General features: G+C 34.1%; 5 protein-coding genes across 9 annotated transcripts in view; 1 reads left to right on the top strand and 4 right to left on the bottom strand.

Annotated features, from left to right (window-relative positions):
- Positions 1 to 2,690: 2,690 nt before the first annotated feature.
- LOC133182037 (neuronal acetylcholine receptor subunit alpha-9-like) lies at positions 2,691 to 3,965 on the top strand. Its single transcript, XM_061316747.1, has one exon. The coding sequence runs from the start codon at positions 2,691 to 2,693 to the stop codon at positions 3,963 to 3,965; it is 1,275 nt and encodes a 424-aa protein (XP_061172731.1).
- An 11,742-nt stretch (positions 3,966 to 15,707) lies between these two features.
- LOC133184326 (dihydropyrimidinase-like) lies at positions 15,708 to 40,458 on the bottom strand. 5 transcript variants are annotated; one of them, XM_061319367.1, is made up of 16 exons: positions 40,351 to 40,458; positions 32,862 to 33,229; positions 22,824 to 22,918; positions 22,592 to 22,665; positions 22,370 to 22,480; positions 21,930 to 22,094; positions 21,505 to 21,647; positions 21,349 to 21,417; positions 20,960 to 21,080; positions 20,615 to 20,771; positions 20,123 to 20,264; positions 19,890 to 19,973; positions 19,443 to 19,622; positions 18,441 to 18,527; positions 18,153 to 18,303; positions 15,708 to 16,974 (listed from the first exon to the last, which is right to left on the bottom strand). In XM_061319367.1, the coding sequence occupies exons 2-16, from the start codon at positions 33,183 to 33,185 to the stop codon at positions 16,889 to 16,891; spliced, it is 1,989 nt and encodes a 662-aa protein (XP_061175351.1). In that variant the 5' UTR covers positions 33,186 to 33,229; positions 40,351 to 40,458; the 3' UTR covers positions 15,708 to 16,888. The 5 variants fall into 5 exon arrangements, with proteins under 5 accessions (XP_061175351.1, XP_061175343.1, XP_061175370.1 ...); XM_061319359.1 differs by having other exon boundaries at positions 18,111 to 18,303; positions 40,351 to 40,456; XM_061319386.1 differs by lacking the exons at positions 32,862 to 33,229; positions 40,351 to 40,458 and adding an exon at positions 30,439 to 30,841 and having other exon boundaries at positions 18,111 to 18,303.
- Positions 40,459 to 45,535: 5,077 nt separating this feature from the next.
- On the bottom strand, positions 45,536 to 55,673 carry LOC133184320 (double-stranded RNA-specific adenosine deaminase-like). The gene is made up of 10 exons (XM_061319347.1): positions 55,346 to 55,673; positions 51,188 to 53,157; positions 50,909 to 51,053; positions 49,973 to 50,159; positions 49,495 to 49,588; positions 49,256 to 49,411; positions 48,130 to 48,236; positions 47,528 to 47,710; positions 47,075 to 47,315; positions 45,536 to 46,119 (listed from the first exon to the last, which is right to left on the bottom strand). The coding sequence occupies exons 1-10, from the start codon at positions 55,643 to 55,645 to the stop codon at positions 45,888 to 45,890; spliced, it is 3,615 nt and encodes a 1,204-aa protein (XP_061175331.1). The 5' UTR covers positions 55,646 to 55,673; the 3' UTR covers positions 45,536 to 45,887.
- A 6,014-nt stretch (positions 55,674 to 61,687) lies between these two features.
- Positions 61,688 to 65,774, bottom strand: LOC133184311 (uncharacterized). Its single transcript, XM_061319335.1, has 3 exons — positions 65,495 to 65,774; positions 63,609 to 63,746; positions 61,688 to 62,990 (listed from the first exon to the last, which is right to left on the bottom strand). Exons 1-3 carry the CDS (start codon positions 65,709 to 65,711, stop codon positions 62,752 to 62,754), a joined length of 594 nt encoding a protein of 197 aa, XP_061175319.1. The 5' UTR covers positions 65,712 to 65,774; the 3' UTR covers positions 61,688 to 62,751.
- Positions 65,775 to 67,952: 2,178 nt separating this feature from the next.
- LOC133183239 (uncharacterized) overlaps positions 67,953 to 72,089 on the bottom strand; it is a 7,286-nt gene continuing 3,149 nt past the window's right edge. The window contains exons 3-4 of the mRNA XM_061318226.1: positions 71,792 to 72,002; positions 67,953 to 70,807 (exon numbers count right to left, since the gene is read on the bottom strand). Of these exons, the coding sequence (XP_061174210.1) occupies positions 70,542 to 70,807; positions 71,792 to 72,002 (477 nt within the window). The 3' untranslated portion in view covers positions 67,953 to 70,541. The remainder of the gene's footprint in view (positions 70,808 to 71,791; positions 72,003 to 72,089) is intronic.

Genomic DNA, 72,089 nt, shown 5'->3' with positions numbered 1-72,089 from the left:
TGACGTCATAGTGCATTGACTAGAGAGAAAATTACGTCATGTTCAATAGATATACGGTCACCAAAGGTCCAAGTTTTAAATACTGCATTTTCAATCAAAACTGAGCAGTTTGGATTTTTCAGAAATTCTCAGGGCCAAAAAAGGCCCTAAGTGGCTCTTGCTCTTTAGGTAATCTATGATGGCTTCTTTTCATTTTAGTTGTCTAAATCAGATACAGCACTTAGCTAAGACTTTCATCAGTATCAAGACTGTATAAAAATACGCTTTCGTTCGGACGAAGACAAGTTGATAACAAACCAGTTACAAGGAACTATTCAGACAAATATATCTTTTGTTTTATTCACTCAATAAATGTACCAAACATCCAGTAAGTTTATGATAGCCTTCATCGGGTACCCTCAAATAAGAATTTTTCAACAATTTTGTTTGTATAACAAGTAAGTTTCTACAAAATGTCTGAAGTGATCCTGTTTTAATGTTTGTGTATTTCATAGCTATTTCATAAGATTTGAATTTATTTATTAATTTAACAAGAACTGAGAAATATTTGATGCCCACTTTCGATTCATATCGAAGGAAATGAGGGTGGTCAGATAGATGTAATAAGAGAAGAAAAAACACCACATTTTTTTTTTTTTTTTTTTTTTTTTTTTTTTTTTTTTTTTTTGCAAAAGTGATTAATTTATGAATATTATTTAAATCTATAAAAATAACTTTTAAATGTACTTTTTCCATGATTTTTCAAGTTCAGAGAAACTATATATTTTTACCGATTTTCGAATTATTAGTCTAAAATAACAAGTATTCTGATCATAAGGTGATATCTTTTTAAAATGTAATTAACCAATGTGTGTGTTTTTACAAATGAGAATTTTTTAGAAAGAGTCTCACTTGAGCCATTCTGATCCATGTTTGTCTTTTTTGTAAACTTTCTTTCTTTTTTTTATCTCCAGAATTAACCCGTTTTAAGAAAATTAAGTTTTTTCCGGTTTGGGGAACTTGTGCTTATCTGAGATGATCTGATAAGAAAAATACTGAGGAAATGATTTCAAATAAATATCATTGAGATTGTTAGCATCTTAAAGGACCATGTTGTAAGTAAAGGACATAAAAATGAAAGGGACTTATCGGGACTGTTTATGAAAAGGACAAATTTGTAGGATTTTTTTTTTTAGAATTTAGGAAAATAATTGCTTTTTACATTGTTTAAAAAATAAGTAAATGAAAACTTTTTTAGAATATTGATTGGATTTCTTTTCGTATGATCGTCACGGTAGCTCAGTCGTTAGAGCGCTCGTTCTGTGATACATGTAGGAAGATCATGGATTCAAACCCCCAGTTGCGACTGTCCTAAGTCGATAAGCAATGGGTAACAACTGTTCCTTCGCCAAGTGCTTGGCACTTTTAAGTGAAAGTTGTGGGTCTTTCGGATGAGACCTTAAAAAAAACATGTCACGGCAAGCGCTGGAAAGATAAAGATCTCTCACTGAGTGCCGATTAAAGGTCTAAATTTGAAGCCCTTCACCGGTATTTTGTGAAATCTCTTTATGAATGACAAATAAGAATCAATCAATCAATCTTTTCGTAGGTAGTTATGGGATTAAAACTTGTAATAATGGATTCCAACAACAATTTAAAGAAACTTTGGCAGTTGTATACAGTATAAGGATGGTTTATTCTCTCTCTCTCTCTCTCGAGAATATTTTCTTTTACATTCTTTGTGAAGGGAACGTGAGTTTGGCCTCGATATTATTATTTTTATTGTGCATTGGTGTGGGATTAAAACTTTTATAATTTTCAAAGTGAAAATAACACCTCTGTGAAAATAAAAATTTTTATTTAATGGATAAGCTACAGTTTTTACCAGTGAATTAATTTTTGAAAATATTATACATGCCTTAGTTACTAGTAATCAGATGATGTTTTTCAGCAAGTAAAGACTAAAAATGTATGTGCGGCGTTTCTGTAACGAAAATTTAATGTTTCAATGGAAAAAAAATTGATGAATGTTTGCACCAGATAATGTTAGTAATACGGTATTCAAGATCATGTGAATTTCTTTTTACTGATATCATTGTTTTAATTCAGCATTTTTAGAATTTCAAAAATACTATCCATTGCACTTATGAATGTGGTATTAATTTTTTCAACTCTCATTTGTCATATAATTATCATTGATCGAATCATTTAGAATACTAGATGAACGCGTAATACGCTTGAAGCAAATCGACGCTGAACTATAAAAAAGAATTGTCTGACGGTATAATGAAGGTTACATTCCTCAGCTTATGACATTGATTATACACGATCATATATAATCAGACAGGACATAGGAGATCTGCTTCATTTTATCAAAATCGGAAAATACTTGAAGACAAAAAAGAAATAATCAAAGATTCTGCACTACCTGGATTTATTTTATTTATTCTGAGGTATGATTTTGTGGGGAAACTTGAAAAACATATTGTTGTCTGATAATCATTAATGAGATCTTTGTTTATTTTCGAAATACATTGAGACAAGTGAATTTCAGCAACGTTGTTTTGAAATTCTATTGAAAACTAATCAACTTCAAAAAGGGAATTAAACATAAAGTGTATGGAAACACAATTATATACTTCAGATATATTTTTCAACAATCGGCCATTTCCAGGCAGATTGTTTCTCGAGACAGACTGCTTAAGAGGAATATGAAGCAAGAATCTGCTAGTTTGTGTTTGTTTTTACTGTTTATTAAGGGAATATCGTTAACATCTGTTCATGGCCTTCTTTATACTGACGCTGAATCACTTCTTCAGGAGGTATTTAAGAACTACTCAACAGATATCCGACCAAAACAGAACATGTCTGAAGTTTTAGAGGTCTCTCTTATGCCCATCGTTTTTTCTGTGAATGATTTTGATGAGGTGTCTGGAACACTCTCCATTGTTAGTGGCTTTATGCTAATTTGGCATGATTTTCGATTGACTTGGATACCAAGCAACTATGGTGGCATCGAGGAAATTCCAGTTCAAAAGCAAAAACTATGGATTCCTAATATCTTTTTGATTGACCCAGCCAAGAAAATGGAAGCTATTGGGGATGAAGACTTTTTGAGCAGAATTCGTTACACCGGAATAGTATCCTGGACACCAGCGGGTCTGATTCAAACTTTGTGCAACGTTGACATGTATAAATTTCCTTTCGACACACAATCCTGCACTTTCACGTTAGCTCTGTGGGGATATTTGCCATTTGAAGCTAGATTAATCCCTTTTAACAATATGACGTCAGCGGATACGACTTACTACTCCTCGAATGCTCAGTGGACGTTACAAGGGACAACAATGAAGCGTTCTGAACTTGGAGAATACGATAGTTTAATTGAAATTCGACTCATTTTGAAAAGAAAATCCCTTTATTTCGTCATAAACATGTTAGCTCCTATTCTTCTATTATCTTTACTAAATCCTCTAGTGTTTGCCTTGCCGGTTGAAAGTGGAGAACGTGTGTCTTATGCTATAACAATTTTTCTATCGTTTGCTGTATTTATGACATTGCTTAGTGACAGTATGCCTAAATCGTCCGAGCCAATGTCTTTAATGTCATATTTCTTAATAGTTACGATGTCTATGAGCACACTTATATGCGTGTTGGCTGTTGTCACGATGCGTTTCCATTTCAAAGACCCTATTTTACAAGTCTCAAGTAAAGGTGTTTTTATGCTAAATGTGTTGCGACTGCGATTCTTGTGCCACATCTGTAGAAAACCCAAAAAGAAGTCTAAAGTTGCTGACAAGTCTGCGAAATTGGATGTAGCTTTTGAAAAGAAATATTCTGTTGCTGAAAAAGATGCGCAAGATATTGGAGTAGAGAAAAAAGTAACTTGGAAGATATTAGCGGAGGGATATGACAGAGTAGTGACGTACTATTTTTACATCTTTGTTGCCATTCAGTGGTTCATCCTTATGATAGCATTAATGTGAAAGATTTTTTCAATAAATTTTTAAATAAAACATTTAGACTTTATGCTGGGAATTTTTCTTCTCCTTCTCTTTTGCATTGTTTGGGCAATTTAAACAAGAGGTCCATGGGCCACAACACTCCCCTGCGTCAGTATGGCCCTGCTGTTATTCATCAGCAGATTTTTTCTCCTGTATATTCATGTAAAGCTTTGATTGCCTGTTCTAGCCACACCCTACCCAAAGGGGTCATGTTTTGAATGTAATGGAAACTAAACTTTCTGAGGATGCTTCTATAATCATATAACAAATCATGGCTTTGCTGTTTTTGAAAACGGAATTGTAAAGATGTCTGCCACACTATCCGGGGGGGGGGGGGGGAGGGGGGGTCATGATTTGAACAAATTTGAATATACACTACCTGAGGATGCTTCCATATCAATATGACTAATCATGGCTCTGTTCTTGAGAAGAAGATTTTTAAAGATACATGTATTTCCAATATATGTTCATTTGTAAAACTTTGATCCCCCATTATGGTACCACCATATACTACTGGAGGATGACTTCAACAAACTTGAATCTACAATACATGGGGATGCTTTCATATCAATATGACTAATCATGGGTTTTTGTTCTTGAAAAGATTTTTAAAGATTTTAAAGATTTTTCCAATATATTCCAATATTCCATATTTTCCAATATATGTAAAACTTTGATCCCCTATTGTGGCCCGACCCTACCCCAAGGATCAGGATTTGAACAAACTTGAATCTACACTACCTGAGGATGATTCCCTATCAATATATCTAATTGTGGTTATGGCTTTGTTATTTATGAGACGAAGATTTTTAAAGATTTTTCCTATATATTCCTATGCAAAACTATGATCTCTCATTGTGGCCCAACCCTACCCCCAGGGATCATGATTTGAAGAAACTTGAATCTATTACACTACCTGAGGATGCTTCCATATCAGTATGACTAATTGTGGCTTTGGTGTTCTTGAGAAGAAGATTTTAAATGTTTTTTCTGTACATTCCTATGTAAATCTGTGATCCCCATTGTGGCCCCACCCTACCCCCAGGGGTCAAGATTTGAACAATCTTGATTCTACACTACCTGAGGATGATTCCATATCAATATGACTAAATATGACTAAATGTGACTTTGTTGTTCTTGAGAAGATTTTTAAAAGTTTTTTCTATATATGTAAAACTTTGATCTCCTTTTGCGGCCCCAGCCTTCCCCGGGGGGGCATGATTTGAACAAACTTTAATGTATACTGTGTAATGAAGGTTTCACATAAGTTTCACATATTTATTCTAGTGTGAATCAAGATTTCTTTTTGCTTTAATGAAATCTTCTCGATAAATAGTTACATGTAACCTGTTGATCACGATTTTATTTATTTATTTATTTATTTATTTACTTTTTTGGGAGGATTTCAGAAATCTCACGTTTTCTCAAACATTAGACATCATCATTTTTTTCCGCAGTATTTCTGGTATCTTTTCATTCAAGTTCATTAAAGTATTCATATTAGACATAAAAGAGTTATTTCTCTACAAACTCTATAAAAGATTTAAAGTGATTGGATAGTTAAATGTTCTCATATATGCATAACATCCAACAAGTAGGATATTGCTGACCTTTCAAATCTACATACATGTACATGTATTACATGTATATTGTGTAGGTTGTAGTGGTCACCTGTGAACAAAATTGAGGTTTGTTAAAGGTGCTTGGACACAGATTTGAAGTTAATATTTTCTCAAATTTTCTGTATAATTTCATGACTTATATGTTGCTATAGCATTTCATACTAAAATATAATAAAAATCTTATTTCATATCGAAGTTATTAAAACTCCGAATTTATGGACGCGTTGGATTGACACATCCTTGCGCTTTCACATATTTTAATTTTATTCTTAATACTTAAGAAAATGGCAATTTTGTTGTGTATTAATGAAAAATATTATAACTATAACCCAGAAAATTCAGAGTAGAAATGTTCGAAAGCAAAACCCACTCACAGTATTGTAAGTCCGTGCACAGTGGTGTGTGCAGAGTTTAACAGTTGAACACACCCGGTGAATCGTAAACATTAACAATAACAGAGCTCGTGCCCTGTTTACAAAAACAGTTTACGTTTCACGGGTGTGTTCAATTTGTTAAACTCTATACACATCACAGAGCACGGACTGACAATACTGGTGAGTTTGTTTTGCTTTCGAACATTTCTACTCTGATTTTTCTGGATTATATATGTAATATTTTTCATTAATACATAACAAAATCGCTTCTTTTCTTAAATATTAAGGATAAAGTTAAAATTTGTGTAAGTGCAAAGATGTGTTAATCAAACGCGCCCCGGAATTCGTAGTTCCAATAATTTCCAGATAAAATAAGTTTTTAATTATATTTTCGTGTGAAATGCTATTGCCTTATATAAGTCGTAATATTATACAGAAAATTTGAGATAATATCAAGTTCAAATCTGTGTCTAAGCACCTTTAACGCTTTCGATTTCAATGGCGACAAATACAACAAACACATAGTGATATGCACAGTTCATCATAAGGTTGTATTTCCTCCAATGATAATATTCAACATTACTTAAGCGGATCTAATATTATTTTTATCTCTTATATCTAAAAGATAAATTTGCATCCCCCCAAAATCATAAATTGTGATTGAAAAGCCTCATGCAAGACGGATGAAAAAACAACGAAAAATTCTTAATTCTGATGAAATGATTCAATTTGTGAAAATTGGGATGCATTGTAATTTGCCTATCTGACTTATACATATGCACAATTTTTTAATATCTTTTATTTTGTTTAAGCTCTCGAAAACATTCTTTCTCTTTCCTGATCCATATTTAGAAAAGACAAAACATAAATGAAGAATCGTTTTCTGGCTCTTACAGCTTATATGCTTTAAAAGTCAACAACGTTGGGATACATTACTTTTATTTGCCATGTTCCTTTATTTAAGGTATGCCATATTGAAAACTTATCAAAAAAAAGTTAGTGGAATAACGGACGTCTGGATATTCTGAGCAATTTACATACATGTACCTGATAATTATTACCTGTGAAAATGATTGTGTTCCAGATTGTAATGAAATAGAATAAGCAATGTGGATTGAAATAGATTTTGAATCATCCAATAGAACCATTTTATATGTAGGACTAGCCAATCGGCATTGACATTCAGCCAACCAAATGTTTTGAATTATTAACCAATCAGTACTAATGGAGCATATGCATAGTATAAATAGTGGGATCCATCTAAGATTTATTTACTGTTGGTGTCACTCATTGTCGAAGTTAAGTCACTTGGGCTGGGTTTATGGGCTGTGTTGGGAAACAACAAAATTTTTAGTTAGACCACTCAGCTCAGGGACCTAGTTCCGCAGTGTCTTTTGTGAATTGCTATAGTGTCTCGGTGACTTTAGCTTCTATCTGTAACCAAAAGTAATACAGTGTCTTGATGACTAGCTCTAGTGTCTAGGTGACTTTAGCTTGCGTCTCTGTGAGGTGTTTTAGGTAGTTCCAGACGGTGTCGGGAAACAACAGAATTGTTAGTTAAACTACTCAGTCTACACCTACAGGGATAAGTCTGTATAGTTGGGAAAGCATTATTGATTTAATTATACTTGATTCTTTTGTTATAATTCGTTATTGCTTTGTTTGACAATCATTACCCAGATGCGATCTAGGAAAAAGTTTAAATTACAGATTTCGGTCAGATTTCTATTATAATAATTAAGTGACATTTTGTAGTTATTCAAGATTGTTCTGATTTAACATAAGCATGATTCTTAGGATAGAAACCTAAGCGGACTCAATCAATGATCATTTATATTAGGAAAAATGTTACAAACGTATCGTGTACACAATTACTGACGTCAAAGATCTACATGATTGGATGGTTTCCCATTTTGATCAGTTTCCATTGTTTGAAAGAATCACCGACGATGAACTGGAAAGAACTATATCATGGTCCTTAATTGTTTATATTTGTTTGATTTGGATGGATCCTACAGCGCTCAAAATCATTCAGAAACTTTTCAATCAATATCTATCTCGTACCATTAATTGTGTTTTTCGATTTTCGAATTAATTAATTTACACATAATGGTTTCTTTGCAACAACACGAACAACACGAAATTGATTTATGATGGAATAATCGTATCAGGACCATGGGTTTGTTTGTTAAACACATTTGCCTTAATTGCTTTTGGGTATCTAGGATTAAAAGGCATGGCTTCTGTTGCTAAAATATTCATCGGGTTTGTTTCTAGAGAAGCTTAGCTTTGATTCCTTTTGGAAAAGGGTTGCAAAAAGCATGACTTCTGTTGCTAACAAGAGAATTTTAGACTCGTACAATGACTTGAGATTGATTTTAATCGGGGTCGTGACATCTGAAACGTGGTTTGACCTGCTCAAGTATCATGAAACCAAAAATAAGCGATGACAATCGGAGTATTTTTCTGTAGGCGGTTAGTCGTAATTTTTTTCGACCGAGTAACCGGTTTATCGCATTATTGATGGAATACAATGCTTAAAGATGAAGTAATACCAGTGAAGAGCAAAAGACTGTTTTCTCAATATGAATAACATACCTAAGTATAAGTCTCAGACAACTGTATGAGACCTTCTTTCCATGCTCTGTTGAAAACCATTGTTCTAATCGTCTTCTACATTTATTATGAATCTGTTGCGCCGTCTTCCATTCCTTTGGGCTTCGACACTGCGCAATGATGCGCAAAGTGACAGAAGTAGTCCCAAACATGTTGTTCAGTACCTCTATTCAAAATGCGGGCAACATTTTCCACTTTTTGGCACTATTAATTGGAAGATCTGGGCCCCGTTTTACAAAAAACATAAAAAAGTGTACGACTAAGACCAAAATGTAATTCTGCAAATAGCTTTCTTTCAACATTAATATATTTGCTTTCCTAAACGTTTCAAATAGTTCATGTTCACTCAATTAGCTGAAATGTGTCTTATTTCGAATACAATTTCACAATAACTATTTATTTTCCAACAAACTTGGGCAAAGTAACGCGAAAATGAACTAGTATTTGTAACTAGCATTTAATTCCCTTTACTGGAGATTATTTGATTGATTGTATGTTAATGTTTTACGTCCCATTCGAGAATTTTTCACTCATATAGAGACGTCACCATATACCAGTGAAGGGTTTCAAATTTAGACCTTTACTCGGCACTCAGGGCCATCGAGCAGTGAGGGAATCTTTATCGTGCCAACGCTTGCCGTGACACGGGGCCTCGGTTTTTAAGGTCTCATCCGAAGGACCCGCAACTTTCACTTCAAAATGCCGAGCTCCTAGCGAAGGAACAGTTGCTACCTATTTTTATCAACTTAGGTCAGTCGCGGCCGAGATTCGAACTCACGGCCTTCCGATCACGGAGCGCGAGCTCTACCGACTGAGCTATCGTGACGGCTTTTACTGGAGAAAAAACCTATTTATATTATCTGATTGAAGTGTTTACTATGGTCATTACCTTTAATTTGGTACCTATTATTAAAAATTTATGATAGTTTTTATGCCCCCGCATCGAAGATTCAGGGGTATATAGATTTTGCCCTGTCCGTCCGTCTGTCTGTCTGTCTGTTTGTCCGCAAAAACTTTAACCTTGCCCATAACTTTTTATTGGTTGGAGCTATGGCTTTCATATTTCACATGTGTATTCCTTGTGACAAGACCTTTCTTTGGGTGCCAACATATTTGACCTGTTGACCTTGGACTTTGACCCACTTTTGCAAATTTTACCCAACTTTAACATTTTCCATAACTTTTGAACGGTTGTGCTAGGGCTTTCATATTTCACATGTGTAATCCTTGTGACAAGACCTTCCTTTGGATACCAACAACTTTGACCCTTTGACCTTGGAGTTTGACTTACTTTTGAAAAACTTTAACCTTGGCCATAACTTTTGAACGGTTTGTACTAGGGCTTTCATACTTCATATATGTAATCCTTGTGACAAGACCTTTCTTTGGATACCAACAACTTTGACCCTTTGATCTTGACCTTAGAGTTTGACCTACTTTTGGAAAAATTTAACCTTGGCCATAACTTTTGAACGGTTGGTGCTAGTGTTTTCATACTTCACATATGTAATCCTTGCGACACGACCTTTCTTTGGATACCAACAACTTTGACCCTTTGACCTTGGAGTTTAACATACTTTTGGAAAACTTTAACTTTGGTCATAACTTTTAAACAATTGGTGCTTCGGTTTTCATATTTCACCTGTGTATTTCTTGGGAGAAAGCCTTTTGGGCACCATTAATTTTGACCTTGATGTTTGACATACTTTTGAAAAAATGTTAACCTTTTCCATATCTATTCAATGGTTGCTGCTAGGGCTTTCATATTTCACAGGTATATTCCTCGAGACAAGGCCTTACTTTGGGTACCAACATATTTGATTTGCATTTGAAAAAGTTTAACCTTAAGTTGTCATACTGGGGACAGTGTTTCACAAATACATCTTGTTTTTCTAAGTAGTGACACTAGCATAAGGTTCAAGATTGGAGCAACTAAGATCTTGAAAATATACCTAATGTGGAGCTAAAAGGTACAAATGGTCTATGCCACAGATTTGTTAATCATTGGTCTACATTTGGACAGTTACATACTCTTATGAAGATGCATGAATAGGCTTGAAAGCCATATGCATGGACACACTTTTGCTCACCCAAGTAAGGAAGTAATGAAATCAAGACCTTGGGATTCATATACTTGTTATGTCAAATATTATAAATTTCAGAATACTGAGCCTATTAATGTTCAAAAGGGGGAGGGGGGTCTTACAACATCAAAACAAGAGGCCCAGGGGCCACATCGCTCACCTGAGCACTCTGGCTAGGAAAAAGCAGAAATCAGTTCAGTCTTGAAAAGTTTAAATATAAAATTCAGGGGTGGGTGGGTGGGGGATGGGGGGGGGGGGTATAATTTGAACTAACTTGAATCTATACTTCATAGGGATGCTTTTGAATCAATATGACAAATAATGGCTTTGCTGTTCTTAGGGAGAAAGTTTTGATTGATATTTCCTTTGTATAACTATGATCCCCTATTATGGACCCTCCATTCTCCTGGGGGGTCATGATTTGTACAACTTTGAATCTACATTACCTGATGATGCTTCCATGTAAAGGTGACTAATCATGGCTTTGTTGTTTTTGAGAAGAACATTTTTAAAGATTTTTCCTATGTATTTCTATGTAAAACTTTGATTGTCCATTGAGGCCCCACCCTACCCCCAGGGGTCATGATTTGAACAAACATGAATCTACACTACCTGAGGATGCTTCCACATAAATATGACCAATCATGGCTTTGCTGTTCTTGAGAAGATTTTTAAGGATGTTCCCTATATATTTCTATGTAAAACTCTGATCACCCATTGTGGCCCCACCCTACCCCCGGGGGTCATGATTTGAACAAACTTGAATCTACACTACCTGAGGATGCTTCCATATAAATTTGACCAATCATGGCTTTGCTGTTCTTAAGTAGAAGATTTTTAAAGATTTTTCCTATTTATTCCTATGTAAACTTTGATCGCCCATTGTGGCCCCACCCTACCCCCAGGGGTCATGATTGGAACAAACTTGAATCTACACTATATGAGGATGCTTCCATATAAATTTAAACGATTGGAACAAACTTGAATCTACACTATATGAGGATGCTTCCATATAAATTTGACCAATCATGGCTTTGCTGTTCTTAAGAAGAAGATTTTTAAAGATTTTTCCTATGTATTCCTATGTAAAACTTTTATCGCCCATTGTGGCCCCACCCTACCCCTGGGGGTCAAGACTTGAACAAACTTGAATCTACACTACCTGAGGATGCTTCCATATAAGTTTCATACTTTCAAGCACAGTGGTTCTTGAGAAGAAGATTTTTAAATGATGCCATTAATTTTTCTCGAATTCATAATTATCTCCCCTTGCAAGAAGGTGTGGCCCTTCATTTGAAGAAACTTGAATCCCTTTACCCAAGGATACTTTGTGGCAAGTTTGGTTGAAATTAGCCCAGTGGTTCTTGAGAAGAAGATGAAAATGTGAAAAGTTAACGACAACCATGTCAACAGACAACAGACAAATTTCGATCAGAAAAGCTCACTTGAGCCTTCGGCTCAGGTGAGCTAATAAAACTACAACCTATAAAGCACTGCTTTAAAAGTAGAGACAAGTCATCGTGCTCCTCTACTGAGATGATATACCTTACAGTAAGAATAGTGAGATTCTAACAGAAAACGCTAACAATGAACAGGGCAAAACAGAAACAAGAGGCCCATGGGCCACATCGCTCACCTGAGCACATTGGCAAGGCAAAAGCACAAATCAGTTCAGTATTGAAAAGATTCCAGGGGGGGGGGGGGGGGGGGGGGCTTGAATTTTAAACTACCTGATGATGCTTCCACGTCAATATATGTTTTAACAAATGGCTTTGTTGTACTTGAGAAGATTTTTAAAAAATTCCAATATATTCCTCTGTAAAAATTTGATCCCCCATTGTGGCTCCTCCCTATCCCAGGGGTCATCATTTGAACAAACTTGAATCTACACTACCTGAGGATGCTTCCATATCAGTATGACTAAACATAGCTTTTCTGTTCTTGAGAAGAATTTTTTTTCTATGTGTTCCTATGTAAAACTTTCGATCCCCTTATTGGGCCCCACCCTACCCTCAGGGGTCATCATTTGAACAAAATTGAATTTACACTACCTGAGGATGCTTCCATATCAAAATGACTAAACATGATTTTCAGTTCTTGAGAAGAAGATATTTTCCTATATGTTCCTATGTAAAATTTTCGATCCCCCATTATGGCCCATCCCTATCCCCTGGGGTCATCATTTTAACAAACTTAAATCTACACTACCTGAGGATGCTTCCATATCAAACTGACTAATCATGGCTTTGCAGTTCTTCATCAGAACATATCTTCCTATATATTTCTATTTCAGACTTTTATCCTCCATTGTGGCCCCACCCTACCCCGGGGGTCATGATTTGAACAAACTTGAATCTACACTACCTGAGGATACTTCCACATAAATATGATCAATCAGGGCTTTGCTGTTCCTGAGAAGAAGATTTTTCCTATAAATTTCTATGTAAAACTTTGATCCTCCATTGTGGCCCCGCCCTACCCCCGGGGGGGTCATGATTTGAACAAACTTGAATCTACACTACCTGAAGATGCTTCCAAATAAATATGACCAATTAGGGCTTTGCTGTTCCTGAGAAGAAGATATTTAAAGATTTTTCCTATATATTTCTATGTAAAACTTTGATCCTCCATTGTGGCCCTGCCCTACCCCCAGGGGTCATGATATGGACAAATTTGAATCTACACAACCTGAGGATGTTGCAATATAAATATGACCAATTAGGGCTTTGCTGTTATTGAGAAGAAGATTTTTAAATGTTTTTCCTATATATTTCTATGTAAAACTTTGATCCTCCATTGTGGCCCCGCCCTACCCCGGGGGTCATGATTTGAACAAACTTGAATCTACACTACCTGAGTATGCTTCCATATAAATATGACTCATCATGGCTTTGCTGTTATTGAGAAGAAGATTTTTAAAGATTTTTCCTATATATTTTTATGTAAAACTTTGATCCTCCATTGTGGCCCCGCCCTACCCCCGGGGGTCATGATTTGAACAAACTTGAATCTACACTACCTGAGGATGCTTCCATATAAATATGACTCATCATGGCTTTGCTGTTCTTGAGAAGAAGATTTTTAAAGGTTTTTCCTATATATTTCTATGTAAAACTTTGATCCTCCACTGTGGCCCCGCCCTACCCCCGGGGGGTCATGGTTTAAACTTGAATCTTCACTACCTGAGGATGCTTTCATATAAATATGACCAATTAGGGCTTTGCTGTTATTGAGAAGATTTTAAAGATTTTTCCTATATATTTCTATGTAAAACTTTGATCCTCCATTGTGGCCCCGCCCTACCCCCAGGGGTCATAATTTGAAACTTGAATCTACACTACCTGAGGATGCTTCTATATTAATATGACTCATTATGGCTTTGCTGTTCTTGAGAAGATTTTTAAAGGTTTTTCCTATATATTTCTATGTAAAAATTTGATCCTCCATTGTGGCCCCGCCCTACCCCCGGGGGTCATGATTTGAACAAACTTGAATCTACACTACCTGAGGATGCTTCCACATAAATATGATCAATCAGGGCTTTGCTGTTCCTGAGAAGAAGATTTTTAAAGATTTTTCCTATATATTTCTATGTAAAACTTTGATCCTCCATTGTGGCCCCGCCCTACCCCCGGGGGGTCATGGTTTAAACTTGAATCTTCACTACCTGAGGATGCTTTCATATAAATATGACTCATCATGGCTTTGCTGCTCTTGAGAAGAAGATTTTTAAAGGTTTTTCCTATATATTTCTATGTAAAACTTTGATCCTCCACTGTGGCCCCACCCTACCCCCGGGGGTCATGATTTGAACAAACTTGAATCTACACTACCTGAGGATACTTCCACATAAATATGATCAATCAGGGCTTTGCTGTTCCTGAGAAGAAGATTTTTAAAGATTTTTCCTATATATTTCTATGTAAAACTTTGATCCTCCATTGTGGCCCCGCCCTACCCCCGGGGGGTCATGGTTTAAACTTGAATCTTCACTACCTGAGGATGCTTTCATATAAATATGACCAATTAGGGCTTTGCTGTTATTGAGAAGATTTTAAAGATTTTTCCTATATATTTCTATGTAAAACTTTGATCCTCCATTGTGGCCCCGCCCTACCCCCAGGGGTCATAATTTGAAACTTGAATCTACACTACCTGAGGATGCTTCTATATTAATATGACTCATTATGGCTTTGCTGTTCTTGAGAAGAAGATTTTTAAAGGTTTTTCCTATATATTTATATGTAAAACTTTGATCCTCCATTGTGGCCCCGCCCTACCCCCGGGGGTCATGATTTGAACAAACTTGAATCTACACTACCTGAGGATGCTTCCATATAAATATGACTCATCATGGCTTTGCTGTTATTGAGAAGAAGATTTTTTAAAGATTTTTCCTATATATTTCTATGTAAAACTTTGATCCTCCATTGTGGCCCCGCCCTACCCCCGGGGGTCATGATTTGAACAAACTTGAATCTACACTACCTGAGGATGCTTCCATATAAATATGACTCATCATGGCTTTGCTGTTCTTGAGAAGAAGATTTTTAAAGGTTTTTCCTATATATTTCTATGTAAAACTTTGATCCTCCACTGTGGCCCCGCCCTACCCCCGGGGGTCACAATTTGAACAAACTTGAATCTACACTACCTGAGGATGCTTCCACATGAGTTTCATCTTCCCTGGCTTTGTGGTTCTTGAGAAGAAGATTTTTAAAAGATGCTACTAATTTTTCACTAATTCTTCATTATCTCCCCTTGAAAGAGGGCGTGGCCCTTCATTTGAACAAACTTGAATCCCCTTCACCCAAGGATACTTTGTGGCAAGTTTGGTTGAAATTGGCCCAGTGGTTCTTGAGAAGAAGTCGAAAATGTGAAAAGTTTACAGACGGACGGACGGACGGACAGACGGACTACAGACAAAATGTGATCAGAAAAGCTCACTTGAGCCTTCGGCTCAGGTGAGCTAAAAAGGGCTCTTAATCTCCTGTTCCGTTTATGCATATAAAACAAAGATAATTCACATAAAATTGCTTTCCACTGTTTATTAATAGTCTTGCATGCTAATTTCAAAATACATTCAAGTCATACTAGAGGCAGTGCTACAACTATCATAATACGGAACTTGCAGACACGGAGAGGAAATAAATACACGTAGTTATAAAGCCTTGATGAATGTAAAATACTGTTAAAAATTATCCACTCTCTTCATTTACATGCAATTTACCTACATGTAGTAACTCTAAATTATATTGAAATTATTTTATACATTCATCCACGGAACTTGTCGAAATTTTTCCTGACTAGGATTCCAGATTTAAATTTAACAAATAAAAATCATCTATTAAATAAAAGACTAATAAACAAAGCACTGAAAATATCATGATAAACTGATTTGTTATCCTCCTTTTCAGCAGAATTATTGAATGGATATACATGTAAATAGAGAATAAAAAGAAAGGCTGCCTTTAAACTGAACGGATTGGAATAAATTATAAACCATCCACTAATCACCACAAGGGATCTATCTACAGTAGAATAGGAACACAGTTTAATCAACAAACAGATCTTTTTCACATGTATTCTGGATACCAGGAAAAAATAGCAACTGAAAAACATCCAACAGAAGTTGATTTCAAAAGAGATCAGCTGATTGTGATCCCCCCCCAAAAAAAAAATCAACTTCAAAGACTTATGGCAATAGCACACAACATATCTAAGTAAATACATGTACTTAGTAGACAGTATTAATCAATTTTAATTGTAGCCAAGGTATATTATAAAGTCAGAACTTTTTTTGAAAATGTATAAAATATGAGAAATGTGACATCCAGGCAAGTATCACAGGGATATTTAGCACAACAACTGCTCAGATCTCTCTCCAGGAATAAAAGATACACTGTCATTATGTTAGAAAAAAAAACATCACCTGTATTTCTGGCTGGGACAACAATTTGCCATTTATGAAAGGCACTCCTTTTTTTAACTACAACCCCTGATTTAATCCATTTATGCCTTGTTGATAAATCTGACCCTCTTAGAACTGTCTCCTTACACAAAAACAATCATAATACACATATTAAACCATAGGTGATAGGTCATTTCTCAGCAGTTGTATAAATATCTTCACAAGCGACAACAAAAAGCTTTTTTTCCCTATGTAGACATTTCCAAGTGGCCCCACGAACCATTAGGTGGCTGTTGCCTCACCAGAGTCCAGAGGATTTCCCTCCCGGGGGATTGGATGTTCTGATCTGAGCCCGACGGGGTGCCTTGTCATCAAATTGCTCACCTGTTAAATTACATACCAAACTATTATATATAAAAGAAAGCCTTGTAGGTGGCCTTAAAACCTACACAATTCCCCACATTTTATTTCATTTTATACACTGTACAAACATTTTGTATGAAAATTATGTATGTATGAGACATCACAAATTAAAAACAGCAAAGACAAGACAATTGCTACATAACAAAAAATTTTCTTTTATAGATATACATATCTGAAAATAGTTAAGAGAAAGGGTTTTTTTTTTCTCTGTCAAAATACAGATGCTGAATTATTTTTAATGACTGCTCAAGCTTTTGATCATTCAAACACACGTCTTGCTTTGTTCAAAAAAAAATTCAAGATTGAAGCTCTAAAAAATTTTCTCAGAAAATAATGAAAAGAGATCATCAAAACTACTACCTTAGAGCGACAAAAGCTGCTCTTTATAACTTATTAGTTGACACTGCCAAACCAAAATTCTACATTTTACCCTCTTTTAAATTATATCCAGATATTACAACAGAAGCAATTAAATTACACATACATGTATCTTATATGTGAGTATAAAAATTAGATCTTCGTTACAGTATTGGGAATTTGAACAGGTTAAACAGATCATGCAGTTTAAGAAGTTAGATTCTGTGTGGGTATTAAGTTATAATCAGATATCTTTGTTATATTTGAACACCCATCAACCTGTTCAACATTTAATGCTGTTAACCCACACCACCAGTTCTTTTCTCATGCCATTGTGGAGAACATGCTAAGAACCCCATGCCAATTTTCAGTTTAAGTTGAGGACACTTACTTTGAAATGCAAATGTACATCTAAATTACTAAGAACTTTAATTCCATTAAATACTGAATTGAGGAATGCATATTCCGTTTTTTTTTTATCCATCTGATATTTCAAATACATGTTAACCTAAGTAAAAAACAATGACAAACCTTCTAACAAGAAAGATTTACTGATAAAACTTCCAACAGATTAAATGGAAAAATTACATAAAGCATGCATATTTCTAATTATAAAGCCAGAGGGAAATTCTGGTGTATCTAAGAAATAAAATGTACAAATATCTATTGAAAAACCAAAGAAAAAAATCACTTAAATGGAAAAAGACACCAAAATTTCACCAGTGAGTTAGTAGGCTTACCACTAAGAGCGAAAGAGGAATCTTGTAAGTTTCTGCCACCACCTCTAGTAGGGGGTCTGCTGTGCTGGAACTGACTTGTATCGGCAACAATGGGGTTCTCCTCCCTCTTGACTGCAGGGGCATCACCATTGCTGGTAATCTTGGCCACAGGACCTGTGTACGGGTCTCTCTCAACCTTCTGTGGCATATTAGCCTAGTACCAGAATAAAAACTTAATTATTCTTCTAAGCAAATTTCTCTTTATTTTTAACATTATAATGAAATAATTAAATCCTATTCAACACACTCTCCAATTTCTGAAAGTCCATTTTAGCAGTTTGCAAATCTTACCAGTTCTCGTTTAGCTAATCTTCCATATACCACTTCTGAATTGCATGGAGTGGGAATAAATCGCCCCATTCCCTGGGTTACTTTCAGCTTTGAAAAAAAGAGAATATGGTACAATATACTTAAATTTTTTTAATTTAAAACTATATCCCCTAAAAAAGTCAAGAGAAAATATTTCAAATGTAACTATATCAAAGAGGACCTTGACTTAGGAGGTTGGCCTTAATTAAACATTTGATATTCAACTTGGTAAGAATTTTGTACTGATTTTATATCACACAATCTGTTATTAATTTTCATGCATTTTATTTTTCATTAATCATCTTTGATCAGCAATTGAGACCTTGATCTTTGCCCTAAAAACCAATGGGATTATCCTTATGATTTTAGCATCAATAATAAAAACTCCCACCAAAAGATCAATCTGAAGTCCAGATATTATCCAGAAAAAGATTTTTTCGATGTCAAGACATTGTACCCTTTACAATGACCATGAACTTGAAAAACAACAGGGATCTTCCTCTGACAGTTTGCCATCTACTTGTGAAATATTTATTAAATATAAACTTGATAAAATATTGCATTCAATTCATTATCCAGAAACTAATGAGATGCCTACATGCCCTCACAGCCACTTATTTTGAATCAGCAGTAAAAAAAAATACCACCTATTCCTAATTTTAGTGTTGAAATCCAGAGAAAAATATCCGAAGTGCATTAAAAATGGAAGAATATATGCTATGGGTGCAAAACTAAAAATATTACGTCAAAGAAAGATAACTCTTCCCGAGAGTCTAAATAAAAAATTGACAAAGTCTACATATACAATACCCTATCCAATTTTTTTTCCCTTAAAGTTTCCGTATATTCTCGATAAGAAAATAATTACAAAATTAAGTACTTTTTTATAAAAATTGTAAAACTCATACATTGCATGTATTTTTGACCAGCCAAAAAGTCATAAAATGTTTACACTTTTAAAATAAAAGTTGTGGATTGAGTTACCTGCCCCTCATCCAATACTACATTTCCATTTGTAATGACATACAAGGGGACGCCATGACAAACCATTCCTTCAAATATATTAAAGTCTACGGCCTGGTGATGAGTTTTAGCAGAAATAGTCCTAGTCTCCTTGGGATCCCAGATCACAATGTCTGCATCAGATCCTACTGCTATACGGCCCTGTTTTCAGTAAAAGTTCAAACCATTGTTAGATCAACTGGTAGTGTTGTTTTGCTTTTTTTTTTTTTAATGTAGCTTTAATTAGCAACAGGAAGTATATAAATGTTAAAAATCATTCTGTACTCTAATTATTGTACTTGTATGGTAAACAATATGAATAAGAGGTGAAGATTTGAGCAGAAATCTGTGCAATAAATAACCATCATCTTATACAGGTGTAACAAGTAAATGTAGAAAACTATATGAATTGAATGAAAAGAAACAAACCTTTTGTGGATAAATATTAAATATCTTGGCTGCATTAGTACTAGTTACAGCTACAAATCTACATGGATCCATTTTTCCAGAATGCTGAAAAAATGAAAGAAAAAAAACATCAAAACTTCACTCGGATACATCAACGACACATTTCTATATACATGTTCTTATTATCCTAGCAAGTTCTGTCCAATTTAGAAAATGTATTAAAGTTTAAATCCATGAGATGTAGATCTACTAACCACACCCTTCTCCCAGATGACGGACATCCTGTCCTCCACACCATTTACTCCGTTGGGGATTTGACGGAAATCGTCCTTACCTAGGGCCTTCTGGTCAGCATTGAATGTACAGTTATCTGTCCCTGTTACTTGTAAGTCATTACTGAAATAAAAGAATTAGGCACAGTGTATCTCAGTTTCTGACTGAACAAGGTACATGTATAAAGAAATGAATAGCAACACAATGGTAAAGAAGTTCTAAAGATAAACAAGTGTGTTTGTTAAGGAGAATGCCCCAGCAGTGAAAATTATATCTGACCTTCACTATTAATTTGACCTTCAGATAAAGCAATGATCTTACAGATGACCAAAAAAAAGGTCTTTCTTTTAAAAAGTAAAAAATTCTGAGCAATAAAGTTGTGGATGGGCAGTCTGATGAACAATTAGTCAAACTAACAAAAATTAACTGCCCCTTAAAGTAAAGGGCTCTACAGAATATGACTTAATGAATACTTTGCTAAGAGATCCATTAAATAGCCTGGTGTTGAGGAGTCGGGTCTGAGAGGGGGGCCCATCACATGCCCGGCAGCATGTCTCCAGCATTTGTTCCAGTAATGATTTCCATCTGTGCCCAGACTAGCAGCTATGGGCTCACCAAAAACAATTTTACCTGAAATAAGCAGACAGAAATCAAAATTATTAAAAAAAAAATATCATCATTTCAAAGACTATCTCTGTTAAATATCAGAATATTTCATCAATACTTAGTTTAGAATGTGTAAATGGGAAATGTGCTTATACAGTATATATTATATTTTAGTTCTGAACAATGATAATTTGACAAGATGAACACCTTACCTTCTCTCCTCGCCTTGGACACTACATCTGCTGAGGATTTACTCATGACATGGACTACATACAGTGGACAGTTGGCCTGGTTAGCTATAGTGATGGCTCGTTGAGTGGCCTCGGCTTCCACCTAGTAAGTGCCCAAAAGGTAATATTGCAATCACAGAAATGCATATAAAACAAATTAAACATAACATTCAGTTTTTTTAGCATTGGTTTTTTTTTTGATGTGAATATTGAGTTGTGTGCAAATGGATTTAGAAATATTCTTCCCTTGACTTGAACTAACTAAGTGGTAAATGTGTTGCAAATTTTTAAAGGGTTAGAGGTTGTGCAAAACGTTTTGCTAATTATAAAGGAATTTTGAACAATTTCACGGATAATTCTAAGTGACATACCTCCTCTGGGCGACACATTTCATGGCCTTCCGGTCCTGTGATTCCCATTTTTACCATCTCTTTTGATTTCTGAATAAAAAAAAAATATATAAAAATATTCCTAAACAGACACTTATGAGACTTATTTACCATGTTTACGCTTCACATAACTCTCACCTCAGCAATGAGATGACCATTCTCTGCATGCACCATACCAAGTGCCCCTAACTCTTTACAGCGTTTAAATGACTCATAGAGTTCAGTGTCATCCAACATAAAAACATCTTTGTAAGCAAGAAACATTTTAAATGAGTTAATTCCTGAAAAAAGAAAAAAAGGAAGTTTTTACCAGGTGTATATCTCAAATGCATGTTGTACTATACATAATCATGCTGTCTGGAGCTTGTCAAACAACTTCTTATACCACTGAGAAGCTGATTATTAAACTATGAACAAGTGTATAACTCTAGTAAAACAACTAAATATAAACATCTTTAATCCATCGAAAAAAAGAATCTCTTCCATTAGTGGATTAGTTCTGTTTACAGACTATCATTAATCCCTGTTTTGTTAAATATTAGTATCCTCATATATCAACTTACCTTTCTCAGAGCAGAGAGTTTCCATTTCCTTGGAAACCTGCTCGCTCCACCACGTAACTCCTACATGGAGTCCATAATCACAGCAGACCTTTCCGTCCGCCCAACCTCTCCATTTATCATAAGCCTCCAGCAGTGACACTCCCTTCTGATCGAGAACAAAGTCAACTGCAATCACAAAGATAAGGAAGCAATTATGATTTATGCTCAACGTATGCATATTACTCCCCCTCCCCCCCCCCCTTTCCTTTCTACTGCAATCTATTTGTCATGCTTTCCTGTTTCAGAAAAAGTATTTATACAGTTCCTTATTTTTCTTACAATGTTCATAATGAAATGACTTTCTATTTGACAAATATGTATTGCGATTAATTTTCTTTTACTAGACAGTACATTTAATGACATTTGTAGATTTAATGATCACATGTTCACTGAGATCTTACTGATCATGGTGGTTCCTCCTGCCAAAGCAGCTTTAGTGCCACTATAGAAGTCATCCACTGCATGTGTTCCCATGAACGGTAACTGCATATGTGTGTGGGTATCAATACCACCTATAATCATCAAGTGTAGACTAGAACACAAAATTTTTTTTCAATGCTTTTTTGATCATTCTTAAACCAAAACTTTTTTGGTTGCTCTTGTTATTTAGTTATTCTACTTACCTGGCATAACAAGTTTTCCCCTGGCTTCGATTGTTCTAGCACCACCTGGTATAACCAGGTTTGTTCCAACTTGTCTAAAATAAGCATGTACACATAATCATTTGTCAGTTTAATACGGTCATTTATAACGTGTAAGATGCTCCCTGTGATTTTACACAAATTTTCATTTTAATTAAGGAAAACACAATAATACGTGATAGAGTAGACATATGTAAAATTGATTCATACTCACTTGATAATTCCATCTTCTATGTAGATATCTGCATCAAAAGACTGGTCATCATTAATAATTTTTCCTCCCTTAATTAACAGTCGAGACTGGGCACTCTGTAAAGCAAATAAACAGAGAAATGTGTCAATGTATCATACCTAATTATTAAAAAAAAGAAGAAGATTTTCAAAAACCACATCAAGTATCACTTGGATTTTATGTTGTACAGATCATAATACAACCTCCTATAATATGCATTTATCCTGCCTCTTATAAAAATCTTGAAATTTTATTGGTCGAGAGGAAAACCGAATAAAACCATTATCATTCTGTCTATATACTGACAAGATTTTGTTCATATACCACCTACACACGACCATCTGACCAGATAAAACCCATATCCCACTTCACATGACTTATAAACTTAACTATAGACACCAATTCCATATTTCTTTTCACTTGTCCTTGCAAGGAGCCTAATAACCAATGCTACAAGAGCATCAGACGACATCACAATGTAAACAATGGCTCAGTAACATTTCACTTGCTTATAGAAAATGAACTTTACTAAAAAATTAATGACAAGATAAATTTGTTCTAAGGGTCACCCAATATGCATTTTTTCAAGGATCCCATAGATTTCCATATTACCCCTCATAAGTGTCTACATAAGTAATAATACATGTTAATGTATGCTACACTTTGAAAACCAAATATAGAGCAAAATACAAATCAAAACAAAATGCCTTTTGCTTAGGTTTAACCAGTAATTATTCGATCAAGCTCATCAAATCACCAAAACCAGAAGTCCACCCTTACTCTATGCTGATCACAGCTGCAAATCCACCCATCACATTTATGATCCTCCCCTAAGGATCTAGCCATCTCCTGACCATCCCCCACAGAGCGATGCTCGCTATTTGAATCCGGGAAGTTATTCAGGATTTTCCTGAACACATGCGGTAAAGAGCACATAACTCCGCCACACAATTCTTGACCAAAAACAGATTTTAATCTATTTCTAGCCCACTTCCTGTAGCAGTTCTGACTCAGAGCCTTAATAAGTCATTCCATACTTCGTAATAAGTGCCTGTGTAATTAAATGTTCTTGGGTAGACAATGAGACAATAAGGCTGCTCTAGAACCTGTGCTTTTCCCTTAAAAGTAAAGACTTTCTGTGATTCAGCATATTAATCAATATTTGCATTGCTGCAACAGACCTGCAGCCATGCAAATGATCAGGCATTATCTTAAAATCAATTACAGAAGTCCACAAAATATTAATGCAAAGCAAAATTATTGCATCAGAGTAATTTTCCACAATTTATGAAGTTTATTCAAATTATCACAAAAACTGCAGCAGCAGTGAACAAGGAAAGATTTGCTACTACATGTAGTATAAAAACTCTAAATGAATCATGAATTATCTCCCTTTTACTCATCTTAAGCTATTGATCAACATAAATACTATGTACTTTCAGGCTATTCATATGAAAATAAAATCAATAATTTTCACTCTCATAAGCAAGACTACCAATGTACAGGCATTACACATTTTTATTAGTCATACTTCAGTTTATTTCAGTAGGCTATGCATCACTGCAATCAGTCTATTGCTGTAATACACAACCCTCCCTCTCAGTAGCTCCTTGGTTTATTATGACAGAGTGTCTCCTGCCTCAGACAAAATCAATAAACTACAGCATTCTTTTCAACAGTTCCTGATAGAAAGCCCATCTGTTGTGTAAGGCATAAGACCTTATGATTGCAACACTTGAACACATGACTAAAACATGAGCATTTTCATAATGTTGAATTAAATTATTTTGCTCAGTGTGTTTTCTGCCATATCTTGTTAAATTTAGGGGTGTTAACAGCTACCATATATCTGTACAGTGTAATTTTCCCAAAAGTTGATTGATTGCATGCTTGTCTTAACCTGCACATTAAAAGTAAATCTGAATTTTATGCAGAAAGATAAAAAACACTCCCAGCTGTGACACAAGTTATATTACCCTAAATCATTACATGTGTATACAGTAAACTTAACTAAAAACATGGAAAACAGCTTAACTCTCAGACTCACTAAATGACTGTTTCATTTCACTTCAAGCAAAATTATCATTGCCATTTAAATGTTACAAAGATGTTCATGCAGTTTTATAAGGACTGCCTAGGCTACATTGAATATTTATGAACACTGTACATGTATTACATGGTGTAGAAATTCTCATTATACTGAAATGAATAACACAAGACACGTATGAACTATTGCTTTTTAGCCACACTCTGAAATACATAATCCTCATCATTCGTTTATCCTCCCCCAAACAGGTAAATACAACAGTGTTATCCCTCTAACCTACCGTGACCTTGTCAATCAACATTACCATCTACAGAGTTATAGTGTTACATAGCTAAGCCAACGAGGGCTCAATCGGAGGTAAAACCTGTTTATAAAGCTGTCAATGTCATGCAACACTCACTGCAGGCTTATAACCTAGCTGATCTCCATCAGTTAGGATGTTATTACTGCTAGATTGCATTAGCCACAGATAAATCACCATACCAAAAGGTAATTTACCGCTGCACTTCACATTTCTTGCACATTCAATTCTACACCAGACCTTGCAGATACATGCATACAAGTTGCATATATTCCCCCTTTCCAAAAACACAAACTCTAATACACATAATTATGAAAGTACAATGAAATGTTCATACATCTGTAATATTTAGCAAATAACCTACATGTATTTCCAACTTCTACATAAACTAAAATAGTCCCTAATTGTTGATTTTATTCTTCATGACAATGATCTGTGGCTTTTCTAATAGTTCTTTTCATGAAAGTGGCAGAGCTTTTACAATCTATCAACCAGGTATAAACATGTACAAAAACATTTAATGGCTCTAAACAAATATTGACGCCAGCCATCACCCCATAAAACCAACACAACACCTCCCGTCAACATGACAATACAAGACTCTAGATAGCTACGAAATAAAGCCTCCAGGGCACAAGTTTTGCTTACAGTCCTGTTTCCTTATTATTATCTTTAAAAACAAACACGAGTCTTTCCCCCAAAGAATATCAGCAGTTAGTGTGGTATCAGTTTCACCCCCCTCTTACCCGTTTTTCTGCAGCATTCTCCATGTTCTTCTGGTGAACTAAGTCCCTAGTCCTGGGTCACGGTATAAGATCTAGACCCCAGAATCTTAATAAACTCTCACGCTTTGATGATTTAGGCCGCAAAAGGTACAAATTATTCCGAACTTTTGATAAGGACGGTTTTTAAAGTTTCTGGGTTTCTATTCCATATACCGGCAAAATACAGAGGGGCCCAATTCAGGTGAAGGGAATTAAATACCTGTATGAATTTAAATAGCCAGTGTGTTCTATATATAAAGATGCCAAAATCAACACCAAATATTCATTGATCTATTGAGCTGTGTGAGAATCTTTTCTGTGGCACTTATACGTAATGACTAATGAGAAGATTAAAAGGAATACCTCATAATTTCCTCCAATAACAAAATAAGCAGCAAGAAATTTAAACACACAAAATGCAATTATCTTTGTCTGTTAATTACAAAAACAGTTGCAACATTTTATTCATTGTCTGCAAATCTTCTATTTTAAAGCCCCCCCCCCCATAACTATATCTGTCTCCCTTTAATCAAATTACCCCCCTCCTCACCCATGTAACACTTTCCCTAGGGAGATATTATTACCATCTTACTGCATCAAACCACAATCTGATTAATGTTATATGTGACCTAATGATTTTGGCTTTCACGAAAATGTACCTTTGGCAATAATGCATAATCCCACGAAAAATGCACACATTTAGGACTGTGTTGTAAACTGCATTAATCTTAATTGATTTTGTACCTGATTGATCACATTAACCAGATTATAATCATAATGAATGCATTAGCTAAGTAATCCTTACTTAATAATATTACACTTATTTTACCCAATCAATATTTTCTTATCAACTTTGCATGATGTGTCATAACAAATGATGCATTGTGCACGAGTTCGTCAGGTAAGATCTTATATTCTCTACTGATTTCGGATATGCCTGTTTTAAAGTTTACATATCTTCAGACATGTCTCTTAACTATGAAGGAACAACTATAATGTGACCTTCAAATGCATTAGATGTAAATGTTCACAACACTTGAACAGATCTAGATCCTGGTATGTTCATGTAATTGTGCAATAGCTTTCAAGGCCTCAATCTTATCAAGTTATTCAAATTTAATGTGCATTTTAAAAAAATAGTGAACAAAATGTTATCAAAGTATTAAATGGCATTCTCAACAATAGAGAATGTTAGTGCAAGATGACATGAGAATTGATATTGTACATACTCTACACTGTTATTTAAGAAGTATGATGTTATGTGATAGCATGTATAGCATAATCTTGTGCATACATATAGGTGGTGGTAACATTAGACTATGATATTTTAAGGAGCATACACTTACATGCATATATATGCATAAAACAGTTCTCTCAAAGTAATTGCTAAGAATTTTCCTTTTTTCATAAGGCCAAATAAAAAAATATGTGTGGTTCCGGTTACCCGACCTTCCCTATTTTATACCCCCGACCCTAAACTTTTTTTTTGGCAATTTTCATATTTTCCCCTATTTTCATCAATGGCTCCGGTTTACGATGTAAGTTTTAGTTTCAGCAATGACGGCCTCCTTGCAAAACGTAGTGCTAGTGTTTAATAGTGTTAAATCCAAAGCAAGCTAGCATGTAGGTGTCCCTTACCAATATTGACTAGTATATTATCACACCACATCTAAATGCCATTTGCAAAGCAGTGATTAGGTATAATTTAGAAAAATTAAGAAAATCATTTTGATTAAAAAAAAAAAAAAATTCCCTACCTACCTACCCTAATTTTTTTGGAAGTGTAACCGGAACCACACATATTTTTTTGTTTGGCCTAATGAAGGACTTGATTTGTTTATATTTTTCTGCAAGACTGCAAATAATATAAATTTGTAAAGTGTCAAGGATTTAAGCCTTCAGACAACCATACATTGCACCATCTGCATCCTTACATTAAACACTACATGTATTAATTAGCATCATTACACAATTAATATACCTATACACAGGATAAAACTAATGTATAAAATGTCTACATCAGTACATGTGTTACTGACTAAAAGAAACTGACAAACCACTTGCTGCACTTAGGTCAACTTGATCTGGTATATAGCTACATTGTTTATAGTAGACGAGGATAAGGCATAGCGGTTTACTGTTGACCAGACAGTAAACTAGCCACAAAATCAATACTGACCTTACAGCACAAATATCTCAAAGTGAAAAAAAAAATCAATAAATGAATATATGGAGTGCCTTACCAAAACCATGGCTCATATGAAACACTTCCCATCAGAAAATTGCAACAGAAATATAAACCTCTCTCTGACCACAGGGGGGGTAATAAATTGGCAAAGAAGCTGGGGTCATGTATGTGAGAATCAAGCTGGCGGAAGAATGCAAAGAAACCCGTGTTTCATGTTAAGTTTGCAATACACATGAAGATAATTTCTGGGGGTTCTGGACTTCCCCTCCTCATTTTTTCACCCCCAGAGTAGACACCATAGGGATTAGCAAGCCCATCAATTATACAACCTCTGGAAATTTTCTCATCTGACAGATATACATTTTGTTGTTACAAATGTTTTTGGCAAAGCTCTTGAGAGAATGCATATTGGCTTTTAGCCCCAAAAGAACACAGAAGTTTTATTTTTAGAACTGTTTAAATTTAAGAAAAAAAAAAATCTAAGGTAAACTAACGGAAAGATTATAAGAAAACTTAATGGCCGCAACAGGAAGATAAAAATTGGTGGATGGCAACAGGTGTTGATAAACCTAAAGCTAGGATTACACGTGTTAGAATGGAATAAAGAGTGATATTAAATACCCTGTATTGTGTTCTATAATGTATTATAGTTAAGGACATAACTTTGAGTTCATTTTCTAGATTCAAGATGTTTCTGTGTGTATCTTCCTTTTATAGATTATACAATCAGCTGTATATTATGCACATCATAGACAGGTGAACGAATTCTCTTATCCGTGTACATATTAGAGTGCATGTATATTTTATGTACATGTTTATGTCTAATGACTACAACACCTCTACTACCTCTATTCAGGCCAACTTCAATAATATTGAAATAAATACGAACATACCTACATATATTGAAAATAAATCTTAACCTCACACAAACTTCAGAAGGAAAATCTCTAAATATATTTCCATTACTCTTTTCTTTACACTTCCTTATCTAATTATATTCTGTCATGATGGGAAATTTTTGTTTTGACTAACAGTGATTCATCTTTTCCAGAAATACAAAACATTTACAACTATGTGGGCGAAACCAGTTCTTATTCCGATCTGCACATTGTGCATGCTCATCTTTATATACTTTACATATATATGTATATATATATATATATATATTCAAATCAAGTACATATATTAACTGATTCGTTTGACGGTTTTAAACACTGTACAAGTATTGATTTTATATAGCTCCATTTTTTTCTTTCTACAATGGGGTGCCCTTAGCATGGAAGCAAAGGAAACAAATGACTGCCATGTTTCCTGAATCAATTCTGTTTACTTTGGTTGTAAAAATGTGAGAGTAATGGGCAACTGTACCTAATCAGATTTACCCTTGATAACCACTGCCAACATGCAAGTCAACATTAGCACGAAAATCAGGCACTTGTTCTGTGTACATGTGGTACAATAACAATGCACACCAAGCTGGTATGCATAAAAATGTCACAAACTGTTCTGTTTTCCTGTTCTTTTTTCACTGTCACAATAAGACAAATTGGCAACACATATATATACATACCGTGAACTATTTCTGATACAAATTGCAAGTAAAACTATCATTGTAGAAATAAGTTCTGGAACAATGCATGGAATTTCTTTATCATTTTGGCATGTTGCATCTGCAGTGACTGTGTTGCAAGTGCTTGGATGCATCTAACATTTCATTTACATTTTGAAATTCTAGACAACTGTTTGCCAGGATCATGTAACTTTACTGTACAAAGCAGAACTTTCTTTCAGTTCTGACAGAATTGTAATTAAGAAAGATATACAACTATAACCCTTCAATCTGTTGTACTGAAACCAGATGTCACCGAATGAAACTGATTAAAAAAATGGAAGTGAAGCTTTAGATAAAGAAATTTCGGCACTTAAAAATTCACACACAACAGTGTACTGGAAATCTTGAACAGTTATATATATTATTTTGTACTGAAACAGGTTTTGGGTGGAGATCAAATAGATGAAGTTTAGTCATCTTGAATTTTTCTTAACTTTAGAAGTGCATATTTTCCCATATGCACATATGATACATACAAATGAGCTGCACACTGATAGTGCAGGTTACTAATACAATTTTGAGTACAAGAAACATTACAAAAAATGCCAGAAATCCGAATCATCTGTGTAGACCAATATAAACATAATACATTATAATTTATAATTCAGTACTGTACATCATACATAATACATTACAAAATCACTATCACAAGTGTCTCCCACAATGCTACATAATGCAACCTTACCTGCAGATGAATGGGCACTTTTTTGACTGGAGTACGACTACTCATTTTAATGATTGGCTAAATAAACCGGTGTCATAAAAGCACAACTAAATTGCTTATAATAAATAATCCAGGAGCTGCATAAAACAGACTAAACGATCCTAAAATTGCCCGCAGTGAGTAAAGCCCTGGCAGTTTGTGCAATGTTTTCTGAGGTAGTTTCGCGTGGCGATGGCACAAGTATGCGATCAAACACTCATGCACAGCCACACTGCTTCTGATGTTAATTAAGTAAAATATTATAATATTAATGACGTTATTGCCTCTTCAAAATATCACCGGCACACTGCTGTCAATATCGTCCATTGAATATAATGGATGCTTGGTCGATAAAATTCGTCATGTTAGGCCCGGAGACGGCACAGATAATATATATCCGGAAAACGCGCTTTATGAAAAGAAACGTATTGCCAGAGGTGGGAGAGAGCTTGGTGTGCTGGGACTTATTTTTATCATTACATTGCTTAATCTTATTATGTAACATTGTAAGCGGACAGAGAAAGAAACTTTCGATTTTTCTCTGAGCATTTCATGAAACATAACTTTGCAATCAGAGACATGCGGTACCCTATTGCAATTTTAAAAATAAATGTATTTAAAATGTAACAGTGGTGTTTACACACAATAATGATATCCAAAAATCTTACATTAATGGAATAATTTCATAATTGACTTCATTACCGGCATTTTTATTCTCCAGTACTGCCAATATCATGAACAGAGGACTATATTTTTTATGTTGCAGGTCACCAAATCAAGCACGAGTAAATTTATTTAACTTTTGTTCACCGTCCAACTTTGCTTTTTGCCTTCCACCATTTTTGGGCACTTCGCCGGAAATTAAAGCGCGAATAAAATGTGTAAAAAAAAAATGCTGCAGTTCTTGATAGACAAAGATGGAGACTTTGCTTAAACATGTTTTTTAAAAAAAATTAATTTGAACTCAGATTATTGATCCCTATCTATGAAATTTCTGTCTATTTACACTAATAATTTAACATTTTATCGTGTTTGTATTATTACGCTTTAAGGGGCGATAACTTTTAGTAAATGGGACGCTATTTACCTGAATGATGAACTTTACTCTTTTGTCCCCTCCCTCTTTATTATGAGAGAGATTTCCCCCTCCTTAACGTTATTATTAAAATATGATTTCATTCAAGTTAAAAGTCCGTATCGGATACATGATGTATTGTTTTTAGGAGAATTTATTACATTCTAAAATCTATGGGGATACCCCCCTCTTTTTTTTCTTTTAAGAGAAGCGATAATCAAGCAAAGATCAGGCAAGAAAAATATATAATAGCAGCTGCTATCATCTTAAGTTGGATGAGCTGTAAGATGCACATTGCGTATTTTACATATAACACCAAATCCAATCACTTACATATTGCTGCAAATGTATACAATCTTCAAAATAAACGTTTCAAAGTGTCAGTAAAATTTTTGTCCATTAACAGTATGCTGTTTCTGATCTTTTTCTTTTCTGTTCTTTCCTTTTAGTAGTTTACAGGTACCCCTCTTAAATTACCTTTGGTAGTATTATCTGATAGTCTTTATATGTGGAGTTATCTTTTAAAGCAAAATGAAAAAAAAATAAACTTTTTAAATAGGAGTAGGTATCACATGATAGACCAAAAAAATATTTCCTTAAAATGAAGGATATTGACCTGATTTGTTACTAAAATAAGAAGGTCAAATATAATTTAAGGTTCATTGATACTTTGCTAAGAGAGATAACTCTGAATTGGATTAATGTCTATTATTCCTTTAAAAAATTGTCGAGTAGAAATGTCTCTTCTGCTTATTTTTACCCCGCAAGCTATGCTGAATTTGTTTGCATTTTACTTATAAAATACAAATACCTGTACATGCATTTCTTTTGGAAAAGCATAAGCGTTAATTAAAGCAACATTTTGTATGAGTGAACAGAGGGATTTTGTACCTTAATTAAAACCATTATTAAGTGATATTATCTTCTTGAATCTGTGAAAATGTCATTAATTTTTACTGAATTACAGTATTAAATTAGTGAGTGTCTCCTTGGATGTTGTTTTAAATATCTCTTTGACAGCTTGAGACATGTAGAACCAAGTACGTGTAGTTCTAAGCAAAGTTAAGGTTATCAATTTCACGCCAATTCTTATGATATCTCAAAGCGTTTACCCAGTTCGAAAATACACACATTTCATGAAATTAATTACTTAGGCATAAGGATTCCCAAAATCTGACAAGACGGACAAAAAATTTATAATACCGGAGTGCGCTTTTTAGATACATGTAGGTATAGTGTTAACTGAAGACACTAAATTGATAAAATATACCAAACTATGAAAATTTCATAGCTATACATATAGAATGTAACACGCAAGTTTATCTCTTACCGAGTCTTTGGTATCCCATGGATCGGCTGCCAAAACGTCCATTTTCATAGGCGGGGCCACTGTTTCTTGCACTGGTGTTTTGTCTGGCGATTCCGCAGGAGTTTCCTCCGCTTTTGGAGTTTCCTCTTTGGGCTCTTCCACAACTTTCTTTGGAGTTCGTTTGGGACTTTCATTGAAAGATATGGACTTCCCTTCATATGCGTCGGGTACATGGTCAAAGAACGATTGCTTGACACGTACTTTAGTTGGATGAGGATGCGGAGCAAAGAAATCATAGTCGTCTTCCGGTGACTTTTCTTTCTTGTCTTTCTTTTTGTCCGCCATGTCAACCAAACTGAAGGAAGAAGCTTTGTCCCAGTAAAGCAAAACTGGAAAACCAAAAAAATATTACATGTATTTGCATTCTTATACTTTTTTTTTCACTTGTAGACTTTTATTTGTTCTGTGAACGAACGTACTTATAGAAGTCTAAAATTAACTTCAATAATGATTTGATAAGAATAAAGTGCATGTTTGTCATTAGCAATCACGTTTTTTAAAATTTGATCCACGGTTCAAATTAATCTCGCAAGACAGTTCTTCCGAGAATGTCTTCGTATATTGCTACGGTATGTGTTATCTTAGAGATAAACTTGATGACAGCATGCACGAATGCATCTGAATCCGACTTACCCGAATAATACCTTATCTTGAAACTAGATACATTGTTTCACCATATGGCTTGTTCAAAATTAAAGAAAACATTATTTCTATTTATCATTCTTTCATACTGATCTTTTTTATTTGCAAAGCACTTTTCCCTACCTCAGTTGAACCTAAATATCAAAAGGTATGTGAAAAATGCAGGCATATATATTAGTGTTATGTATAAATATGCTTTCTATTCTCTCCTATGATAATGCAGGGAACGATTCGTACAGATTCCCGTTGGTTTGTGCAATTACAGTGTATATATACAGCATATTTATAAACGGATTTTAATTCTTACCTCATTTATTCTAGAAAATATTCCAAAATACTAGTGTATACATCTGAAAGCAGCAAAACACTTCAAAATGCACGATTACGTAGAAAATTACCTGAACAAAACACAAATCCACCAGAAATCATGAAAATGTACTAAGCTACTTGAAAGATTGTAGAAAGGTAGGTTTATCAAGTCAGTTTTGCTACGATATCGATGTTTTTTACACTTCGGGAATGTTTTTTGAGAAAAATGGTGTATGGAAAAAAATTCAAGCAGTTAGACTGTACAACACTGCAACACAATGAAAGAATTGTTTATGTATTTTAAATTCTTGTTAAATGAAAAAGGTAGACCGATACCAATTATTGGGGCTAAACAGAGGTGAATTAGAGACGGCGTGAGATGAATTACTTCATTTCCCCCAAATGTTTTAGCATGCAATCATCACTGTACGTTAAACTTTAAACTAAGCTTGTTAATTTTGTTTACTTATGATTGGTAAACACAAAGAAACAAAGTAAAATTTTAAAAAAATATTTTTGTAAAATACCTTGAATGAAAAATCCAGAAAGCTTGTATGAAAGGATTCAACATAGACATATCATAAATAGTTTTTTAATGTAATATAAGCTTTATAATATTTTAAAAATATTTCTAACAATCAAATTGAATTTGAATTACCATACTTATATTGGATTCTTAAACTTCACAAACATCCTTACAATCAAAGATACATAGTAGCTTTCTAGTAACTACCAAATTAGTCTCTTTCTTTATTGTAGGAGAAACTTTAGGAGTACTGTACAAGTATTCGAGAAGAGGTGCTATTCAGACGTAGATACATAAAAAACTCCAAAGAACTTTTTACAAAATTTGAAATAAAAAAATATATTAAAAAACAATAGCATTAAATCGTACTTCTTTTCAACACTTTTACAAAATCCTTGTCCACAATAAACCAAAGAACAGACTTTTTAGCACCATAGACAACTGCTTCTTCGATGAAAATGGAACACGTAAACTTGCATACCGTGTCATTGGTCATCTGCTGACTTATTTTGTTACAAAAACATTTTGATTCTACACACAAGTACACTCCGAGGTTGATTTCAAAGAGATACTTGAATTTCACATTGACAATATCTACATGTATGTATTTTTCGGATACCAGCTCTCTTAATAATCTGTTGCAATTTCCATGTGTACAAATTGTGCCCCTTTATTAGCAAATCTAGATGTTTTTATAGTCGTATGATACATAATAAAAATTATTAAAAATTTTCTACATGAAAAGAAAAAGTCTCTAACTATAGTCTTAAATTCGGCATTTAGATATACATCTATCTATTTTTATCAGTTTACAATATTCAGTTTCAATCGTACGTTGATCTAATAATCACATTGAACTCGAAATAAAAGACATCACAGAGTCTGACACATCTGCTTCCTATCTGGATGTTTTCCTAGGGAATGACATTGATGGCAAACTGACAACTAAACTTTATGTTAAACATGATGACGTAAACTTTTCTGTCGTCAACTTCCCTTATTTATGTAGCAATATACCATTATCACATCGATACCAGAATCGATACCAGAGTATGTTCTACGTACGAACAATTTCTAAAACGAGGCAGGCCAATGACAAATAAGTTGCTGATAAGGATATCAACAATCTTGTTTAAAGTCAAATTCTTTGGTCGATACAATGACCTTGTTTGCAAATACAATCTGTCGTTAGGTCGAATGTTGACTGACGACTTTCAAACAAATTGTTACGCCATTATTTTCACAATGTACATTGTACCTTATATTTTTCCCCCGTTTACCCAATCATGACAAGGAGCACACGGTGGTTGTGACCGGTCGACAGACGATGCCTTCTCCTCCATGGCACCTGATCCTACCTCTTTTTTCAGAGATCTGCTCATAATTTGTATTGTTTATATATACTTTTGAGAATGCTCACTGTTCGTTTTCTTTATATTTCATCTGAAGTAAACCTTGAACTTTTTTCTTCTCATCTTCCCATAGCAGCATAGGAATGCAGTTATTTGACAATTTACTAAATCCAAGGTACTTATATGTACTGAAAATTGTCCAACATTTTCCATAGAAGCCCCTAGAGTAATAGTTAGTTTGATTTTACTACGGAAACCTTTGCCAAAATCATACACAGTTCTTATATATATTGAAGAATATAATTAACAATAAAATAATTTTTGTACGTACCCAACTCTATCTCAATGATACTCAAGGTAATCCTCACTTCTTCGTCCGTTTGAAAAAAAAAAAAAATCTATCATATTATTTCTCCGCCCAAATAAAAAAAAACCCATCCCAGTTGAAATCATAATGCGCCCAAATGAAATGATAATCGGAAGCATTAGTAGGTAACCCATTGTCTACGGTCCCAAACCTGAAAATTCCAGGTAAAAATATGTTCAAATAAGCTTTTATCAAAGTTTTCTTGCAAGGAATCTGTTATCGGTGGTCAAAGTTTTGCATTCTTAACTTCTCAGGAAAAACAACTGATACAAAACATCAATTTCATGGCACAAATGTTACTGTATCGGTTCTTTCATTTTACTTTATTTAAACTATAAGACAAAATAACTTCAAAATACCGAGCCTTCACACCTGACAATGCCTTTAGGAAGTTTCTCGAAATACTGCCCAGACTCTTAAATTTCAGAGATATCGCATGCTTTCTGCTAAGGCAAAAAAAAAAAAAATCATTTTCTCTAGCTATAATTGAATGTCTAGTGGTGATGAAGAGGTTTTAAAGTTTAAATCATACACTTACGGCAAGTATGCATTTTGCCAATGATACCTGTATGTAGGGTACAAGTACATAGTAATACAAAGAAACCGAATGTTTAACAATTCAATCCAACTGCCCCTAATATGATTCGATAAAATCTTTAACTTATTGACCACTAAATTTATTTGAATACAATTTAAGTCACGAAAGAAGAAAAGAAAAGAAAAGAAGAAGAAAAAGAAACGCATTGAAAGCCTGCATGACAAATTGAGATTTAAATCTCACCCTTTGCTTTCAAACAGGGGTTGCGTTATTCAAAAGTTAGATAAGACTTATGGGAGAAAGAAATATCCTATCATCCAAATTAATCAAGCCGTAACCTAATTGATATTTGATTAATGATCTTTAATCAATATGAATACTTTTTTGACCTGATTTCTATATATGACCTAAAGTTCTTTATTCCCCCCTAAATATCTCTTTAAATGTATGAAATATGGAGATATTAACGAACAGTATTCAAGCTCAAAGTCCATTTAAACAATACAAATCGGGAGCAGGACCTTCAAAAACATCAGAAGTGGGATCAGGTGCCATGGAGGAGTGAGCATCCCCTGTCGACCGGTCACACCCGCCGTGTGCTCCTTGTCATGATGGGGAAAAACGGAATTTCGTAGACAATTCAGTGTGTAAATAATGGCATAACAATAAGTATGAAAAACGTCAGTCAGCATTTGACTTAATGATAGGTTGTATTTGCTGATAAGGTCATTGTATCGACCATAAAACTTGCCAAATGATTACTTCAAACGAAACCGTTGATATCCTTGTTTCATTAACTTGTTTGTCGGTAGCTTGCCTTGTTTTAGAAATTGTTCATACGTAGAGCATTCTTTTGCGTATCGAATCTACTTGGAGACAAAACCCCCCTCGCAAACGACGTCTGGGGGTATATAGGAATCACCTTTTCCATCTGTCTGTCTGTGCAGTCTTATTCGGGCTATAACCCCATATGCAGGTGATAAGGGCATACTGCTACATAAGAAGGGAAGTTGACGATTGAAAAATTGAAGTCATCACGTTTGTCATTAAGCTTTGTTGTTAGGTTACCATTATAGTCTTTTTCTAGTAAAATATCCAAATATAAAACACAGGTATTAGAATCTGTGGTATATTTTATTTCAAGCTCACTGGGATATATCGAGCAGACATATGAATAGAAGTAACTATTGTTAATTGATAATATGTTGTCGATATATCTAAATCGAGTTGAAGGCCAGAGCAAGTATTTTCTTCTTCTTATGAAGAAGTTTTTGAATAAATTCTACTTCATATAAATACAAAAATAGGTCTGCTAACAACAAGGTTACCGGTAGGTTTATTTACGAGTTCCATTTTTATTGAATGCAGATTACAAAAATATGTCACTTACTAGAAGTAATTTTTACCAGAAACAATCGTTATGACTACACAAGAAAGCTTTGGTTTTATAGATAAGTGTATTTAAAGCCTCTGTCTTTCGTTTCAAGAAAGTACTGCTATTGTACAATTGTTCACTGTTGAAAAGTACGCATTCTGGTAAATAATATAGGAGTATAAGCATAGGGAACCGATGTCTTCTTTTTGGCACATCTCAAGATTTTAAACTGAACCAAAAACTTGGCAAAATAGATCGTTCAAGACTTCTGATGACAAAAAGTAAAATTCAGATTATTATATCATTATTATCAGTGACATGAACCAACTTTGCTGCAAAATCTATAGGTTTTACATATGTATTCCTAAAGAACGTTTTAACAGCAATGCGTCTGATAGCGTCACCCAGCCTCTTAGATTGCATCTTGAAAGGAGTAAATTAACAAGCTTCTGCGCGGCAAAGACAATAAAAATCAAAAGCTCACATGCACATGCTTTACTTGTTAACATTCACAGACGTCATTAACTTCTTAAGATAATCAACAATAAAACACAGTGATTAAAACGGACGTCCATTTTTGAAGATTATATCATCATTGTTTGACATGTTTATAAGAAGGCATTCTTCTGGATTTTTATCATGTTAAATTGACTGAACGCAAAACGTTTCGAGAATGATTGAAACGTCAACTAAGTTAACGTCTCTCATAAATTTCCAAAATGAAATCAATATCTATTACAGAAAAGCATATTCTATAAAACATAAACTGTTCATGTACATTAGTATTTAGTATACTGGATGTGTCTTTTCGTTGAGTACATAATGATAATTAATATTTTGATGGTAATCTTCACCATGTCCAGAATTTTTGATTACGTACATAAACAGTGTGTACTACGTCGTCACATTGGTTCCATGAGTGTACTGATCACAGGAACCGTTTTATCATACACGTGTACGTTACGGAATAGTTGCATCATAGTACTAAAATGCTATGGCATGTTGAAACAGATACTGTGTATGTGTGTACAGTGTATGTGCTTTTGGTAGTGCAATTAGTCTTGTCTATTTATTAATGATCTGAAAACCTTTACGCTTTTGTTTACAGCTCGTATCACTTGTGGCGAAATTACGTCTATTATATAGATATTAAAAAAATAGCATTATACATGAAATATCCCAAAAAATCACTGCTGTTATACATGCTGGCAATTTCAATTTTTGGTTGGTATTCGCGATTATTAATGATATAAAATTATTAACATGGGGCTGATACAATAGTTACACTCAGTGGAATTTATATGATTAATTTTGACTACTGGTCTTTGCAAAGGTGTCTCTGCAACATATTACAGTAAACTGATCAACGTGATCATATATATAGAGGAAACAAAAAGATTTGGAATTTGATGCCAAGTTGCTTTTATCGTTCGAAGATGATCTGATGATCTTGAATGAAAATTTCGTTACGCATTATATAAAAGGAAGAGAAACCAGTCGTCTTGTCATGGATGTGATCTTGACCACATATTATAACATTAAGAGAGTTACAAGATGTCAAACTAAACCTTGATGGAAAATTAACATTTTTGTTTAATAACCATCCTGATACTATCAGAATATATGCTTTGAAAACCAAAAGTAAGTCTAAGATATGATACAGTATTGGAAGTGATTTATTAATTATTACATGGTTTTTGCTGGAGTTCTGATGAATGCATGAAACAAAACGAATTTGCTACAATAAAGGAAATGATGTGCTGACGGTGCTTAATTGATACTGCATGTTAAACTTCTTGAATGTTCATTTGCAACTTCAAGTTTAACGCAGCTTTAGCAAATTTTACAAGACAGCAACACAATGCCAATTATCATTGAATTGCAGAATTATTTAATTACAAGGTTAACTCTTTGATTTACGACATATGTTGTGTCTTACTGCATTCAATTATCATTTCTTAACTCTTGTGTCAAAATATATGGATAAAAATGACTTCAGTGTTTAAAGAAAGACCATCTGTGTTTATGCTAAAATAAGCAAAACAATGTTCATTTCTACACGTACACGTTCATTCATGATTATATCTGTAGCTCATTATCAACTGCACAAGGTAAAATCATGCCCAAAGGAAATCACACGTTGACACACTAGTTAGGGGTATGATGAAAGCCTTTCCATCAATTTTCGCTGACCAGTGTATAAACATCAGTTAGCAAAATATTGATAAACAGATGCCAGTTGACATAACACATAAATACAACCTCAAAGAGCTCGTCACATTAATTAACACCTGCAAATAAGTGGACTAAGTATTGATGCAATATGCGTTAACAATCTTACCTGGTCAGGTAATTTCGGATCAATGTGGCGTTTGTATGAAGCTTCAATTCTTCTAGGCAGTCAAAACATGGAGTCGTTCCATGTGTGTTTTTCTACTCACTTATCTCATATATGCATTATCGGGGCCTCCGCTTCTGATTGTTGAGGGAAAAAATCGATGCTGAACGTCTGCATCTTCGCGGAAGCGGCTCGCAGACTCATTAAACAATTTACTTTGCTTAGTCAAAATCTGTGAGTCATAGAAAAATGCAAATTGACACTACTTGCTTGGATTCAGAGAAATGTGCTGCAGTGCAGTGCAATAAATTGTGCAGATCATATAAACATGATAAAGTAAATCGATGTTTCCAACAATTTATATTTTAGTACGACTTTGGTTTAATAACGATATAATGTTAACTAGATATAACGACAGTCGATTATTCATTGAAATTAAAGAAAAAGAATGTTAGATAATCCAGAAAAAAATTCTTCAACTTTGCAACTAGTGCAATATATAATTATCGTTAACGTTTCAGGTGTTGAGCACTATGATAATTGATTTATTAATTTTTTTTTAACATTGATATAATATTCCTTTTACATATAATGATAAAACTCAGTGTTGATTGCAAAAATCTGAAAATATTGATCGGTGATTCTTGCATGCTCATGCTTTTATATGATGTTATATGACTCAAATCAAAAGTCTGTCCAATTCACCAAATACATATATATATATACCAGCAGCTTTAGCCAATATTGACAATTAAATTTTTGTCTTGACCTACGATCTACTGTTTCAAAAGAAGAAATCAATGTCACTCTTGTGTGGGTAAGAATCTTTTTATACATGGTATTCTAATCTCTCAAATTTCTCTACAAACATTTTCTCCTGATTCTCTAAAAACTTTGACCTTGAAATTTGACCTTAATTTGACCGGGACACAACCGACCATCTCGTCACGAGTTTACCCTCATTTTCACAAAGTATATGATCGATGTTTGTTCAAATAACGCATATTATATTACCTTATAATGGCACAGTGATTAATAAATAAACCCTCAATTTCATTTGTAGAAGTAAATAAGTATATTTAGAATCTGCATGACATTTTTCATATGTGCTATTTTCTTTTCTTTTTTTCCCTATACATGAGCCTATAAACGGACCCCATCCTCTTACGTAAAGGCGATGCATATGGAATTCACAATCTTGGTAGACGTTCATTATAATCACGCATGCAGTATATCTGCAATGTGTGCAGTAGAAGAGAAATATTTTGTAAAACTTCTTGCTCTTCCCTTGTATGATCAACTCACTCCTATTAACCTTTCTTAACCCATGAGACACGAATTTCACATGCAGTTTTAGCATGCAGTAGGTTAAATGCTCATTATTATCATCAAGTTTATCTCATGATAGATGTCCACGAGAAAAGAATTTTTAAATGCATTTCTGGTGAACAGTGGTGAACATACCCCTGCAGTGGTACCAGAGGCCTAAAGCAAGGAGACTTGAAATTCATAATTTTTGTAAAGGGACCAATTAATAATTATAATCACAAAAACATTTTGATAAATGTGCAAGAAGGAAGGTGGTTAAAGATCCAATGCATTTCTAAAGAATGATTAAATTAACCCTACCCTGGGATCTGAACTCTGAACCAAACTTCCCATTTTGGTAAATAGCCCATGGCCAATGCTAATTAAAATCCTACAGAGGGTCTAGCTCTAGATGTTCTGAAGTAAAGAGAAACCTTTCAGTGATTACATTTCTTAAGGACAGTGACCATGAAGTTCACAAAATATTTCTTGGTACATATATATAAGATTCTATATATGAATAAAAATAAATATCGGTAAAGATTGTGTCTATAAATTCAAAGAAGGAGCTGAAATTATTCAATAATTTGTAAGAGCGATGGACGACGCATATCGATACTGGAAATCCATCTGCCCTGGGTTCAGAATAACAGAATGACTCAAGTGACCTGAAATGTTATCTCATCATAGGATATGTTGAAAAAAATAAACTCTGCTAGAGTCAATTCATCAGTACTATGTAAGTTGGGAAATTTTTCTTATGCTTTTCATACAAAATTGGCTTTTTTAAAAGCAATTTCAATTCAATTTCAATCAAAAGATACTTATATTAAACCACCGAATATGATGGAATTGTTCGTTTGATATTTACCAATTACCCAATGGTAATGCACTAGCTATATACTTTATCCCAAATCTGATCTTTTGGATATGTTTCCACTGCAAAATACTAGTGAAGAAATGTACTTGACATGTATCTAGCAATACAGACAACAAACAGAACAATTACCAACTCTCAGGTAAAAATATCTGATTCATGATTTTCTGTCTTTTCTCCTCTCAAAACTATAGATACTGCCATAAGACAAATAGATATCACGTACGTATAAGAATGCAAGTTATTCCATGATTTATATGAAAATCTACATGCATCCTATTATAAGCATAAAATGCTAAGGTGAGTATGTGACCAGGCATATAAAAGTATTTTGACATATGACTAATCCATGACCAGCCTGCAATTTTAGAATTTAATGAGGCATATAAATTCTGTTTTAAACAGAGTTTTGGAAACAAGAATTTGTGTAGAAGCAAGTGTTAAATTTTCGGCCCTTAATTGGCCTCGAGAATGAACAAAAATTCCAAAAACCCTATTACATAACTACAGGACACCATAAATCGTATACCAAAAGATGATCTGACTACTGCCCATGATGAGAGTGGATTTCACACCAACCTCTTAATTCCTTGAACTCCTTTTACATTTAAAGCGGTTGCCTTTTCCTCTTTTGGAAATGATAGGTGGTGTCCTGCAGCTGTGCAATAAGGTTTTCATTTTAATAAAACACCCGTGGGGGTGTAGGGGTTTAAACCGCTTCTTATATTTTTCCCAGCAGTCAATTTATCTTGTGAAATATGATTGGTGTTGACCTGTAGAGGTTCAATAAGCTTTTAGAATTTTCATTACAGCTTTGTAAAGAAAAAATTTATGTTGAAAGAATTAAATTTTAAAGCCAAATTAGACTCCTTGATAAAAATTTAATTTCCAAAACCTTATCACATGACTATAGAACTTTTTAAAAAGATGAATTGGCTAATGCAAAAAAATGCAAGACTTTATGGAACCAATTTTTTTTGTAGAGAAACATCGTTTTTTTTAACCCCTACTTGGCCCTCAGGACGAAAATGAAAATTCTGAAATCTTATTGCAATTATACAGGACACCAATAATCGTTTTCCAAAAGTTGATTTGGGTACTTAGCATCCCCAAATTTTTTATTTACTTCTTTCTTGGCCCTTGCTGTAGTCAATATACACATGTACTAGTATATATTAAACTAGAAAATACTTGTTATTCGCTTTCCTGGAATTATGAGTAGTACCTTTCCATGAGTGCCCAGCAGTGCGATATGTAATAAAACTAGACTCTACTGATCTACTAATAACTCTACTAATTTACCTAGTCACAAAGAAAAATAATTTTAGAGGAAAACACTTACGTGTATCGAATACGATATTACTGCCTTATGACAACATCTTATTCTACAATAAAAGGGCTAAGTAGTATGTTTATAGGAAAATTAAACTAAGTGAACTATAGAGTTAACTTGCCTAGGACAGCTAGACAGACGGACGGACACCCCCATCACTATATACCCCCCCCCCCCCCCACTTTTCAAGCGGGGGTATAAAAAAAGGTGCATAATGGCACTATGTAACAAAGATTCTGTGAAAGTATCATTAAATTTTATTAAGTGGTTTAGGAGGAGTTGCGGATAAGAGATGGGTACCCCTCGATATTATTGAAAAATGGCAGTATCTATGTTTTGCTACTGGAGACCCAAAATGTCAAAAAAGTAAAATATGAGAATAGGACAATTTCTGCTTGCAATAATAGTTAACAAAACCTATATAAAACTAGAGGAACTGTGAGCACTGAGCTCACAAAATGATACCCACCGATGATTATAATGGCAATGAATCCGCAACTCCTCCTATACCACTGAATATAATTTAATGATACTTTCACAGAATCTTTGTTACATAGTGCCATTGTGCACCTCGTATTTTACTTTTTGAATTGATTCATATTTGGAGTTTCCAATAGCACAGCATTAAACACTGCCATTCTTTCTATAATATTGACGGGTACCCATCCCTTATCCACAACTCCTCCTATACCACTGAATAAGATTAAATGATACAGAAGACAAAAAATATCTATTACGTAGTGCCATTGTACTCTTCTATTTTACTTTTTGATCAGACACATTTTTTAAGGTCTCCCATAGCAAAACATTGACTCTGCCATTATAAACATATGGGATGCAAGGGTATCTTTTTGTTAGCTCAGTGCTCACAGTTCCTCTAGTTTTATTTTGAAATGCTCTTATTATAATAACTTAAGAAAGACATTTCTGGAAAAGTACTATTATACTAAACGCTTAACTACTAATAATTTTAATTTAAATTTTGTTAATTTTTTGAATGCTGCCACACTGATAAAAAAAATAATCTTGGTTTTTAACACTTTTTTTTATATTCATATATTTTTAAGTTCACTCTCTCTAGATGATTTTTTCTTAATTACATACTTTGTTACTTTGATGAGCCAGTTGGCTTGAAAAAAAAATAAACTTGTTTCTTGAGGCTGACACATTAAAGCCATTTTCCTCAAAGAACAACTGGAAAATGAAGATTCACACTTTTTGTTGAAATAGACAAATCCCTTTCAATTAGAGAGAGACAAAATAAAAATAAGCATTCGGTAACCATAACAAAACAGCAATTGTCAAATAAAACACAAGGTAACTTGAGCGGTTTAGGGCATAGTTTGAACATATAAAATTGTACATATTTGCACTATACATATATAGTCGGGGTCTTGCATTATTCGCTTGACTTGCACTGTGAGGAAACCAGTTTCTAAAATGTGTCATCAGCAGATACTTTTTGTTTGTTGATTATGTCCTATACATCACTATTCTAAGGTACTGACAAAATGACAACATTCCTGGTTTTTTTTTTTAAATCTTTTATTTCAATTATGTAAATTTTATGTTACAAACATGTACATTACATGAAACAAAAACACTAAAAAGCAATAAACATGTCAGAAGTTTGTATGTATAAGTAACAAAATCTGACTGAGTTTTGAATCATACACAAAAAATGTAACCATACATGAAATATACATGTAATATTAGGTAACAGCATTTGGTTTTGTGCAATAAATGAACACAAAATAATCATATAATATCTATACACTTATCTTAAATGTTAATTTTTATGTGGTAATACCAGAGAAACAAACAGATTCTTTCTGTGCAATAAACAAATAGATTATAAAAAAAAAATTGCAACATGTGATAAAAATGTAAAACAATTTCACAGGTAAAAAAGAAATTGTTAGATTCATTAAGTATCTCAGTATTGAATTTCTGTATGAAACAGAAGTAATGCCCCCTATGCCATTTATAAGCACCATAAAATATTATGCTATAAGCTGCAAATTAGGAGAACATTTCTTCTTCTGGAGGCTTAGACACCCAAGTCCCAAAATTGTTTTGCTTCAACTTCAACACCAGTGCCTTTTTCGCTGACTGAAATTCAGTTGCTGCTTGTTTGGCCTTCCCATAAGTTTGGAAATTCAGTAAATTGTTTTTTCCTAGTTTCAAACACACTTCCTTGAAGCTATCATATAAATTCCTCTTGGAACAGCGAGAAAATAATGTCTTCTCAATGCTAAAAGAAAATAATATTTGTGTAAAGAAAGGCAAGTAAAATTAATTAAAATAAGAAGAATGCAATTAAGGGACCAAAGAAGAGCAAGTTCAAAATGGAATGAAAATATATTTTTATTTGAAAGTTGAAACACTAATATTTCCATTTCGATTTGTTTTCTCTGTGATAACACTTTGAAAGTCAGGAGAGTTGATTTCTTGATCATTCCACTCTAATGCAAATTTCGCAAAGCGAAAGGTCAGGAGCTAAGAAGGCCTAATATGCATGGAATTCTCGTGCGGCTGTCTTTGTGTCTGACTCTAAGGAGGCCTAAAATGCATGTAAATCTCGTGCGGCTGTCTTTGTGTTTGACGTCAGTGGGCGGGGATTATTGAAATTGACATGCTTGGCCTCGTGTAATTTAAATCTGTTAGTCTACATTTTTAAAATCTAAATTTACAATTTTATTTCACAATGAAATGGAAATATAAGGAATCATTGTCTAGTTAGTAGAGTATGCCAGGGACATCAATGATAGTTGGAAACATGGGATAATTTATGCATAACGGGCTCGCCCATTATGCAAATTATCCCATGTTTCCAACTATCGTTGATGCCCTGGCATACTCTACTAACTAGACAGTGATTCCTTAATAATAGCCAGTAGCACATTCACTCTTTATTCTAGACTACTGTATAAGTGGAAATTTTAGCGAGACGCAAATTTTAATAGCCATTTTTCCTTAAAAATCATTATTTAATTTTTAGCGAGAAGTAATTTTAGCGATTTTATGTTGCATAGAAAGATAACAATAACTTGTAATGTGGGATAAATTTTTAGCGATACTTAAATTAAATGATCTCAACCCTTGCTAAAAATGTCAAAATTGAATCCTCGCTAAATTTTCTGCTTATACAGTATTTAAGAGGATGCAGACAAGTATTGTTAAATGTTAATCAACTCTGAAGCACAAACCTTGTGCAACACAATCCAAGAGTTCCATCTGTGACCTCTGGCTGTGCATCACTAAAGCACCAATTGACACTGAAGGCCTTTGTCTTCTGGGTCTCCCGGGGAACATCACAGACTGTGACTCTACCAAGCCAAGGGTGGTTCAGATGGAAGGGGTCAGGGAGTTGGCTGTTGATGTCTGGATCCCCACGGGCAAGACGGCAACAAATGGCACGGGACAGATGACCATGATCATACAATAATCCTATGCAAAGAAATCTGAAGTATTACTAGTACTTAATTAGGTCAAAAACTCTATGGGAAGAAAAAAAATGACTGCAATCTTCTTTTCATGGCTTCACTTGGCATAATAGCTGTTAAAAGTTTTTCTGCACAGAATTTCTTTATCCATCACAAACAGATAACAGCAGTTATTCAAAGTTGTTCAAATATATTAATAGGCTGTTATAATCTTACCTAATGTTAACGAATCAAGATAAACTGGATCCAAGATATGACTCAGTAAAGCTCCCTGCATTCCTACTACATTCCAGCGACAAATCTTGTCTGTACAGGACATTGTACGCAGCCTCTCTCCCCTCTGGATTCCATCAAAAGTTTGAGCTGTAAAATCATCTTCTACTGGGATTGTTCCTTCACCTAATAAGAACCAAAGAATTTTTTAAAGTATGAATTTCTTTCATCTTGTGAAAAGTTAGAAGCATTTAAAACCGTTCAGAGACTGCCTAAAATTCAAGATGTAAAACACTGTTTAGAATATGAAGACGTATGAGAAAAATTAAATTTTGTCTAAAATTTTATCAATATTTGAGAGAAAAGTGATTCTTTATACTTAATTCATTTACAGTACTTAGGATTATCATGTTATTTTCGCTCTTTCACACTAACAATTTAGCTCTAGCTGTTTTAAATTCACCCAGACATGTAAAGAGATAATACTGTTTATTTTGAATCCACCCATTTTAAATTTACGAACTTAGGATGAGGGTGATAGAGACGAAAATAAAACGGGGGCAAAAATTTCCCTATAAACAGTAGCTAAGAATCCCAATTCCTACCTCCCTCCATTTTGGTTCGTACCAGACCCTGGGCAGCACTGGTGAAGGTGGGTGTGTGTGCTCTGTCATTTATATTGCTCAGTACAGCATTGTTGGAGGCTTCATCTCTGAAAAAAATTATGTTACATTTAATTATGTCTACTTAAGTGACAATTTTTTCTACTTCTTACATCAGGGAAAAAATATTTATTATATATATGCAAGTACACTTTTAGAACTGCAAGTATCTTTATGTACAGTAAAACTCGTTTAGTACGAACACGGATATAGCGAATTTACGGATATAGCAAAGTTTTCTGCAATCCCCAGCAAATCTCTTGACAATTCTTAGTAATATATTACGGATATAACGAACTCGGATATAACGAATTTACAGTTATAGTGAACTGATAAGTTAAAAATAACGAAATTTACATCTTTTAAAGCGAATTCTCAAAGATTTCAATCCCAAAGTATTGAACTGACATTAATTTTTTAAGTATTTATTTCTGAACCTAAATTTGGCCAAAAACTTGAACCCCAAAGGTAGATTTTGCATTTTATACTTCCCTAAATACATTTGGTAGTCATACTTGAAGGAAAAAATCTGCATTGCTAATTCGTTATGTATACTTTAACGAACTCGTAATATGGATATAACAAATTACAGATATAGCGAAGTAAATTCGCAGGTCCCCAGAACTTCGCTATAACCGAGTTTTACTGTATGATACATGAATAACATTTCCTTCTGCCCAAGATAGATATGAATTACTTGTATTACTTGTCCTCTTGACTGCCATTAAAAAGATTAAATATCAAACAGTTCAGAGACTAAAAATACTGTTTAACTGACAATACACTGAGATAACAAAGACCACTCTACAATGCAAAATAATCCAATTTAGACCTAAGCAAGGAGAGTGTTTTATTTCACCAATACCCATTGCAAAATAGTATATTAATTCCAAAAAGGATTATTGAGAGTACATGTACCTGTAATTTTCATTTAGAATGCAGAGTTTGGAGAAATAGGACTGACTGTCTATATCCTCTGACCCAAGAAGGAAATCAAATCTTTCTGCTATTTAGCATACAGTCCTCCCAAACTGTATAACTGTGAAATTCTATTTATCAATAGATTTACCTTGGAGAAAATAAAGCTCCATCTCCGCAAGGAGCGGTAGAAATATACAGATGAAATGTGATGTTTTTCTTTATGCGGATTTTTCCAGTTGGTGACTGCTCAAAGAGTCGATGAGGTGTGGCAGGATTATAAGTCATCAACTGCTTGTATAAAAACCTGCATTATAAAAAAAAATTATGTTATTTCTTGTCACATTGTGTGTGCAACATCTAAATTTATTTCCGTGTCGAACTCAATACCTAATAAATCCTCTTCTTGTGATGATTTCTGCATGGGAATCGTTCACTGTGTTTCCCTCGAGGCTTAGCTGCGGTCCTGTGATACACCTATTTCCTGTACAAACAACATATTTGTTATCAGATGGTAGAAATCTCCAAGATTCAGATTTACATTGGAGATACATGTACAGGTAGATTAGTATACATGCATCAAAAAATTGTTAAAATAAACTTTGATATGCAATAAAACGTTTATCATTTTATAGTAGAAGTCAAAGACATGAAATAACAATAACCCTCCCCACTTCCCCATCTTCCAGACGGAATTACGCTTTACCAAAAAGGGGGGATGTCAAAGTTAAATGTTATATTGTTGACTAATCTTACACATTTATAACTGATGGTTCAATTATTGACATAATACACAACTTGTATATGCAAACATGTATCTAGATAAATTTCTTTTAAAGAATTACATCTGTACTGAAACTGCCAATACCTGTCCCTATGGCAATGACTGTTCCGATGTCCTCTGCAGCCATTTTCATCACAAGTCCTGCTATGACTTTCCTTCCTGAGAAATTTTCGCTGATGCTGGCTGAGAGTTCATTAAAAGACCTGTGGACCAATGCTGCCATTTTGTCAAAGTGGGTCATTTTGTCTACAGAAACTTGAGGTTTTGATGCCTTAAAAGAAACAAAATGTGAGCAATTTATAAAGCAAAACTTATTCTAGATGCTCTCATTCTGGCAAAATATTATAGTTCTGTCCTTTCAATGCTACCAAGCAAAATTTATGGAAAAATTGATGGTCAGTTTAGACAAAATTTTAAATACATTATTCCTTTTCCCAAACTATGAAAACTGAATTATACTCAGTGCTGTCCCTGCATTAAATACAATTTATCAATACTCCTTTGCTCATGAAAGTGATTTGCTCATATATATTCAAGTTCGATAAAATATTTATGTTTTACTTGGAAAATTAAAATTAAATAAGTAATCATTTTGGATTTAATCTAGCCATTGTCACAATCCCAATGAACACATATAAAATGTAAACAGTTCTATATAAAGTTACAATTATCTGGATATATCAATGCCAGCCTTATAGAGTCAAATAAACCCTTATACATGTAACCATTACTATTCATTCACTATAATCACTATTCCCTTTGACTTGGAAATCAGAGGACTCTAAAATGGGTAATAGTCACACTAGGGGATCTGTAAGTTTGGAGTTTTGGGAGGAATGTACAAGAAATCCGATAAAAGGGAAACATTTCGAACACAATAATAACCAGCAGTACTTCCAAGCAAAAGTGAGATAAGTTCAGGAAGTCCTTAAAAATTTTCAGCCAGAGACGCACAGCTGCAGAACTGTAGCTCTATGGTAAAGAATAGATAAACCAAATTATGTCTGTTCAAATACTTACAGCAGCAATATTTGTGGCCTTGTAGTCACCAGAAGCAATGAGGGCCCTCAAAGCCTTGTCTGCTGCTTCCTTTCTGCCATCTTTCTTGTTGGAACATGTTACTTCTGCAATCTGCTTACCTCCAATGAAGACACCCATAACAAACCTAACAACCAAGCACAACTATTTAACACATAAAGATTTGATGAAATGCGGAAATATCTTTTTCAGCAGAAAAACTGGGAATACTTTTGTTACTGTATTTTAAAATGGAAGTAGATGACTCTATTTATGTCTTACTTTGGTTTATGGGAAGGCCCACTTTGGGATATCACTCTGATTTCTGCCTCCTGGTGGCGTGACTGAGCATATTCCATAAGAGCACTAACAGGATTTTTGTTTAGAGCTGCAAAACTTTCTGAATTCAGGTCCAGAGGACTTGGATCAAAGGGGTTTAACGGTCTTGTATTTCCCATGGGAGGCAGGGACTGTGGTTGCGGGTCCATTCCACCAGGATACACATTGGGCCTCATAGGCAATCCAAGTGATCTAGGCCCACCATCCTGTAATACCATTTGATTAGGAGTTGAATCTACACGGGGTAAACAATTTGAAGAATTGGACATGCTTTGTTGTTGATAAAATGTCTGTTGAGGACTTGATGCAGACTGTGCTGCAAGTTTCTGCAGCCCTAAATTGACATGACTGGCAGAAATCCCAATGTTTGCCTCTCCCTCACTTTTCGGTGAAATACCTGTCTGATTTAACTGTTTTCTTATCAATTCCACTGGGGGAGGTGGACGTGTAAAGCCACCAGGTGAACAGCTGGTGCTTGGACTTTGATAATTCATCAAACCTCTTCCCCTTCCTCTTCCAAATGTTGTAGAGGGACCTCTCTGCAGAAACTTAAAGTTAGACTGTTCAGTATTCGAAGGTGGTTGTAAACTTAATAATGGTACCCGTGGAGTTGAATTTAGACCTCCAAATGATTGGGAATTATTTTCTGTAAAGTTAATTGACATTAAAGGTTGAGGACCAGAATTATCTTGAATGCCCAAGTTTGCTCCTTTAGTGCTTATACTGCCTACAGTTGATTGCTGCCCTATCGACATGTGGGTGCGGGGAATTGTTTGTTCATTATGATTTTGTGGTCTTGAGAGGTCAGGGTTACAAAATTCACTGTAAGGGTTGTTCACAAGATTGGCTGGCACTGGTGGGGGGCCAGTGAATTCCTTTTTCATATTTCGAGGAGGAGCACATATTTGCTCCACAGTCTTATGTCCCTTTGTTTCTACTTTCCCTATTTTGCTTTTTATATAGGTCTCACCAGTTTTTGTTAGTGTGTAAACAGTACCTGATCCAGATATTGTTGTTGAAACATGTTTTAATTTTATACATTTCTGTAGAATGTCTTCAACCTCATTCTTATCTAAACCAGCCCTTTTAGCAATGACAAAGTTCACCCCTGTACTATTAGGACACTTTAACAAACCTTTCAATACTTGATCCATCTGCCCAGAGTCACTCATATCACTATCACTTTGACAGTAAGGTGCAGTAGCACTGCTTTCATTTATACCAGTATCCTCAAACTGAACCCCTGAATTATTTTCCGGACTGGTTACCAGTGGAGTGGACTGATACATGGGAGCAATATTTCCTACATTTGTTTCCATATCATCTTCTGTGCCATCTCCAACACTTGTTAAATCACTCTCATCATCTATGTAACCTTGACTTTTCAAAGTCCTTCTGGCATCATTTATTTGATCAAAATTCAGACTTGGTTCCGATTGTGAAGACTCGTACTCAATCTCAGATAACTGATTGCTAGTAAGATTTCCCATGAAAGGATCCTCAGTGCTGACGTCAGAACTTGCACATTGATCAAAATTCCTGTCAAAAGTGTTAGGAGTGTTATATGATTGTGCAAATTGGCCTTCCACTCTGATACCTCCAGTGGCCTGTTGTGGCTCTCTATAAGCAATTTGTGGTGAATTCTGTAGCATCCCCAATCCAATGATTCCTGGGTCATCCAACAATGCTGCTTGTTGTGACCCCTCCGTAGGATTTAAGATCCACATAACTGACCCTCTTTCTCCACACTTTTTCACAATTCCAGTCTTCTCCATGTTATACAATGTGGGATTAATATCTCTTGAGGTTCTGAATCCTAAATGTCTGGCTACATCTATAGATTTAATAGGCATATTCTTTGTTTGGAGAAACTGTATAATTCTCTGTGCCTGTTGAGGATCTATTTGAAAGGTCTTTAAAAAGAAAAAAAAAGTTATATGTATAAAAACAAGAGGCCCATGGGCCACAACGCTCACCGAGTAACTTTGACCCTGCTGTTCTTCACCAGATTTTCCCAATGTAATACGTATTGTGGCCCCACCCTATCCCCCGGGGTCATTATTTGAATAATTTAGAATATTCACTACCAGGATGCTTCCTTGTAAGTTTCAGCTTTTCTGGCCCAGTGGTTCTTGAGAAGATTTTTTAAAGATTTTTCCTATATATTTCAATGTAAAAATTTGATTCCCCATTGTGGCCCCACCCTACCCCTGGGGGTAAAGATTTTAATAATTTCAAATCTTCACTACCCCAAGATGCTTTTATGAAAGTTTCAGCCTTTCTGGCCCACTGGTTCTTGAGAAGAAGATTTTTAAAGGTTTTTCCTTTTATATTTCAATGTAAAACTTTGATTCCCCATTGTAGCCCCATCCTACCCCCGGGGGTCATGTTTTGAACAATTTAGAATCTACACTACCCCAGAATGCTTTCATGTAAGTTTCAGCTTTTCAGAGTGGCCCAGTGGTTCTAGAGAAGAAGATTATTAAGGATTTTCCCTATATATTTCAATGTAAAATTTATACCCTACCCCTGGGGTCATTATTTGAACAATTTAGAATCTACACTAACCCAAAATGCTTCCATGTAGGTTTCAGCTTTTCTGGCCCTGTGGTTCTTGAGAAGAAGATTTTTAAAGATTTTTCCAATATATTTTAATGTAAAACTTTGATTCCCCATTGTGGCCCCACCCTACCCCTGGAGGTCATGATTTGTACAATTCAGAATCTAAAATACCCCAGAATGCTTCCATATAAGTTTCAGCTTTTCTGGCCCAGTGGTTCTTGAGAAGAAATTGAAAATGTGAAAAGTTTACAGATGGATGGACGGAGGACAGACAGACAGACAGCTAGACAGTCAGACGATGGACAACAGGCGATCAGAAAAGCTCACTTGAGCTTTCAGCTCAGGTGAGCTAAAATAGGTAATGGTCTTTAATAAGAAAAAAGTATATATGTATAAAATCATGGATAAACAATCAATAAAAAGCCATTTTGCAGTCATGCATGTATTTAAACAGTATTTCTCACTGTAAATAACTTTCAAAGGTCATGTATTCAGCTGCTTTCTATTATTTTTTTTCCCTTCTTTTTCATAAATTTTAAGTACCAATACAAATTGTTCCATCATTCACATTTCCATCTGTCTGCTTAAATACTAAATTTTTTGGGGAAAACAATATTTCTAAAGATAAAACTTAAACAAATATCCTTGGGATTCTCAAAAAAATATTTACCAGTAAACAAACTTGAAAAATTTTGAATACTTCCTTGATAATTGGTGTACTATAATTTTTATCTTTTAAATTTTGTTATGATCTGTTTGTCAATGAAGTATTGGTACATATAAATACAAGGTTTTCCCTAAGTCTCTGGGGCCAGGGAGTTTCCGCACCTATAATGACTTAATACCCAGTTACTCTGGTATTCCCCCTCATCCCCCTGTTAAGGGAGGAACCCCAGATTCCCTTCTACTTTTTTTAATGTTCCCTGCTATTCTAATTCTTCATGACAACCCCAGGTGCAGATCCAGGAATTGAAGTGGGGGGGGGTGCAAAAAGTAGGCAGGGGGTCTTAGGGCGGCCTTGAGAATTCTAGAGATTTTGTAGTGTAATAATGAAGTCTACCGTGTAGACATTTTTACACTGTGACTGGGTGCGCCCCCCACCCTTAAATCCGCCACTGAACCATGAATATAGATATATAAAGATCCCCAAAAGTGTATAGATTGAAAACATTTCTATTCTCTGCATGTTTAAGTACATGTACTAAAATGAAAATCTTTTTTATCGTGTTAGCTAAGTTCTCTGGCTTTAATATATGTATTAAAATAGTGTCATAAGCCTAAAAATTTCGTGTTACCAGTCACTAATCATTCAATTTTTCCTTCAGATTCAAAGTTTATTCTGTTCATTCAAGCTTTGTCGTACTTACCCTGTAATAAGAGATTGTCATTCTTACAATCATACATGTTATTTTATAATCCTTTGAATTTGCTGATTCTTATATTTAGCTTTTTTTGAAAATGAAAGTAGGATTTTCCAAAATAACTGTGCACACAAATTCATGGATTAAAAATACCTCTTCTAAATATATATAAAAATACCTGTCTGGTATGTTTCAGTTTCTTTGAAGGAGACCCTATACGGACGCTGTATTTATTGTTATGAGGCCATAATGGTGCCTTAAGAGCCTGTACATAGCTCCGTAGTTTCCACACCGGGGGGACCCCTGACAGCTGTTCTAACAAACTTTGACGCTTCAGTGCATAGAGTATTTGATTAATGGATTTTCTGTCTGTTCCTACATGATGAACTATGTCTTTCAAGGTCCTTGTTTTGTCGTGAGACTGGTTTAAATATTCAACAATTTTCTTTCGATGGGCCTCTCTTGCCGCCATTACCATTTCTTTTTATTTTGCCATTCTTCTTTCGTTTTCGTTTTCGATGAAAACATCGAAAACTAGTTCTCCTAAAGACCAGTTTATTGACACAACGCGCCAAATACAAACAGTGGTCCTAACAAGGGTCCTAAATCAATATGGGGTACCTAAATCGGTAGCATCTCCTTTTTTAAGCTGGTGATTTTTATTATATTGGGAGATCTGACTTTATCAATATATGAATAATGTTAGGTAACAAAGTAGCTTATATAGTACGTCATATAAAAGTAAAAATATCAATAAGAAAAAACATAAACATACAGCAGTGTTTGATTAACTTTGAAACATACTCAATTTTTGAAAGGTAAAAAAAATAAGATTGAAATTACCAATTGAATTTGAATTTGTTGGTAATATGCAATCAAGAACAAAATCTAAACAAAAGTTAACAGAAAAGTCATTTGAGCTTAGTTTGGCTGAAAGAACAGGATAACCACTGGACCCATGGCTGCTTTACTTCAAAGGAAATTTTCAGATATGGTGACTATTTTATTCACCACTTTCAATATTAACATATATACCTGTTAAAAATATTCTGTAAATCTATCATGTCTATTGCTACGTTCATTTCCATAATTTCTGAATCATTTAATTGTTTGTTTGGTGCTGAACTTATGAAGGTAGAAACCTTTGAAAAGCATCATGCCACTGATTTGGGTACCTCATCTATTTGCACGTGCCCAAAACAGAATGCCATACATTTGGAGAAAGAATATCTATTCGTCAGTATTTTATTGAATTTTTGGTAATATTTGGATAAAGTATAGGGACCTTTAACAGTTTAAAGCAAAACTGCATTATTTCCCTATTCAGTTGTACTCGTTAGGGAAATTTTGTAATTGAATGCTTATTACCACCGAAATAGGTTCCTCGAGGATACTGGCCAAGGAAGATAGCAGGTGGATTCTTTTCACTTTTAAGAATTCTGAATATGAATTCTGAATTTACAATTGGAAGTAAACACATATCTTTTTTTTAATGAAAACAGTAATGGTAATCTTGAATCAAAATTTAAACTCACAGGGGAATTAAAAATAGAATGTGTATACGTGATCAACTTTTCTCTTCGAACTCTAAAATCCAGCACAGGTACTCGTGGACAGGATTAATTGTCCCTACCCCTACCCTCCTTTTCAATATTAAAATAAATTTTCCTGATTTTTTTTAATTTCTAATCTCTGATAACTTCATCTATATCTGTCAATCATTATAGTACCTACAGCAGCTCTGTGAAATCGAGCTAGTTAATTAACTGATTAAGTGACGACTAAGGCTGTATAAAAATTTGTTATTTAAAGTAATATATCAACCTACTTGATTATACATTTAAACATTCGAAGCACAGGCACCTGTTTCGTATACGGGACACCCCTACTTATTTTTACCACGTGGTAAAAATAAGTAGGGTGCCCCGTATACGAAACAAGAGCCTGTGTGTATACCATAGGAAAAAAATCTGGAAAAACGCAAAATAATCGTTCCATAAAAAATACCCCGCTTTACAAGCCCCGCGGTTGAATATTTAGGGGGGGGGGGGGTACTTTATCTACAAGTACCTATTGATCGCGAGTCCGTCTTATAACGTGTTCGATCTTAAATAATCTTAACAATACTTTTAAGTCAGGCCCGTAGAAAATGGGCTGGGGTAATTTATTCTACTATGGAAAACTTCAGGTGCTTGTGGACAGCCCCCCCCCCCCCGAATATACACCGGTCCAAGGATATTTTTATTTGTCTTCTTTCATAAATTATTCTTCTAGCACACATTTACAATGTATTCAATATAGAAATTCCCAAAAATAAACGTTTTATTAAAAAAATCATACCCGCGGTATTCCATGTTAAATGTTACAATAAATCAGTACATAAAGGTATCGACTGTTTGAATAAACAAAAAATAAATATAATTAACGCTCTATGCCAGGTTCGAACCAAAAACTTCTCGGTCAAAAGTGCTTTGAACTGGTAATGCATTCTATGTTATCATCGCTACACAAACAACATGGATTTAAAACGACAATAAAGTCCCACATTTACGTAATGTAATTTGAAAAGATAACGAACTGTGATCAATCTCATAAATTATGTAAACAATACAAAACGTTAACGAGGCAAATCACGAACCTTTGGAAACATCAGAGGTGGGATCAGGTGCCTAGGAGCAGTAAAACTCCCCTGTCAACCGGTCAGACCCACCAAGAGGAGAGACTTTTGTATAGATCTGGTAACCATGCAATATAGTCAAATTAGTATAAAACCAATGTTCAATGTTCTGGTGAGAATTTTATCTGCAAACAAAATCAATATACCTGTACCTTATTATTTGCGAAATGCAAACTCTTAACGAGATTGTAGAAGCTTCGCAATATCAACTTATTTATCAGTATCCTGCCTCGGTTTAAAAATTGATCGCACTCAGAACATTCTCTTGTGTACCGAATTAGTTGTGAAGCATATAAGCACCATATGCAGGTGATATTGGAATATTTCTGCATAAATAGGGGACGTTGATGATGGAAAATCTGAAGTCTTCCCGTTTGTCATATAGTTTACTTGAACATCTATAGTAAGTAAATTTTCAAATATGAAACAGAGGTGTCAGACTCTGGTGTATTTCATTTTGAGTTTCACAGGGATACATTGGGTCGGAATATAAATGGAAATACTAGTAACTAGCGCTAATTGGGAAAAAAGTCGTCGATATACATGTACATGTATATGTCGAATTGAAGGCCACAACAAGAGTTTCTTCTTCTCATATACATGTAGGAGTTTTAAATAAATTTTGCTTCACAAGAATAAACAAAAAGAAACAGGTCAGCTAATAATAATTCCTATCGAAATTTCAGCACATTGCTGGAGGACCAGGCTCCAAGACCATAAACTGAAAACAGACTTAAGTCAAAATTTAAAACCAATATAACTTTTGAAATAATTTTGATAATCAAACAAAATTTTCATTATATGCTTGAATTTAAATGTTATACAAAATTGCAAATTTTTAAGCAAATGCATTAAATAAAACTCAAGATATTAAAAATAAAAATTTTGACCTAAGTCTGTTCTCAGTTTATGGTCTTGGAGCCTGGTCTCAAAAAGACTAGATATATATTGTCAATGAGAAACTCCAGCATCTTTTTATAATCAACTTCAGAGTACTTGTGAATGTTTTTGTTGTTGTTGTTTTTTTTTTTTTTTTTTTTTGTTGTTTTTTTTTTTTGTTTTTTTTTGTTTTTTTGTTTTTTTTTTTGTTTTTTTTTTTTTGTAGATGGCCAATCACAAGATATGGAAATTTCAGGGCTCCATTTTTATTGAAAAAGCAGTTGTCTATGATGTCAAAAAGCAGTTATCTATGATGTCAAAAGGCATGGTCTTTTATATATCGTGAGAAATAGTTGTATCAAGTGTTAAAAAGTCATACGTTTTGATGCTATTGATTATTGAAAAATGTATTACATGTGTAATTCACTATTTTTTAAAGGTTCTTATAGAGTTTTTAAGAATCCATATTTGATTATTAGTATCACCACTTCTTGAATATATGTATGTTATAGCACAGTACGTCTGAAATTTCTCCTTCACAGCAGTTAACATTTTTGTGAGAAGTAAAGATAGGAGCTTGGTAGAGCATTTTACAAGACCCTGCAATGTACATGTACCTTATTTGTAAGGATTTTATGACATTTTGGAATCCAGGATAGGTACGGTATATCAGATTCACTTTCCGAAGACAGAAATGTTAAAAGTTATTTGAGAGATTTAGAGTTTTGAAGGGGAATTTTCAGATGTGGAGTGAAAGACAATTAATTGTTTTCAATATTGCAGATATTATAATAAGCTTTAAAACAAATTATATTGTTGCAAGCTTTGTCAGCTGGATCATAACATATTGTTCATGTACTCGTTTTAATTTTTTTAATTAATGGTTTACTGAAAAAACGCAACGATAGATGGTACGTACTATGCTTTTTAGTTTCTATTATAATTCTTTAATTAATACTTTTAAAGCGCTTGATCCAAGACCATTCTGATTAAGTGTCGAGGTTTTTCTCTTGATATTTAGCCTAACGTCTAACATACCCTGGACGAAATTCATATTCGAATTTCTGACCCCATTTGAAAGATTATAGGGCTCCCTGAATTTTGGACTAAAAATATTCGGAACATTTTCTTTTAATTGAGCTGAACGCCGAGTGGGAAGGACAGACAGAATGACTCACTTCACAAACAACATACCGGTATACAAAATCAGAAAAAGAAAGTGAAGTTTGCAAACAGCAAGTCTGCTTTGTACAAAATCAGAAAAAGAAAGTAAAATTTGCAAACAGCAAGTCTGCTTTAATAGATGTGCCGAAAATATTAAGAAAACTACAATGATGTTCAAGGTACTCAGTATTAGTTTAATAGTATAAGTCAATTGCAAACATCCTAGGTCATCAATAAAAATGGAAAATGTAAATTCGCATACCTTGTTATTGATCATCTGCAAATCTATTATGTTAAAAATATTCTGATTCTACAGACAGAAACTCCGAGGTTGGTATAAAAAAAGGATATGTTTTGAGTTTCTCACGGACAATGCTGTAAACGTTCTTATTTCCATGGGTTCATAATTCCGCGTAATTTTTCTGTTCAATCCGCGGGTAGAAACTTACTTGGATTTTTTGAGTTGCCATTGTATGCCTTTAATGCACTTAATAGTGTGCTGAGACAGATTTCCGCGAAAATTTGTGACATTATAATAGTGTAAATCAATCACACGAAGAAAAAAAGTAGTTCTGCATGTGGTTTTCTGAGACCAGGTTTTCAAACAATCTTTTGGAAATTCCATGGGTATAATTGTGCCCCGTTATAAGACCAGTTTTGTATTCATATTAAGCAGAATTTATTAAGAAATTTTATATGAAAACACAAAGTCTCTTGCTGTGGCCTTCAATTCGACATTAGATACAATATCGATGACTTTTTACCAATCAACAATATTTGGTTTCATTCCTACGTTGATTCGATGCATCTCTCTAAACTCAAAATAAAAGACACCACAGAGTCTGACACTTCTGTTTCATATTTGAGAAAGATTTTCAGAGATATTTCAGAGAAAGACATTGATGGGAAACTGAAAACTAGACTATGATCAACTTTTCCATCGTCAACTTCCTTTATTTATGTAGCAAAATATCATTATCACTTGCATGTAGTGTTTATGTCTTCCAGTTGATTCGATAAGCAAGAGCATGCTCTTCGTGCCAACAATTTCAAAAACGAGACAGGCTATTGCCAAATAAGTTGATGATTCAAGGATATGAATAAACTTGGGACCTGAGCCGTATGTCAGGGGTTATGAATTTCACAATTTCGGTATACGGGTAAGTAATTATTATCATCATGGAAACAACATTTCTGCCAAATATCCATGAGTAGACATGATTTTGTACGATGCATCGTAATTTTAAATATGACCAAATAAGCCCACCTTAAGGCCCGAACAAAGCACTACAGGGCCATGAAATTCACAATTTTGGTAAAAAGTTGAGTACTCATTATAATCATGCAATTTTCCTGCTAAATGTCCATGAGGAAAGAAGAAGATGTGAAAAGATATAATACATTTTCAATGTATGACTTGCTTAACCCTAACCTGGGACTGAATCCTGAGTTCAGGGGTCATGAATTTCACAAGTTCGATAAAGGATTCGGTGCTTATCATCATATCAATGATTTCTTTTATCTATGGGTAAGGACTTTTGAAGATTGTATTAATTTTAATGGCTTTGGTTCCAACCATCAATCCCCAAGGAGGCAGAGACCATAAAGTTAATAATTTTTGTTCCTCTTTGTCCGTAGATGCTTTATACATTTAGTTGAATATGGTGCTGCCGTTCCTGAGATGCTGAAATGTTCAAAAGCTAATTGACGATGCACAACGCAAGACGATGGACAAAAACATATATATGAGTGACTCAGGTAACCTTTTAGCTTTTTTGTAATTAAGTTTACATAGCAAAGTCTCTTTTTAAATGGTATATTAATATATATAAAGCTGTTTAACAAAGAACACAGATAAAAAAAAATTGTGGACTTAATTTTAGAATCAATAGAATTTGGCTAAAACAAATCAATCAACAAAAATAAGATTAATATCTTTACAACTGTACATGTACATTCATATTTCGATTTCACAGTTAGATAATCAAAATTTAAAACGATTTATGTTTGATAGTATATAAAAGTATGCAAATATAATATAATATAAAAAGGGCATACATTCAAATTATAAAAAGTATTAAAGTCAAGCTTTTTGGCGACAGAATATGATTTGATTGCTGATAAGTTTGTATTTAATTGGGTACAACTGTACAAAAGCAGTAGAAGTTTCTTGTATTTGCTACAATGTATGTCTTTTTGGTACAAATATCACATGGCATAACTATACTTGTTCTGGGTTTATTTAGTTCATCTTTATAAAAAGTGCCAAGCTTAAGCAAAAGCAAACTTGACACTTATGAAGCCCCGATAAATCTTAGGTAAAACTGACGACACACTGAGACACTGTGTTGTACAGGAACTAATAATATGTGTTGCTACATCCATGTTTACACTTTACAAGGAAATTATTACTGTTTTGATCCATCCTGGTTGATAAAACTACAAAAATCTCCTTATATCTAATTTTAAAAAAATACTGGCATATATGTCTATATATACTGTATCATGAGTAAAATTTAAAACAAATCCTTCTCATTCTGTAGGCGTTTGTAAAATCTTCTGATTATCCAACTATACGTATTTCCATCTTTTGTTCTTGTACACTTTATCATTATGCACATGTGTTACGTAAAGCAGAGGACACAGAAATCTTTGAGTAATGTTTGAGCTTCTTCGGAGAAATGTATCTTTTATAACAGCAAGTTGGTTTGGTAGATTTTCAATGTTTCGTGACCAGTTCAACACTGACTTCACCACAACAAAGACTTCAACTCCATTCATACGCTTTGAACTCTGTGAACTCTGGCGGTGCAATATTATAAAGTTATGAAGGGGATACATGAAAATTGCTGTATTTGAACTGTCTATCTTCTTCTCATTTGAACTTCGGAGAAATCTATATCATCGTCATCCTCAAAGTCCCACTGATTGGCCTTTTTCACGGTTGCTACTGCCGTTACTATGGACGCCGCTATGGTGACAATTCCCGCCAAAATGCAAATTCCCCATGGGAATCCTAATGTCTGCAAGTCGGGTTTTAAATTGGTAGCCAATTCTTTATACAACGCCACAAATACTATTGCACCTCCAAGTATAAACAAACCTAGAAGAGGATTGTAGAGATGATTTGATTTGATTTGAACATGTTATTGCAATAAATATATACAATGGGATTGGGCACAAGTTCTAAAAACTTAATTCGCCCTCTCCCTACATGTTATATCACAAAAGATTGAATTAGACGTGTCCAACAGTATGTACGAGTAAATTAACTCACAACATAGAAACATATACTGCTAAATTATTGACTATACACATTTTAAGGACAATCAATTAAATCTGCCAGAATGCTGAATATAAGAATGAACAAAAGAAAAGAGATATTCATTTTCAGCAATACTGAGGGAAGTGTCCCCCCAGAGTAAAGATTGTAGAGATACCTGGACAACAAATAATAGTTTAAAATATTGCCAAAACACTCTATGAAAACATAAACTCGTAAATGAAAAAAAAAATGTAAACCTCTTAATTATCATAGATTTGATCAATTTTCCAAGTAAATATACATACATGTAAATTAAATTATTGGCGAATCACCAAAATAGCAAGAAAAATGAAATCCGGAAAAAACAGTGATTTTCGCTGATAAATATATCAATCAAATCTCTTGTATAGTTTTTTTAGAGTTAGAATAAGACAAAATAAACCAAAAATAACTTACTTGAGGCACCCAGAAGGTAAATAGAGGCAGATCTGTTACAGTCATATCTTATGCACATGTATAGAAGATGGAAAATAAAGGACAGGAAATTCAGCAGGATTCCGAACGCACCAAAGGCACGGGATATAAACAGCCATTCTGAAAATTATCAAAACACAGTGGGTAATAGAGTAACAGTAATTACTTTTTATATTTTTAATCTATCAGTTTATTTGGACCCTTTCTTTGATGACTGTGGAAGATACTTTCAACAAGGATAGACTCGACTTCTTGTCACTTCTAAAATCAACAAAGTATTTCGGTTTTTTTCTTTATTTCTTTGTTTACTCTTTTATTAATCAATTCATTTATTTGTTGTAAACCATTCTTTGGTAACAATTTAGACTGTATCATGAATTAATTGTAACAAGGTCGGCGCCCACGTCATTAAAAGCTTTTCCGGGGGAACTTGCTTTTTTTTTTTTAATATAACAATGTAATTCAATCCCTAATGTATAGTTTTCATCTGGTAACGTTCCCTTTTCACTTAAAAAATAATCTCGTTAGCGTAACCAATATTTCTATGCCAAAGTAATAACGAAATGCGAACAACACAGTCCTTAAAACATCAAGTGTCATTATAATGAATAGATGTACCTTATTTTTTAGTCTGATAAGAAATGCTCAGAACATGATTATGCGAAGATATATATATTATATATATACAAGAAATTAGTTCACATAAGCAGTTTTCTTTCGAAAACTTGTATTTTCTCTAGAAACAAAATTACAAGTTCAAGGACATGAAAATCAAGATAGCTGATGGGAGAAGCTTAAGATTAGGCAGATAACCTTAATATATCTGGTTGTTTTTAGGATCCGTGTGAAGGGGATCCTTTCTATTACGTTGACTACTTGGAAAAGCAGTGATCTCACTAGTGTTTAAACATCACAGACATTCCTGAAATAGTTTGCCCCATAGAGGAACATATGTACACATCTAACGAAGATAAAAACAGTAGTAAAATAGATCTCTTTTGATTTAAGACTTCGTTCTGATACACGTACAAGTACTGTATTTAGAGATTATAGGTCGATTCAATTAAGATGGTCGGTTATTTCCTTCTAATTAATTATAAAGTTTGACGTAAGATTTGTATTTATTTGAATGCCGCTTCATAAGGAAGATACATGTATGATAAAGAGCCTTTATTCCATGAAATTTGAGAGTGCAAACTCTACTTGTACGTTAATTCTGAGTACAGAAATTTTACACCGCTCCAATTTTCGTGGTATTTGTACTTAGTCTAAATTACTGCATTACAAAATAAGTTACAATTTCCGCCATTACTCATAATACTCACTTATATGGGGTTATGTAGATAAGCAGGAAATTTATTTGCAAATAGCTTGCCCGAGTAAGTCATTAAACTTCAACATATTTTAATGAAAATACAATTGGGAATATTTTATGTATAGTTTGATTTTCCCCTTTTTATTTTACGGTTTTACTCATAAAACAACAAAATCACAAATGCTATGATTTATAAATTGTTTATCTTGGTATATGAATTTTTCCCCCAAGGACAGTTGCATACGGAAGATTTTTTTTCCATCGCAATATCGACAAAAAAAAATCGAGTGTAAAGATGATCATAGGACGACGAAACAAGTATAAACAGCCAAAGATCAAAGAAAAGAATGGCTAGCACATCATTATGTTGATCTCTTAATACGATGAAAGTGATTTAAAGTACCGATTACTTGAGAGGAAATAATAAACATAAACATTACCTTCTGGCTAGATGACTTATTTCAGATATGAATATGTCTTTTCTGGAGAGGAAAAAAAACTTGTCCTAATATCAATGGAGAATGACGTATCAAATAAAAAACGGAAGACTCACCCCTTCCTCCTTCGATCTCGATAACTGTTTTGGTTCTTTCCACTTCAGCTTCATTCTCAACAGAGCCAAGCATGGACACCACAATCGTATGCCGAGCCGAGGGGTCATTGTAGGACCACCACGTGGGTATGAAATACCCCGCCACCTGTAGCAGAAAGGCAAAAATAACAAGAACAAGCGCGATGTAATCCCATGTTTTCAGTCGCTTTCTTTCCATGGTTGCTCAGCCCACCAGTCATCAGGAAACGACATCGTACGCGGATGTGAAGAAACGCCGGAAGTCGCGCGGGATTGGAATGCTCGGTGTCAGAGCCATATTATCTACTCGGTTGTGCTAAGATGTCGGACAGACGGAGGCAGAGAATCAAAACATCAATACATTCCCGCAAGGCACTGAATGATACAGTTCTGTAGAGCTCTATAATATGCAAATACGGCGATCGAAGTGACTAATCTGGCACATAAATTCTACGTATTGATAAACTTTAACATTTTTTAAAGCGTTGCTTTTTTTAAATAATTCATTTATTACATGACGGAAGAAAGCACATAATGCAGGTCTTTACAGGGTTTTCATGTTTTTTTTTTCTCTCTCCTAATTTTCTGTGAAATATGGTTTTCTAATATTCACTTGTTCATGTTGTTACAAAACTATTAATTTTTACCACAGGTTGGTTTATAATTTTAATATGCAAATCTTTAAAAATAATTTCCGTTATTTTTATACATACATTGTATTTAAAAAGTGTTTGATGAACACACACCTGTTAATAAGTCTTCCTTTACTGATATCATCCACATACATGTATATATAAAGCTTGTTCATTTTTCTGTTTGTTTTTTAATCCCATTTTTATATATATAAATCGCCATCTACAAATGTATTATCAAATGAATCATTTTTCTTTTGCTCCCAGATTCTACTGGTGAATTGTGGATGAAAGCAAATAGCGAGGGGAAATTCAAGACGTAAAAGTACCTGAACCAGACCAACCTGACAGAAAGCAGTCCCGGGGACTGCTTTCTGGGACTGCTAAAGCAGAAATAAACAAAAATATTAACTGCTGCGAAGGAGAAACTTGAATCAGACGTACGTACTGTGCTACATCGTATTAAAAAATTAATGTAAATCAAATGCGGATCCTCAAAAATCAATAACGTCACATCCTCACAACGTCAGGGGTGCTAATTCCAATAGTGGCCGTTGGACCCCTGACAAACTTTCTTCGATATTCTACGGGTTGATTGCAGCGACGTCTTTCGGGGAAATTACTAATCTTGATTGTTTTTCTTATCTCTCGACCAATCACATTTAACCTTTCGGTGACATACAACCTGTAACACGTGCTTTGAGGTGTCAACTGCTTACTTTCTATTTGCGTTTAAATGTCTTCTTATGAAAGATCTAATCTGATTGGTGCTTCTCAATGAGAAAATGTCGAATTAAGTTTGTCAGGGTCCAATGACCACGTGTGGACTAGGGACCCCTGAGGTTGTGAGGATGATAACGTCAAAACGCACGACTTTTTCAACGTTTTATACAACCATTTCTCACGATAAACCAATGAAAAGATTTTTTTAACTTCATAACTTCTTCAATAAAAAAAGAAGAAAACTCTTGTTGTGACCTTTAAATCGACATCTGATTATTTAAAGAATGAAGCTTATTTTAACCTATGTTATACGATATAACATAACTTGGGGCAGTTTAGCTTTATAAACCGCGAAGCGGTTTATAAAAAAGCGTAAACTGCCCCAAGTTATGTTTTATCGTATAACATAGGTTAAAGTAAGCTTTATTACTTATTATTTAATTTCAGTATAGACAATAAAACAATTTTTCCTCCAAAAATGGCTTCAAATTGAGCATATTTTAAAAGTAACGTCAAGCGGAATAATACGTTTTTGACGTAACTCATTGTGACGTAGGCACATTATACGGTATAAACGAAATCTTTTATCCAATCAAATGACGTGTTACAACTAATTAAATTATATCGAAATAAACCACAGAGCCTGATTCATCTGTTTCACACATGGATGTTTTATTGACTATAGATGTTAATGACCAGTTGACAACTAAACTATATGACAAACAGGATGACGTTGAATCTACTGTTCCATCGTAAACTTCTCCTCTTTATGTACACGTAGTAATATTTCACTATCCCCAGCATATCCAAATTATTGGCGAAATTTTCCTATTAATCATAGATGTACGAGGTTTGAATACTATAACTTTTGAACTTATTTTAAATTGCAGTACCCCCCCCCCCCCCCTCCCCAACAGCTTAGTCAAACTAAGAGTCTCGTGATCTCCAATGTCCTGGGCAAATCCCCTGTTTGTTTGTTTGTTTGAATATGGGAAGCTACCATCCTTAAGATATACTTGAAGATACTAGAACACAGAGATAAAGGTATTTTATGAGAAAAGAGATGGAGGTAAAGCCATCAGGAGTTTGCCGTTAAAGTGCACCAATTTATTAAACAATAAAAATAAACAGAAACATGGCAAAAAACTGAAAATAATAGCAGAAAACGCATGTTTAAAGTGAACACATCAATTATAGTACACAATCATGAGAGATCTAGCAATAACTAATAGCTACCTGCATCTGTGTAAGACAAAAAACGTAATATAAAACAGTGAAGCTCATAAAATATTTGCATATTGCTAGCCAGCAGAAATTAGAGTTAAAAGAAAAAGATGTTTATCAGTTAAAAATTATGATACACATACAATCTGTTCTACTTAAAATCACCCCAGGTTTTAGTTCATTTAAATAATACTAAAATCATTCAGCATACAGACCATAAAACAAAGTCTCAGCTAATAGAAAAATATTGAAAAATCTTTCATTATCTGTCATTATTTTTTTCTAAATTGTTTATGTATAAAAGTTACCTTATCTTTCATTATTTTCTCTAAATTGCTTATGTAAAGAATTATGGGCAATTTTAAAACAAAACATTTCTTTTTTACGCTTCACATTTTTGAGATAGCACTCACTGTATAGCACAAATGAAACTGATGACATTTATCAATGTGGAAATACACAAAAGCACAAAGTACAATTGATCAATGTGAAAATATACAAAAGCACAAAAAGTACAACGTTCAAAATTTGAAAAATACTGGAGAAATAAAATCTGTCTTGTCCACGGCCAGTTGTTTTCTGACAATATTAAAACAAACTTGACTTTAACACATCAAGCACAAGGAAAAAAAAAGAAAAAAATATATATGCTCACAGAGCTAATGCTTGACGTCATATAAAAACGGGGAAAAAATAACCATCAGCGTTGTAAATACGAACACTGATACAACCATTTCATAAATGTGACCTTAGTAATTTTCAGTAAAATCAAGACTGTGCTGACCGAGTGTTTTACTTTATTTTAGACGAACTTCAAAGAAACAATTAACCACACAGAACTACAGAAGTCAAAAATACATGAAACTGTACTTTGGTTTCGTAAATCTTGCATCAGATGGCGAAGCATCAATATCAAAAATACTGGTGTTGGCTGACTTGTGACTAAAACATTTACAGCGGGTTTAAAGCAGTTGTACTGCACATTACTGTTTATGAATAAAAGCACATGAAAAATTTGACAAATTATAATGTCCAAGATATATACAGTCATAATAAACATGAACACAATATGGTACTACATGTATATATTATATACATTTGAATTTACAGTTATTTTTTTTCAAATCTCGGACTAGAATTTATTTTTAAAAAAAAAATATCTACAATGTACTTCAGTTCTTACCGTATCTTTATATTTTTATATGTTACAAAGATTTCCTCAATTTTGTGTTTCTTAGCGATAAAAGTGTGAAAGAAATTATCCACGACACTTAAATTGACATAATCATGTAAATAACAGGTTTTTACGTGTATAAGTATAAACGCTGACGGTTTAATGAATAAATATTTCATAAAAGTACTATTTACATGTACATATGAAAGATATTGTTTCATTTATTTTTTTAATATTACCGGGTATTCACTTGCATTATCCTTATAATTCTGGCATATTGTTCATATTATATACATAGTCTATGTATATCAAACTCACTTTGTTCGTCCTGTGTTAATATTTCTACACATAAGAGGCTGCAATTCTTATGGTCAAATTAAATACATGTATCTTGTGTACCTAACCGAGTTCAATTTATAACCGGTATAAAATGGATTGAAATAAAAAATACTGTTACATGTATGTCGTCATTAGAAATTTGACTCTCAACTTTCTTTTTAAAATACTCTTTTTTTATACCCTCAATTTTTTTTTATACTAGTAGATGCTTCAAAGAAACTTTGCAGCAGTCCGTGACAAGACTCAAAATTTTATTTAAATCGATCAAGGAAAATAATATTTATTTTTAACACTTAAAATCTTAAATAAGTTCCTGGTTTATTGCCAATGAAAAAAAAACGTTTATGATGAATTACTCGTGCCCTCTTGTGACATATCCAATATTTTGATTGTCTGTCCTATAAAATTTCAGTGACGACGCAGGTACAGATTGGCTAAGCTAGAGTTATAAAGTTTCCTGTTTCAACAAGTTTATATTCTTGTTAATTGGTGTATTTCTTTAGACAAAAATAGCTAATAAATTCATCCCTTGTAACAATTGAGAAACACAAAATCCTATGACATATTCGATTAAAAATTAATAGTTTTAGTAAGTTTTGAGGCAAATATCAATTGGGGAAAATTACTTGCAAACATTCAACTTACTCTTAAATCAAATTTCCGTAATTCTTTTATTTACAGCAGAACAAAGTACCCTACCGAACGTATTAAAGTAAATGTACAAATATCTATCTATGTTTGACTGAGATCAGACATATGGCAAAATATTAATACAAACGACTTGTGGAAAAGACACTAAATGCATTTCTAGAAATAATGGATGTTAAGTCCTACTTGGTTGAAAAAAAAATGAATTTCCTTAGCAATCCACTATAATTATATATAGAAAGTAAAAAAAGAAAACCATTTTATTCTTTCCTATGAAATGGATATCTCCTCAAATATCCTCTGGAATAGTGTGAAGGGGTATCCGAATGGACCGAGATCCTCCGGAATCCTCTGATTCAAAGACATCATCCACATACTCATTCATTAGACGTCTCTGTGGGCGATAGATTCTGTGGTTTCGGTAAAATCGAGAACGTCTGGAGGACCGTCTGTGGGGACTCAGGGGCGGGGATCCAGGGAGGATCTCTGTAGGTGGAGGGTGGCTGACTAGATCGGGAAGTCTGCATATCACCACATATTCCCCTTCTCCCTCCACTAAACACAGAAAATGTATCACGTTTTAACGACATTTATACCTGTACTTAAGATTTTGAAAACGTTTTACAGAAACACATACTTAAATGAGATTTTGGAAGAACTATATTGCTTTAAAGTAGTTAATGTATTTTTTAAATCCCTAAAATTTTACAAAATAAGTACAAACTTACTAGTTCACATACATGTACAGTATTGAATTTAAAATTGTCAACAACAAAAAAATGCCACTCTAAAAAAATGTTAAACACCATTGAGAAACAAGAATATTGAGAGTACATGTATATGAATAGTATTATAGTAATTGTGCTTTTTTTCCCTACTGACTCAACATTTTTCCAGGAGCATTCCGATTGATAGCATTGAGTTTTGCAAAGAAAGATAACCCTAAAATTTCCTCCTGTATTTAGAAAAATTGCACATGCACCACTTTTTAAAAAAATTAAAATGAAGATGGTGGCACTAGAAGAAAAATAATTTGCAGATTGCACTTAAAAGTTGCTTATTGAAATGCTTAACATGAAATCTACCTGAAGAAATACAAAATGGCTAACACAAAGGTTCATGTACTTTGCTGTGATAAGATGGTAAGGAAAGGGGAAAAAATAATTTCTGTGGAATTAAAGCTATCTGCAGCACTGATTAGCAAACACACCATAACTGGATGATGATGGCCATAGTTACATGTAGCTAGAGTATCTGCTATCTAGCATAATGAGCATTTAACAAATTCTTAAATCCAGACACACGTGTATGTGAAAAGCACTTCAAGCATGTTATATAAACATGTATGATGTCCAATCTTTAACAAATTAAGAATTGTTAAATGTAAGATTCAACTTCGTATACCAAGTTCAAATAAAGACACAAACAGACAATTAAGGAGTGGTACCCCCAACCCCATCATTCTTAGGAATTAATAAATACTCATTACACAATTTACATGTAATATAGGTAAGCAACAGAAACTAAGTACATATTTACCATAATTTCTATTCATTGTGGCTTTTCTCTTCTTGATGCAGTGCCATGACACTAACAGGCTCACAATAACTGTCACGACTAGAAAACATAGAACACCAATTAGGATATAGGCCAGCAGCCTCCAGGTGTCATTTTCTCCCTCCAAGTACAAAAGATCTCTTTGAAATGGAAGACGTGATGTTACCTTAGGAGAATCATCCACTATAAAACTCTGCAAAAGATGTCTGACATGTATAACATTACAGTTATATGAACTTCTAGCTACATATAGAAAATATTTGATCTGATGAGTGGTGAT

The sequence above is a fragment of the Saccostrea echinata genome, unplaced genomic scaffold (assembly GCF_033153115.1).
Source record: "Saccostrea echinata isolate AGI-Se365-2 ecotype Australia unplaced genomic scaffold, CSIRO_AGI_Sech_v1 ptg000001l, whole genome shotgun sequence".
In the NCBI taxonomy this organism is placed as follows: Eukaryota; Metazoa; Mollusca; class Bivalvia; order Ostreida; family Ostreidae; genus Saccostrea; species Saccostrea echinata.
The sequence above is the reverse complement of the archived record's forward strand: the minus strand, read 5'-3'. Positions and strand labels throughout refer to the sequence as shown.

Bases quoted from the DNA above. Each gene is read 5' to 3' on its own strand.
- LOC133184320 (XM_061319347.1), bottom strand. From the start codon at position 55,645: ATGGTAATGGCGGCAAGAGAGGCCCATCGAAAGAAAATTGTTGAATAT. The intron at 47,316-47,527 runs GTAAGATTATAA...TTCTTTGCATAG, and splicing joins TCTTGATTCGTTAACATTAG to GATTATTGTATGATCATGGT. The intron at 46,120-47,074 runs GTTTGTGCTTCA...ATTTTCTTTTAG, and splicing joins CTTGGATTGTGTTGCACAAG to CATTGAGAAGACATTATTTT.
- LOC133182037 (XM_061316747.1), top strand. From the start codon at position 2,691: ATGAAGCAAGAATCTGCTAGTTTGTGTTTGTTTTTACTGTTTATTAAG.
- LOC133184326 (XM_061319359.1), bottom strand. From the start codon at position 33,185: ATGGCGGACAAAAAGAAAGACAAGAAAGAAAAGTCACCGGAAGACGAC. The intron at 21,081-21,348 runs GTATGTCACTTA...GGCACTTACTAG, and splicing joins AAATGTGTCGCCCAGAGGAG to GTGGAAGCCGAGGCCACTCA. The intron at 16,975-18,110 runs GTAAGCCTACTA...GTAATTTAACAG, and splicing joins TTCCTCTTTCGCTCTTAGTG to GTGAGCAATTTGATGACAAG.
- LOC133184311 (XM_061319335.1), bottom strand. From the start codon at position 65,711: ATGGAAAGAAAGCGACTGAAAACATGGGATTACATCGCGCTTGTTCTT. The intron at 63,747-65,494 runs GTGAGTCTTCCG...GATAATTTTCAG, and splicing joins CGAGATCGAAGGAGGAAGGG to AATGGCTGTTTATATCCCGT. The intron at 62,991-63,608 runs GTAAGTTATTTT...ATCCTCTTCTAG, and splicing joins TTACCTTCTGGGTGCCTCAA to GTTTGTTTATACTTGGAGGT.